The following is a 60,948-nucleotide window of genomic DNA, read 5'->3' on the forward strand; positions in this document are numbered from 1 at the left end:
TGTGGTGGTTTCTGGGCAAGTAACTCACCCAGAATGTTCTGGGTCTGCGTGCATGCGGGATTGTGGAACAGTGAAGGGAAAAATAGGAGAAAATGGGGGGAGGGTACCTGAGGGTGTGTGGGGTCAGGGGCTGTGCCCTGACAGACAGGTGTCGGCTATGCATAGTGGCGGTCCCGTCGCAGGGTGAGCGTCCCCAACCACTTAGGCTGAAGTGGGAAGTTGAGAAGAAGGCTGCTTCTTCTGTTCCCACCCCAGGCGCTATTATATACATGTGGTCAGGGTCATGTGGAGGAGGCCATGTCATCTCCGCGCACAGCCGCACCTTCCCGGGTGTCTCCACAGGAGATCCCGGAGGTAGCCACTGAAGGAGAGAACAAAGGAAGGTCAGTTGGGAGGTTCAAATGAGACCACCACCAAGCTGTTCCCTGGTTCTTTAGTTAGGATGGGGAAGTGTACTAGTGTTATTTATTGTAAATATAGTACCAATCCGAGTGTTTTGGCTAATTCTATTTTTATGGGTTAGTTTTAAAGTTCCTGGGAATTGACTTACAGATAAACCAAGCCCTGCGGAGCTGTTTCTTTATTGAAATTTCTTAATTTGTCTAGGTGTAATTCTGTGTAGCGTTGTTTTAATTTGGATTTAAACTTGAATTTAATCTTCTACTTGGTGAAGTTTCAAAGATTCTATTCAGTTAATGACTTTGGATTGTGTCTGGAGTGTCCCTTGGGTTTGTTTTATTTTTGTCTTATTTTATTGCTTGTTTTAACAGTAGCAAGATAACTGTTTTGTGTTTACACTTTGAAATCTGGAGTGTTAACCAGCTCTCCTGTTGAAATATCCACTTAATATTTCTCTCCTTAATTGCTGCCTTTTACTACAGTGGCAATCTTAACTGTATATCACTTTTTCGCACTGGAGTGACAACCAGAAATGCTTGAGAAAAATAATACTCTATTTTCTTACTTCTCTAAGGGGGCGAAAAGTCACAGAAAGGGTCTCCCTTTTATACTCCTTGGGTCGCCTTCCTTTTTCACACTCTACCTTCTATTTACAGGATTTATTTACAGTGTATTTTTCTCAAACTGAATAAAAAATGAAATTTTCACGCTATAGTTCTACTGCACTTTTGCTGTGCTGAACTGCGGTTCTACTACGGCCAGACTGCGCCTAGAATCCTTATTGTCCTCCCTCGCCTAAGCTATTTTAATGGTTAATTGGAACTTGGCTGCGCTGTATTTGTCACAGTTACCTATTTCAAATTCCCTATATATACCATTAAATTTGCTATGACTCGATGATTCTGAATTCAAACTTCGCATTACTATGCATACGGCTGTGCTGAGACCTTCAGCTGATTTATTCCAATTTTATTTAGTGACATTTAGTTAAAATGAGACTGAAATGGTAAATGAGTGAATTATTCAGGTTTAAAACTGAAAGAAAAGTTGCTAGTAGTCAAAAATTACTCAAACGAATGTGTTATAGCTCTCCACTTCATTAGAACATTATCACATCCTAATCCTCCATATGTATGGAATAATCCACCGATGAAAAATCCTGACCCATGAAATGAGGTCCTGTGCACTTAAACATCGGCACTTTCCACTTAGCGCTTCTCGCACTTAACATACTTAACATACTTAACATATTTGGACATGGATCACATGAGCTTTCTATACATCGTCGAATAATATTCTTATTGTGGAAGGATGATGTTTTGATTGTACTGAGACAGCTGTAACCATACTAGGATATAACTTTGGTGCAATTGCATGTGCAAGGCCATAGCTCAATGGCTGGCATTGGTGGTCCTGGATTGCAGATGGCAGGGAGTGTTGGTTCGAATCCAGCTGTGGTGAAAGGTTTTTGTACTTGTTTTCAGGTGGTCGTTCGGCTGTTGTCTCACCAAAGACTGCGGGGCATGTTCTACCTGTATATACTAGTATCTAACTGAGCCTGTGCTGCTATGGAGTCCTGCTTATAGGTAGAATTAGGACCATGGGTCGAATTTGGGGTGGAGTGTCCGAGACTGATTGTTTCCAGCAAAGTCCGAGCTGCCTGTCGTCGCTCTGTGCTTATTCCTCTTTTATCAAACTCTACAAATCTCCACATCTGTGCACTCAACAACAGCCTTTAGAATGTCGAACACAAATTCTAATCTGTCACCGAACTCAGCAAGGGTTTTACAGCAGGCAACAGAAATCCTTCGTTGTTTCGGGGCTGATGTTCCTCCCCTTGCTGCCCCTAATTTTGGTGCTAATTTTCCATCGGGAGGGGCTCAAGAATCGGTCTCAGGATGAGCTGTTTCAACTTCGAACACAGCCATGAGTGGGCCAGTGTCATCAGTTCTGCCCCAGCAATCGCTTCAATCGCTTCCACCTTCACGGGCATTGCATCCTCAGGCACCTCCCATTAACTTTCCTTCTCTTGCTGCCCCTCCTCCTCTCCCAGTTTTTTCAGGAGTCCATGCTCAAACTTCTGGCTCAGCAGCATGTGTGTCTGGTTCGGATCTACACACGAACTTCGTTGGCACCCAATCATCTATTCCACCCCTGCCAGTTGCTTCTGTCGCACCAGTTCCTGCTGCATTCCGTGGCATCCCTTCAGGAGGATTTTCCACCACAAATGTGAATTCTCATCGAAACAATTCTGCTGTTCGCAATGCTTCCAACTCACGATGAGTGCGAGCCCAACCATATGAATCTCTAAGTATTGCACCAGCGACATCTCGTTTAGGGATTTCTGGGAATTTGATTGATTCTCTTGAGGTGTTATTACTCCCCAGCGAGGTATTTGTCTCCATACCATATATGCTCGGTCATGATCGAATTCAATTTTTTTAGGCTGAAATTTATATTAGCATGGAGAGGCTGCTGATTTCCAGGGACCAACATCGGTAAGATCAGTGAGATCAGAGTTTTGACAAACTCGTATTTGGCACCAAATACTCACCACCACCCTGGAGGATCACCTTCAGAACTTTCAGCGAGTCGTTCGCTTCTCGAATTTGCCGCTAAGGATGCTAGTTCATGATCTCCTATCTCAAGTTCAGGATGAGCTCACTCAAAGGGGATTTTGCTTCTATCGCCCCTATGTGTCAGGGCATGCCCCGACACGCCCCGCCCAATCCCCGCTCCGCCTCCCCGCTCCACACCACCTCTCCCTCCTCTCCCTCTTCCTTCCTCCTGTTCTCCTTTCCTCTTTTCTTTCTTTCTCTCTTTCTCTTACACGGACCACCTTTCTCTCTGCTCAATGTATCATCGGCGCACGCGCCCATCTCCCCTCCTGTATCTTACATCCCTACACCGCCGCCACCGCTGCCACGCTCGCCTTGCACCCTCAGCGGGCCCTCTCGGGATCTTCTGCGGAAGCACCCGGAGAGCCGTGGCTGTGTGCAAGGGTGACGTGGCGCACCCCACGTGATCATTCCCGCATGTATATAATAACAGCTGGAGTGGGAACCGAAGAAGTAGCCTTCTTCTCACATTTCCACTTCAGGCAAGTAGTGTAGCCTTCCCCTTTAATGATGACTCACATTTCCACTTCAGACTAAGTGGTCGGGGACGCTCACCCCGCGACGGGATCGCCGCTATGCATAGCCGTTATCTGTCCCACCGAGTCCCGCATGCCGGGACCTCGCCGCTTTCGGAGCTGTCCCTGACACTATGATCCTAGTGCTCCCTCATTTTCACTCCTCCAGCTTCGTCAGGCAGGGAGGGTCATGAACACATTCAATATTCCTTCGCATCGATTATCTGAATACCATCTCACTGCAACTGACACTCTGGAGCATATATTTTATGAGGTAGAAGGGTTCAAGGCAGTGAGTGCCTTTTCGAAGAAACAGGATGGAATTCATGTGCTGCGACTTGGTTGGTGGCAGTTTCATTTTCATCTAAATTATCATTAACTTAATACCTTTTAATTAGCCCCATATCTCGACCATCTTGGAGGACCTCTTCCAGATGAGATCCAGACTATCTTGAATGATGGTTTATCCACACCGATCCAGATTCATTTTTGCAGTGGGGTTCGCCTCTACCGAGGGCTTGGAACCGATCGGCCCAATTTGTTACACAGGCTCGGAGGCAATGATACAGCCATGTCTGATGTGACACTCTGCAACATATGTCGTATTCAGGCTGCTTCTCAGGCCCACCTTATCCATATCCACACCAACGAGCAGAATGACAAGGCAAGTTTGATGCCAACAGCAGTTATGATGTCTATGGCTTATCAATATTCAATAGGATGAGACAAGTTCAGTCAGTACAGTGGATAATGAGATCAATGAGGGCCTTGAGAGTGAGGTTATTGCTGTTGGGGATGCTTCGGAGGTGCAAACACATAGGGTACGATCAATTGTCGGCTAATGTTAGATGAAACTTATTTAATTCATTTTCATTTAACTAGGATTTGTCTGATCTTTCGGATGGTATGGCCTCTACTTTTAATGGATTATTAATTAATCATTCTTCGAATCCAGATTCTTCACTATTCTACCCTAGTGTCTCAGCAATATCGGAATTTGCTGACTGCATTAGGGGACCTGCACCTGATGACTCATCAGACTCACACCCATTCTTAATCTCTGTTGCAACACAGGAAGATCTTGTGGAAAAACTCAAGGCAGAGATCATCTCCTGCTACAATGATGATACCTCTCGCATTGCACTTGACAAATTTGCCAGAGGATTGTCATTTTGGATGTGGGTTACAAGGGAGTTTTTATTTGGCATGCTAGGCTCATATATATTTTAAAAATAGTCAAAACTCAAGGAATTGGTGTTGTTCATGAGGTCATTTTTCAGCTTAGTCAATTGCTCTTCTCACAAGCTCCTGAGGGCGAGCAACTTTGTATCTCATATGATGATCGTCTGATCTTCTTTCCTCGAGTCTACTTTGATGGTATTCCTTCCACTCAGCAACATAAGGAACTTGCATTTGTTCAGGGTGTCATCATAGCCCTGTCAATTGTACACCTTTCTCGCCTTCCTCACCAACTCTGCTGTTTATCTGTCCTATATCATCTTGGTTATGGGAAGTCTGGGCTCCTTACCGAGAGCATTCTGGCCAAGCATCACCCCAAACTTGCAGCTGCACTTAATGAGTTCAAAGCCAGTGGCTCATTCACTGCTATTGAGCAAATTGCAGTTCCCTATTTGGATATTGATGTAAGTATCAATCACATTTCTTGTTTGATGATACTGATTTTGTTGCTGTAAATGAAGGCAGCAGGAGCAGCACCTATGATTGCAAGTGATGAGGCTCGGGCTGTCTTCTCACACAAATTGCTCCTTGCCTGTGTTCGGGGTCCAATTGCTATGGAGGCTAATGATGAAGAGGTAGCTTTCAGTGCTGGGCTGAATCTCCACTGTTCAAATGGCTTTAGTTTTGGAAAAGTATGCTGTACTGTCTCTCAATAATTATATACATGCTAACTAATATTTTAAAGCTTTGCAAGGCTTATGCTGATGGGTGGGAGGGCCTCCTTGAAAGCCTAGATGCATTGGGCATTCAGTCATTTGATGATCTGGCCCCCACCCTTAGTTTTGTGGAACCTCAAACAGCTGTCAGGCTTCTTCGCCAACATTCTGAATTCCAAAGCTTCAGCTCTTTGATTGAAGGCTTTCTACGAAGAACTGGTTGGCCACTTGGTGATTCTGGAAATGACCCCCTTGGACTTGCCAATCGTTTGTTCAGACTTGGCTATGATGATCTACAATCCCATCTTAATAGCCCTGGGTTCAGGTCACAGCTTCTCTATCGCTGTGCTACTTCTTCTGATTCCCTTCTTGGTGGCCAGCAAATAAGAGTAGGCTAATTCTTCCACCCTATTATAGACCTAACACCCCTCCTGATTTTATAGATTGTGTTTTCTGACACTGGTAATTATTCTATTGAAGGTTTAACCCATAATATGGCAGACTCGGCAATTCGTGTCCAGACATGCTTTGGCAGCCTTGCAATTAACTCCTCAGCAATACTTTATATTATTCACAATAATCCACCAGGCAATCAATTAGCTGAGGTTGATAATTGGCTGTTATCAATGATGGTTATCTCCCTGGATTCTATGGGTGGTACTATGTAGTGGAATCTGATAGTTGCCCAAATTCTTCTCCTTTTTAGCTTATATATATTCTCCAACTGTTTCCCCTCATTTCTTTCCAAATATTCCTTTAATTATCTTTCAAATAGGTGCTGATCATACATTGTCACTCCTTTATCTATCTCTCTCCTCAATTGACACTCCTTTATGATGGAAAACATTTATATTCATTTTCTGGTTGCAGCCGATGATGACTCCCTTCTAAGATAGATGACTTTCATACCTCAGTACTATCTGGATGCAAATTGCCACGGAATTTGCGTTGCAGCTCATTTCTGCGACAACACTTCTGGGGCTAATGTGGCACCAGGAAGCTGTACAACTAGTGTAGTTTTGTAGCTCCCTGGTTTTGGAATTTTAAAATTCTTTGTTATTGCCAAATAAATCTCAGAATACTTTATGATGTTGGAATCAACGTCTCTTTTAACACTGACCACAATCCAATTAAAATAAAAAAAACAGGTTTCAAGTTTGACTCGCATGGATAGAGTAAATTTGAATTACAGCTCTTGCCAGGTATGTCATATCCATCCACCACCACCACCTTCTGCCACCTCTAGCCATCCTGGATTGCCTCTGCTCCTTTGTCTCCAACCTTGGAGCCCCCAGATCCCGCAATCTCCCCAACAGTCACCACCCTCCCATTTCAATATATTACCTACACCTCCCTTAACCTACCCTCGCTGGCATAACCTTGTTTTTCAACATCCCCAACAGGCATGAAGTTCTAGCAGACGTTTCCAGTGCCCAGAGTGGCAAATATGAAGCCAAAGAGGCTCAAGATATAGTACAGGGGCAGAGTTCCCCTTCAGTTTGATTATTAGTGAGATTTACAAGTTTATCTTTTTTTATCACATCACACCCAGACCATTTCTCCCCCCCCTCCCTTCCTCTTCATCTGAACCTCCCCTGAGCATTTCCAACTCTGTGGCCCCCTCTCTTTCTCATTAGGGTGGTAGATCCCTTGCCCCCTTACACCATCTTGATGAGAAACTTTGCATGTTCTGTGGACAGTCTGGCCACATGGTGTCAGGGCATGCCATGCCACACATCCCTACTTGTGTCTCTCCTCTCTCACACCTGGGATCAACCACAGAGTTGCCTGCAACAACCCGGCTCCATCCAAGGTTGACATGGCACCTCCATGTGACCCATTTTCACATGTATATAAACTTAGCTGAAGCAGGACTGAAGAAGCAGCCTTCTTCTCATTCCTACTTCAGGCAAGTGTTTCAACCTAGTTTAGCTTTCCATCTTAATAACAATACATTCCTGCTTCAGCCTAAGAAGCCACACAGGGACACCAGCCCAAGTGAGGGCTACCCACTATATGGTCTCACTGCCCTGCTGCCATCCGGGCTGCTAGGGATGAGCATTACCCTGTTACCCCCGCCTCTTCAGAGCCATCCCTGACACATGGTCAAGGACTGCCCCAAGTCTTCTTCTCACATGTCTAAAGCCTGTTTGGCCAGGACCTGATCCTGATCCGACTCCTGGACCCTCATCTTCATCACCTCCAGAGTCCTACCCTGTCTCTGTCTGCTCCGATACCCACCTTTGGACGTGACTCCTCTCCTCCCACTCCTCGCTACACCTCCCATTATCCCTCTCCTACCCTACCTACGTCCGCTCCAATACTCACCTTTGGACCTGACACCATTCCTCCTCCACTCCACTCCCCACTCCTCTCATCACTCTCCTCCCTCCTCCCCTCTTCTGCCAAACCTCCGCCAATGTATGACCTTCTGCTGCCATCCTGTACCTTGTACTCGGACACTGCCTGTACCTTTGCTCCGAGATCCCATCTTAGTCCCGACCTCGGACTTTGACTCCACCTTGGCCTAAGTCCATTGCATTGGTGACCTCATACTACGTAAACACCATTGCCAACATCCCTCAGACTTTCAACCCCACCTCCGCAACCTCCATAAGCTCCGCAACCTTCGAGCTCCACAGATCATACTTGGCACTTTCACTGCTTGTAATGTATCTTTTGCGTTTCCCCCTCATCCTTATTTGGACTGCTGCTTCTCTCCATTCTAGCCAGTTAGTCATCACCCCCACTTCACCTCATCCTCCTGCCCCTCTGGGCTTCGCCCTCCCTATCTCCTTTTGGATGTACCACAGGTTCTAACCTATGACCTTCAGTGCCAATCCACTTCCATCATCCCTTTGTCTGTCAGGGCACACCCACCGGACCCTGCTCCACCTGGCCTGGACCCACCCGATCCCATTGTCCTCCACCCAGTACCTCTACCCTCCCCCTGCCCTGCTTCCTCCCTTCTCCCCTCTTCCTTTCTTCTTCCCTTCTTTCCTTTTCCTTCTCTTCTTTCATTACATGGACAACTTTCCTTATATCAATGTACCATTGACCCGACTGTGATGTAACATGCCCAGACCCGGGTGCACCAGGTGACTTCCCATGCACTGGACGCTCCTAGGATCTCTCGCAGAGATACCCTTGGTTGTTTGTTTACTTCGATACAGCTGTGATTTCCATTTTGGGCCGAAAACCAGTTTTGCAATCTCCTGAAGTACAGATCTTGGCTCCACCACATGGGACTTTTGACACTGCCACCCTCATGTGCCTTTCAACATTGTGTGGAACCTTGCGGTAAGATGAGAAATCGTCACCACCATTGCTCCACAATGGCTGGGTCAATCTGGATTCAATTTGGGGAATTCATGTTTATCATTTTTCTCTATTTTTTGAGCCCCTGATCGTCTCTTGGCAGCCAGTAGCGCCAAGCGTAGTTTTTGGGATGAACCAATTCAGTACCAGCATGTTATGTGCAATTGTACTCTGTTATAAAATGAAATAAATTGTTTTAATGCTCTGTGGGCATTGGTAGGTGATCTTCACATGTGAGGAACCCTTAAGGAATGTAAACCATGAAAATACTAGCAGTGTAGAGCATAGTAGGTTATCCTGCCTGCATCGCTCCACCTCCCTTCTCTTCTCTTCACAGCTCACTGCATCCCTACAAGCCACTTTCCTAGCCTCCATGGTCCTCCATCAGTACTCATCGACACAGAAGCTCTCCACAAGACAATAACTTAGGGTAATGTATCACATGACATGTATGTTGTGGCTGTGCTCTTCACTGTTCAGTCTTTTGCTGTTCTATCGACAGATGGATCCTCTTCTGCCTTTGGCCATGGAGAACCTTCATGCTTCCTACTTTGAGTTAGAAGAAATGGTTCGCAATGCAACAGTCTTGCCTCATGACAACCCTGCTGTGATCGATCAAATCAGCAGTACCCTTGATTCGTTTCAACATGCATTTTTGCAGGTATGGTCATCTTTTTGTGATCACTCTGGCATAATCATACATGTCTTTTGTTTTGGTAGAATCGGCATCTCTTTACACAGAATGAGACAAATACCATCCAGTCAAACCTCATTTACTTGGATGCTGATCTCACCCAAAGTCGAAATGATGCTGAGAATTCTGCAAACTATGGCACTCCACACCCTGTTACACAGCTACACACTGGTCGCCGAGGACGCCCAAAACTCGTTATAAATGCTGAGTGGCTGACTTGGGCAGTACATCATCGATCAACAGCACATATTGCTCAATTTCTTGGAGTAGCAGTTTCGACAGTGTCAAAGGCAATTGTGGCCTATGGAATTCGACCTCCTATGGAACCACCCATCTTGCGCACTATTGTTCCTGGGAGCCCAGGGGTGGTAACTTATACACAAATCCACTCATACACAGTACATGTTTCTCAATGGACTGATGAAGAACTGGATCATGAGATTCAGCTTATCCATGAGCATTTCCCAAATGCTGGAATCACAATGCTCCATGGGCATTTCCGTCATAGGGGAGAGAATGTTCCTCATGAACATATCAATCAAGCACTTCATAGAATCTCCCCTGCCAACCGCTCATTCCGACGCACTCACCTTAGACGTCGACGTTATAAGGTGCCTGGGCCAAACTACCTGTGGCATCATGATGGCCAGCATGGCAAGTTTCACTTTCATCAAGGGGTATGGTATATTCAAACTAGGTTACAGGCCTCATTAGATGGAAAATTGTAGTCCATGGATTTGTTGATGGCTACTCACGAATGATCACTGCAATGCATGCAAGCAACAACAACAGGGCTAACACTGTGCTTGATGTATTCCTGGGTGGAGTTCATCTCTATGGACTACCATCCCATGTACATGGTGATCATGGTGTGGAGAATGTCCAAGTGGCTGCCTTTATGGAGCATCATCGTGGGGGAGGCCGTCAGTCTTACATCTTTGGGTGGTATGACAATAGAGTTATATCCCCTAGAGTCAGTCAAGTAATTTGTCATCCCTACAGGAGTGTTCACAATACTAGGATTGAGAGGATATGGCATGACTGGACAACACAGGCTGGGTCTTGGTGGGCTGAATTATTTTCAATTTTAGAAGAGCGTGGAGGATTAGATGTCGACCAACCAAACCACCTTTGGCTTCTCCACAAGCTCTTTCTCAATGCCCTAAATGCACACATTGGACAGTTTGTCCAGTCATGGAACCATCATATCATTTCTATTCGTGGAGAGCGGGGTCGAAGTCCCATTGATATGTTTGGGTTTGACATGCTAGTGCATGGTATCCGAGGTAACATGGTATGGGAAGAGGATATGGTAAGGGTTGAATCAAATACAAGCGACACTGAGAGGCTTCAGGATGAAGCCTTACAGGTATTTTCTTCTAGGCTTATCTCAACAATCCAGCTTACCACATCTCACAGGCACCAGGATCTTGGAGGAGGCATTGACTTCATGAAGTTATTGTGTCAGTTGACCATGACAACCTAAGCAGCCAGATAGAGGCAGGACTTATATCATTCATCTCACCACATCTGGAGGTGGCTTCAACTAGAGAAGAAATGCTGGGTGTTTGGCAGATAGCTCTAGCTGCAATGAGGAACAATTTTGTACCAGGTTTCTAGGTTTCATCATTGTTGGCCGAGCTTGCGAGGCGTTGTTTACAGAGGGGTCAGTTTTTTTTTTGTGGGAATATACCGTGTGGAAGTGCAATCCCACCCCCCCCATGGCCACCCCGTGAGAATGGCCACCCCATGAGAAATGGCCGCCCCATGGGATCCACGCAACATCGGATCCAAATGTATATCTCATCCGTGCAATGTGTGTGCCACAAAATATTGCGGCAACACTTGTAGTGTTGTATGTTAATAAATACATAATAATCATAATAATCATTTAAACTATATATTTATTAACTTTGAGGGAAACTTAGGCTCTATGTAGCATTTTAACCTTATCAACATAAGAGTGATATTGTGGCTGTGCTACATACATGCGCTGTAGGCAGGATAACCTACTATACTCTACACTGCTGGTATTTTTGCAGTTTACATTCCTTATGGGTTCCTTGCATGCAAAGATCACCTCCCAATGCCCATGGAGCATAAAAACAATTTATTCCATTTTATAACAGAGTACAATTATGCATAACGTGCTGGTACTGAATTGGTTCAGCCCAAAAACTACACTCGGCACTGCTGACCACCGAGAGACGATCAAGGGCTCAAAAAATAGAGAAAAATGATAAACATGGATTCCCCAAATTTCATCCAGATTGACCCAGCTGTTGTGGAGCAATGGTGGTGACAATTTCTCATCTTACTGTAAGGTTCCACACAATGTCAAAAGGCACATGAGGGTGGCAGTGTTGAAAGTCCCATGTGGTGGAGCTGAGATCCATACTTTGGGAGATCACGAAACTGGTTTTTGGCCCAAAATGGAAATCACAAGCTGTACAGAAGTAAACAAACAACCAAAATGCACTCTGGAGTGCTCAGAAAAATTCAGAAAAATCACAAAGGATGTGTATGAAGATTCAATTGACATGGGGACTCTCATGGACACTTTCCAGGATGCCTAACCCTGTGCATGGGCCAATTTCATGATTCTCATGCCCACCACTCAGTCAAATCTCAACCATTTGGGACAAATTTGGTATTGGGAGAAAGCTACAAACCTGGGGAATCAAATGGAGAGGTCGGGAAGAGATGCTACAGGTAGGAGGAGATGGATGAGTGTGGTGTGATGATGGAAATTGGTGGAGGATGGCAATTATTAGCAGATATGGCCCACTTATCACTCCTGTTTTCTTTTATTGAACTTCCACATCGACCGTTGGACTTATCAACCATACATAACTGTCTACATGGTGCTCGTAACAACAATCTTTTGTTTTATATTTCATTTGTTTTTCCACATTATTGCCATTCCATGTGTTTAAAAGCCCTGTACACATAGGAATGGAAAGAGGACTGTAGTGCTGAGAGATCCAAGTAGAAAAGAAACCCTAAGCTTGACTCCTTGAGTATTGTCAGGGCACATCACTCCGCTCCACGCTGCACCCTCCCGCTCCTCCTCTTTCCTTTCCCTTTCTTCTCTCTTTCTTTCTTTCTTTCTTTCTTCCTTTCTTTCTTTCTGTATATGGACGACCTCTCCTCTTACCTGTGTAGCACGGATGCATCTGATGCTGAGTACTCCATGTGGGTACTGTGCCACCAGATACGCTGTGCACCCTCACTTGTACCTCTCTCCTCTAACACTCAGGATTACCCATGGAGCCACCCATGATCACCCGGCTCTGCCCAGGCTGACGTGGCACCCCCACATGACCCGTTCCCACCTGTATATAAACTGAGCTGAAGCAGAACTGAAGAAGTAGCCTTCTTCTCATTACTGCTTCAGGCAAGTACCTTAGTCTAGCTTAGTTTAGTTTAGCCTTTCATTCTAATAACAACCATTACTGCTTCAGCCTAAGAAGCCAGACAGGGATGCAAGCCCGAGTGAGGGCCACTCACCATACATTCCCGTTACTCTGCCACCGCCCAGGCTGCTACCCCTGCCTCTTGTACCGTCCCTGACAAGTATTATAAGGAATCCCTGATGATTGTCCAAGACGGACTGTCAGAGTACTGCAGTTCTCTGCCATTTATTCCATTCATTCTCATTTATCACTTCCTTTTTATCTCTCTCACAAGCCGAGTCATTTCTTATTTGTCAGAGGTCCTTGCCTCATGTCATTGTTTGTATGTCAGCATATCTACACAGCCCCCATAGATCGGGCAGATTCGGACAACTCCGGAGTGGAATTGGAGACTTAGTGTGGAAGGACCTTGGCCTCAGCGACTCAGGTGGAGTGCTGTGCCATTGCTGGTTGTCCTGGGGGTCCCTAATTTCAGATCTAGCAAAGGAAAGTCTCTTGGGGGGAAATTGAAAGGTTGCTTACTATTTTGGGCATGGTAACGTTCCGTTCCCCCGTTCACCTCAGGCCTCAGTAGGTCCGTCTAAACATAAGCTTTAATGAGCTGTATATTCAACAGGGTAGAGGTAAAAGGCTACCAGGCCTTTACAACTACTCCAAGGTATATATATGTAATTTACATATCTCGGCACAAATAAATAAAGAAATAACCACATCACTATAATCGGAATTATAGTGAAGTAAGGTAATCCCTTACAGAAATCAAGTTGATTTTGGACTGAGGTTACAAGTTACTAAGTACATTGTATATAAGGAGGGGTCCGGAATCAAAAGGAGCAAGGGTACTCCGAAAGGAGACAAAGGGAGCTGGAAGGAGGAACAACACCGAGGGTCAAGGGTTTGACTCAATGGTGTTTCCCAAAGGAGGAGTGAAGGGCCAAGGCCCAAGGAGGGAGGAAGGAGGATGGGAGTGGGGAATGGCTAGCAGACTGAATAGAAAGGAAGCAGCAGCCCAAATAGGAATGAGGGAGAATAGCAGAATTGAATGGAGCAATGCAATAGTTGCAAGGTCTGAAGTAAGTCTGGAAAGTCTGAACTCGGAAGTTAAACTCCGGAATATTGGCAAACATAATTAAATGGAATGAGCTAACCAATACAATGGGTATAAGTGGAGGTGGGGTCAAAGTCCGAGGTCGGAGCTAAGACCGGAGGTTCCAGAGATGGAGACACAAATGGGATTCCAGAGTGGAGGTCCAGAGTCGGGAGCATAGGTGTTGCATGCTCATCTGGGAGGTGTCGAGGTTGAGGTCAGACCTGGAATGTTCCAGAGTTGGACCGAAGGTGGTGTCAGAGCCGGAGGTGGGATAACCTCTTGGGAGTCGGCAAGGAGAAGGTGATGGAAGGGAAGTAGGACTCTGGAAGTCAGTTTTGGAGTTCTGGGAGCCCGGAGTGGAGGTCAGGATTGTACGGATATGACACAGACAGTGGTTTGTTGGCTGAGCTTGCAAGGCATGCATTTGTTTGGGTAAGGGCTGTGTGTGTGCAAGTGCTGAGTGTGCTGAGTGTGTGTGTGGTGTGTGAGTGCTGTGTGGGGTGTGAGTGCAGTGTGTGAGTGCAGTGTGTGAGTGTGGTGTGTGAGTGTGGTGTGGTATGTGGTGTGTGAGTGCAGTGTGTGAGTGTGGTGTGCTGTGTGTGTGAGTGAGTGTATGCATGCCTGGAAAGTAATTGCCCATGGGTTGGGAAGTTGGGTATGGGGCTGTGGTGTGGTGGGAACGTATCTCTTTAATAATGCCATATGGAGCAGAGCAGGACAGCCCCTGCAGTGACCAATGTGGAGTAAGGACAGTGAGCAAGTGCAGAACACATGGCTAGCTGTCTCTGATTAATATCAGGTACACTATGATGGCAACTTAATAACATTGATTTCCCTGGGTAACATCTATATATGCAATCCTGCTTCCATTTTTATCAGTCACCTGCCAAGACTTTAATGTGGAGGAGTGTCCATGCACCCTCCCTCTACCTGACATCTAGGGCTCCTAGCAGATCAGACCCATATTGGCATATCTTTGTGGGCCAATCTGAATGTCAGGGACATAGCATATGACTACATATATCACTGCATGTAGCTGCATCAGCCCATAACTCTCTCACCCCTTTCCCTGATCTGAATCCACCCCTTGATCTGAGTATCTCTGTTATGGGAATGGGTTCTGGGGAACCCAACCTGAGCCGTTCGGCTCACTAATGGAGGTGGCTGCGTAGCCATCGGAGGGAGAGTGGAATGGGATGAGTGTCTGGCAGTGTAACCTGTGGGTTGGCCAACGGTAACTTGGCGCTCCTGGGAGCGTACCGGTAGCGAGTATGACATGGGCTCCTTGAGGGAGCCACCTGGCTGTCTGCTAACGGGGACTTGGCGCTCCTGGGAGCGTGCCAGTAGCGGGTGTGCTGGGAGCAGTTGGCTAGCGGTGACTTGGCGCTCAATGGAGCGTACCGGTAGCGTGGGATACTGGGACTCCCTAAGGGAGTCACCCAGTTGGTGGCTATCAGTGACTTGGCACTCATGGGAGCATACTGGTAGCAGGAGTTGTTGGGGAAAGCGGGCTGGTGGACCAGTGCACGGTAGTGAGTGACCGTGGGAAGTGGGACCTGCGGGTGCGTGGCCAGACATTCTGGAGCTGCCTGGACTATATCCCTCTCCTAAGGAGGTGGGATAGGCTACAGTTCCTGATAGGGAACTTCTGGTTGGATGGGAGTGACCCTTCAACCACCCGGTGGACTGGTGGGAGCGGGCATGTTACAAAAATGGGGCCGGAAGCGCCCATTTTCGTCCGTTCTGGCGCAGGAATAGGGAAGGGGGTTGGACATAGGGGTTTACAGGTGGTTTCACAGATGGTTTAACATGTTGTTGAACAGGTAGTGTGGCAGCGGGTTTTTGTTGATTAATGATTGGTTAAACTTAATTACTATACAAATCATGTGACACAGAACCCATAAGAGTCTAAAATGGGAAATTCCCATTTCCATAACAGGGCAGCAGGAGGTTGGGCATGGGAATGCCCTCCTCGCTGCGGTTTTGTCATGGAGAGGATGAATAGGGAGGTGGACATGGTTCCAAGGTTACAGGTTGAGTTTACAGTGGTGGCACAATGGTGAGGATGTTACAATTGTGGTACAAGGTTTTTGGGTTATGTATTCGATAATGAGAAAACATCCTCAGCATTTGCCTTTACATGTCATATGACTGGTTTCTATCTAATATCAAAGTCTCAATGGTCAAGGGAAGTCCCTTGAAACTTAACAATTCCCCCAGCCAGCACCAAAACCCAGTGGGAAAGCTTGGCATGGAGTTTGACAGAGAAATATAATGGAGGGCAGAGACAACCTACCTACTTGCAGTCATGGACCATAAGAATCTAGTCCATCTCTATAACAATCTCCCTGTTTTTATTACTTTGTTGCCTACCTCATCATTTAGTTCTGTTGATCCTTTTTCTTCCAATTCATTCATATCTCTCATGTACATAGCCCTATGTGTTGCTGAGGGTTGGAACCTCAGCTTTGTCTATGACTAGGTTTTTGGGTGATACTTGACTTGGACTGACAAGCGATCCCTGACACTGAATGCATGGATATGCTCAGATTCTTGGATTGGGTATGTGAAGAAATTCATGTTGCTAGCGCTATAGACTTGTGTCATGAATTCAACTAATGTAAATCGGGTGACTGGACAAATGACATAAAATGGACAAGCCTGGTATCGAACCCAGGACCTCTAGCATGCATCCATACACTACTCACCCATTATGCCAGGGAGGTTACTCCATCCCTGATGGTTATTCCAACAGTATGGAGTTTATTTACTGCAATCAAATAGACCATTGCCTGAACTAAACACTTTGCATACAAATGAAGATAGCATATTTAATTTGAAATTGCAGTACAGTTTGTTAGAGGGTTCCTCCCAGGGAACCCTCATAACAATTGTAGCCTGGTAATGGGTGTTGTAATATCAACAATTGGGTCCAATGACAGAGTGGCGAGGGATATGATATAGCTGCAAGGTCTGAAGTAAGTCCAGAAAGTCTGAACTCAGAAGTTAAACTCCAGAATATTGGCAAAGGTAAATAAATGGAATTAGATAACCAATTCAATGGACATAAGCGGAGGTGGGGTCAAAGTCCGAGGTCAAAGCTAAGACTGGAGATTCCAGAGATGGAGACATGTGAATGGGATTCTGGAGTGGAGGTCCAGAGTTGGGAGTGTAGATGTCATGGTGATCTTGAAAGGGCTGAGATTTTTCTCAGAGAGCTTTTTGGAAGGTCAGGTGGAGCAGTCTGGGCTCTTGCAGCCCATGTGGGACATCCTAGGTGGGCAGGGGTGAAGGTTGAAACCTTCTTCTGCTGTCAGGGGATGAACCCCAGGTCCCCATGACCCCTCTCTCTACAACCCACAACCTAACTGTAAACAGCCCTGTCCAGGGCACAATCTGCTGTGGGTAAGAAAGTGGTATAAAGGAAAAGCAGGTAAGTACAACTTGCCTGCTGTGGGTAAGAAAGTGAGAAGAAGGTTACTTCTTGTCATATCCGTGCATACCCGACCCTGACCCGACTTCTGGACCTCCACCCTCTTCACCTCCAGAGTCATACCCTACTGCTGCCTGTTCCAATACTCACCTTCGGTCCTGGCAACACACCTCCTTCTACCCCCCACGCCACCTCTACTCCTCCTTCCCTCTCCTCCCCTATCTCTGTCCACTCCGATACTCACCTCGGACCGAACACTGCCCCCCTCGCCACCCTCCTACTACTCCTCCTCCTCCTACTCTGCTCCTCCTTCACAACACCTCCACCCTCCCGTCATCCTCCTACGCTTCCCCCGTCCGCTCCGATACTCACCTTTGGACCTGACAACTCTCCTTTCCGCCACTCCTTCTCCTTTACCTCTCTCCTCCCTCTGGTACTCTTCTGCCAACCTCCTGCCAAGTTACGACCTTCCACCGCTGTCCTGTACTTCATACTCAGGCACTGCTCGTACCTTTGCTCCGAGCATCCGTCATAGTCCCTACCTCGGACTTTGACTCCACCTCGGTCTTAGTCCATTGCATTGGTGACCTCATACTACGTAAACACCATTGCGAATATTCCTCGGACTTTCAACCCCGCCTCCGTAACCTCCGTAAGCTCCGCAACCTCCAAGCTTCACGGATCACCTTTGGCACTTTCGCCGCTTGTAATGTATCTCTCGCGTTTTTCCCTCATCCCTATTTGGACTGCTGCTTCTTCCCATTCTAGCCAGTTAGTCATCATCCCCACTTCTCCTCATCCTCCTGCCCCTCTGGGCCTCGCCCTCCCTACCTCCTTTCGGACGTATCACAGGTCCTGCCTTGTGACCTTCAGTACCGCTCCACTTCCGTCTACCCTTTGTTCCCGTTCGGACGTCTTCGTTCCGATTCGGTTTCCCTTTGTTTCCTTGTGCTTTTGCCCCTCCATTATATATATCGGCGCTTGTATGTACTTGTTTTGGCTCAGTCCAAAATCGACCTGAAATGCCCCCTAGAGACTTCCTGCTCACCTACTGTGAAATTAAGGACCAAATGGACAAACAGCAATGGCACAGCGCTCCGCTTGAGTCGCTGAGGCCAAGGTCCCTCCACGCTAAGTCTCCGATTCCACTCCGGAGTCGTCCGTTTCTGCCCCATTCTAACATGCTTGCCATTCATGATGTGTTCCGATCATGGCGTCATTACCTCGAAGGTTCAGGAACACCAATCGACATCGTCACCGACCACAAGAACCTCGAGTATTTCTCCACCACCAAACTCTTGACCTGGCGGCAAGCCTGCTGGTCAGAGTTCCTCTCCCAATTCCACATGACTGTCCGATTCCGTCCCGGAAGACTCGGAGTTAAACCAGATGCATTGACTAGACGCTGGGATGTCTATGCCAAAGAAGGGGATATGGACTACGCTCACGTCAATCTGCAGAACTTCCGACCAGTCTTCACTTCGGAGCAGCTCACTGCATCCTTACGAGCTACGTTCCTAGCTGCCACAGTAATCTGAGCAGCCGTACTCATCGACACAGAGGCTCTTCATCGAGACATCCTAACCTCCCTCTCCTCCGACACCACAATCTCTTCTCATCTCGCTTCCCCCAACCTCCCCAACTCCTGCTGGTCTGTTGATGCCGAAGGCCTCTTAAGGCTGGACAATCGCATTTACATGCTGGATTCTAACGATCTCCATCTCTGCATTTTGCGAGACAAACACGACCACCAACTTTCCGGACACTTTGGGCAAAACCGGACTCTGGATCTAGTACGTTGTGAGTATACCTGGCCGGGCATCTGTAACTTCGTCAAGAGTTATGTATCCTCCTGCACTTCGTGTGCCCGTGCCAAGGTCCCTGTCATAAGCCTTATGGCTTACTCAAATAACTCCCCATCCCCGAACATCCTTGGAACTCCATCTCCATGGATTTCATCGAAGAGCTACCCTCCTCTTCCGGATTCACTTCCATCTTGGTCATCGTGGACCGCCTGTCCAAACAGTGCATTTTCATCCCTATCCACGATACCATCACCTCTCCAGAACTGGCCAAGCTCTTCCTCCTCCATGTGTTCTCCAAGCATGGAGTTCCATCCCACATCACCTCCGACAGGGGTCCGGAGTTTGTTTCCCATTTTTTCCGTTCACTTGATAAGGCCCTCAACATCCGCCTCCACTTCACCTCCAGTTATCATCCGGAAGGAGATGGTGTAGGAGAAATAATATTCAAAGAATAAAACAATGATCTATCAGAATAGTCAATGAACAGGTGACAAGTTCAGATGTTTAACAGATCTCATGATCTTTATGAGACTGGACAGACATTAGATCATTATAAATTATCTACACCCATGTAGTATGAGATTTAATCTACTACAATCATGCCTAGAACTTGGCATAGGTGTAATATTCAAAGAATATAACCCTACAACAAGAAAATAGCACATAGACGGCAGAATAAGAAGGAACATTGGGAAAGAAATGTGAATATCTCGGGAACCAGTAAACTTTTGACTGTAACCTTTTTACCATCTGAAAGGACTGTTTCTTAACTTTATCCACGGTTTTGTTTCATTCTAAAAGCTTCAAAACTGACGGAGATATCGCTCAAACGGCGAAACACCTTATAATTCATATATATTTATTTGCTAATTCTTACAAAAAGTAATGTGACTCAAGGGAAATATAATGGCACCCGGAAGTCTGGCGGACCGAATACCATATGATAGAGTATTCCCCGGCGCGGGCGGACAGTTTTTGATCGCATCAGAAGAGGAGAAAATGCTAAAAAATCGGATCTTGTATATTTTCCCATGATTCATCAAAACTTTTTGATTTTAAGCTCAAATAAATCGGAAGAAAGGAATGATTGATGATCTGGATCTCGGATCATAAGCATGAAGTAATTCAGAAGTCCGCAGATCAGTTAATTAATTGGGAAGGCTCTAGAACATTAGTAATGATGTGGCTTCACAAAAAGGGGTCAATTAGAGAACAGTCTAGAAAGTTCCTTTATAGCCGAGTCATTTCTAAAGATAACCGTTCGTAATTAAGGCAGTGTAGAGCATAGCTTCAGCGCTACAAGATCCCGCTAAGATCGGCCCAAAAGACAAAGAAATGAATTACTTATTGCTGAGTCATGACCTAAGTCCATTATTAAGCTTACACAGCCCAAGCCCCTATATCATTCTAGAACTATCTATAATACAAATGTAGCACATGTAACTAGTGCGAGGCGTGGGAGTAGAGAGGCCTCTGAAAAGCATAAAAGGCCGCCGCTTCTGCCCCCTCTCAAACCTCAGGTAGAAATAAAAGTTTAATTCTCCTCACCAGTGGTTGGTTCGTTTGCTCCAAAAGATAAAAGCAAATATTAGTTGTTAGCTAATATAAAACTAACACGTCACTCTAAGCGTGAGTTAGGGTCAGTTAGACACAGCTGAACAAAAGTGTCATAGTGAGAATTAGTGAGAATTTGGTGGAGGGACTTCTTAATTGAATAATCTCTCAGCAATTTTTGGTTATCACACCACAGGAGAAAAGTGAGTGATCCTGAACCTGCTAGATAACTAGCACGCACTCTAAGCGATAGAAAGAGCAGTTTGGTCACTCCTGTATTGAGTAACATTTATTGCGGAATTATTTTATTAGCAGTTTTCCTTCAGTAAATTATCAGGAAAATCACATCCTACTGAAAAGTGGTAAATATAGGTGTAATATTGACTAGAAATCATAGTAAAGTCAATATAGAATTTTATCCATAGACGATCTATACGTCAGGTGAGATCGTTGGGGGGTGTTTATTGTTGTTTAGACAGTGAACAATCATATACAGTGCCCCAAAAAACCGTTGCAATGTTTTGCACTTTTCACTTTACGAGCTTATTGCACCCTGGGAAGGGATCCTAAAATTGCATAAAAATATGAAAATAATGCACTAGTAGCTCATCAATAGCTCCATCAATTCTCTAATAAATGTGTCCATTTTTGGTAAAGTTATTCACTTTCCAAAGGACCCATGTCATTGCAACGGTTTTTTGGTGTGCATTTTGGAGAAAGGAAAATCACATTAACTAGTATTTAGAATAGTCACCTTCTGCCCTAAGTAGTGCCTCAATCCTCCTAGGCATACTCTTGATTAAATTCTGGCAGACACTTGGTCCTATCCTCTCCCACTCCTCCTGAAACTGATCCCACAGCTCATGAACACCACTTGGAGGTTCTTCATACTCCCCAAGCTTCCTCTTTACATGGTTCCATAATTGTTTGATTGGATTAAGGTCTGGGGACTGGGAGGGCCATTCCATGACCCTGATACCATGGTTATTGAACCAGTTCTGGGCCCTTTTGCTGGTGTGTTTTGGGTCATTGTCCTGTTGGAAGAGGATGTGGGCTGGGTATTTGTCATAATATGAGAGGGTTTGCTGGAAGTCCTCTTCCAGGATTTGGCAGTAGAGCTCTGCATCCATCTTCCCATCAATCTTGCATGCCATTCCAACTCCATCTGATGTCATACATCCCCAAACCATGACAAAACCACCACCAAACCTTTTTGTTCCTTGCACCAGCCTGTCTGTAAGAGGTTCATCCCCCCATTTCCACACCCATTTCCTCCCATCTGACCCCAGGTGATTCACCTTAGTCTCACCAGACCACACCACTCTCTTCCAATCCTCCCGAGTCCACTCTTTGTGGCTGATTGTGAAGTCCATTCCCTCCATCTTATGATGTCTGCTGAGCATGGGCTGCTTCTTCTTCACCACTGCTTTCCAACCAGCCTCCTTTAGTTGCAGATGAACAGCCTCAGTTGAGAGGCTGGTGCTGGTGACTTTTTGAAGAATTTGGGTGACTTGTGCAGCATTGTTGGCTTTACCAGAGTTGATAAGATGCATTGCATGATGGATATTGGTGTCTGAGAGCTTAGATGGGCAACCACCACTGGGCTTAGGAGTATCAGGATGATGTTTAGACCAAAGATGGGTAACAGTGGAATGGTGGACAGTAGTAATTGATGAGCACTGTGGCCAGAATCAATGAGAGAAAGCACTTGTTCAATTTTCAAAGCAGCCAATTGACACATTTTAGAATTGGGGATTACAGCTTAAAATCCATGTGTATTTATGCTTCAGCAATGTTTATTTGTTTACTAGTGTGTATACTAAACAATATCACATGACCTATCAGATGATATTTCCAGTTTTAGTCCATTCTGGCAGCACACCAAAAAACCATTGCAATGACATGGGTCCCTTGTGAATTGAATAACTTTACCAAAAATGAACATATTGCTTACATAATTGGTAGAGTTATGGACAAGATACTAACACATGTTTCACATATTTATTTGAAATTTTAGAACCCTTTCCCATTGTTTAATAAGCTCTTAAAGTCAAAGGTACAAAACATTGCAACAGTTTTTTGGGGCACTGTATTTGGCAACCAAAACACGGTCAGTATGCAAATCAGCACAAACTCTAATATCATTATTGGACGTAGGAAACTGGTTACATAAGGTGATCCAGCTCCGCTCCTTCAACGGTCAGACTGAACAGATGAACCAGACGCTCAAGCAGTACCTGCGCATCTACAGTAACTACCAGCAGGACAATTGGTCTGAACTCCTGCCTCTTGCAGAGTTCGCATACAACAACGCTCCAAATGCCACCACGGGCGTCTCCCCGTTCTTCGCCAACAAAGGCTACCACCCGAACATCACCATTCACCCAGAGCGAGACCTGACATCAGTACATGCCCAAGAGTACTCCGTCGATCTTGACTCCCTCCACCACTTCCTTCGCGAGGAAATGCATCTCGCTCAGATCCGTTATCAGGGCCTGGCAGACTCCCGTCGGAGCCCTGCCCCAGCTTTCGAAGTAGGAACCTCAGTCTACGTAAAGGCCAAGTACTTCCGCTCCACCTGACTGTCAGGGTTCAGCACCCTGCCTTAGGGTGCCCCGGACTCCCCACCTACTTTACCCCCTTTTATTCTTTGACTGTTGCCTCGTTGTTGCCTTTGTGTGTTGTGTACACACGCGCGCACAGGATAGCATGGGAACTTTCTGAGCGAGCAGCTCGCCCAGAATGTTCCCATGGGTCACAGCCACAGTTCTGGGCGAGCAACTCGCCCAGAACGTTCCCACACTTACTGGGCACTGCCACCTGGATGTTCCCTCCAGGTCACACTACACAACTCTAGGAGCTGTATAGTTGTGGGCATGTGACCCATTCCTTTATATAGCAACCATGCGGGGAGATGAGACCTTTACCCTTCTTCTCATCTCATGCCCCGCATAGGCAAGTGTATATATCTTTCCTTTTACTATACATCTCATGCCCCACATAGTGTGAGGACAGGTTAGATGGGGGCTGAGGTCAGGGAGCCTCCGAGTCCAAGGCTGGGCCCTGACACTGACCTTCCAAAAAGCTCTCCAAAAAAAAACCTCGGCCCATTTGAGATCATCGCCCGCGTTGGTACTCACTCCCTCACTCTCCACCTGCCAGAAAACATGCGACCCATTCACCCGGTATTCCATGTCTTGCAGATCGAACCCTCCGTCCCGAACATCATTCCGAACCACCACCAGCCACCTCTGCCTCCTGTAGAAATCGAAGGCAAGATGGAGTTTGAGATCGAGGAGATACTCAACTCCAAGATCGACCAACATAGACGCAACAAGTTGCTCTACCTGGTCAAGTGGCTGGGCTATGAAGGGACCGACGAGGAGACACAATGGCTCCTTGCCGGGGAACTCGATCACGCCTCCGACCTTGTCGAAGCGTTCCACTCTCGGTACCCAGCGAAGCCTGGACCCGAAGCTCCTTAGGAACCCCGACTCCTCTCCCATTTCCCCTTTCCCTCCACTCCTCACTTCTGTTTTTATTTTCCCATTTTCTTTTCTTTCTTTTCTGTAAGTACAGCTCCCCTCACCTTACTAATTCTGGGCCTTCAAGGGTTCAGGCCTAAGAAGGGGATACTGTCATATCCATCCCCAGCCATCGACTTCCGGTCCCTCCGATCCCTCCGGTCTAACTCCGCTCCTTCCTCACTAACCTCGGAGCTCCCGTATTCTGCAATCCTCTCGGTACCCCTCAATGGTCACCACCCCCTCATTTCAATTTATTACCAACGCCTCCCTAAGTACGGAGCCCTGAAGACTTCCGGACAGCTCCGACGTCCGCTAGCGCACTCCCGCCTCCACTGGGCAATACACTCACCTGCCCTGCAGAGCCCACCTTCGGGCTTATCCCTCCTTTCCGTTTCTGGGTTATCGCCTGCCTTTCCGCTAACCCCACGACCCGACTCGTCAGTAACATTCAGTCAGCTAATGTTTAAACCCGTTAGCTCCGCTCCGTTCGGCTCAACCATCTGCGGACCTGTCTTCGCTGTAACCATATATATATCCAACTTGTACATAGGTTACACTCCAGTAATAAAATCGACTAGAGTTACCCCCCTTCAGTTCTGATTGCCAGTCAGTAAGTTAGGGCACGGACGTGTCACTAGGCACAGCGCTCTTGGCATAAGTCGCTGAGGCCAAAGCCCTCCGCCACAGAGACTCTCCCTCGTTGTCAGGGCCCAGCCTCGGACTCGGAGGCTCCCTGACCTCAGCCCCCATCTAACCTGTCCTCACACTATGCAGGGCATGAGATGTATAGTAAAAAGGAAGAGAGTATATACACTTGCCTATGTGGGGCATGAGATGAGAAGAAGGGTAAAGGTCTCATCTCCCCGCATGGTTGCTATATAGAGGAATGGGTCAACTATACAGCTCCTAGAGTTGTGTAGTGTGACCCGGAGTGAACATCCAGGTGGCAGTGCCCAGTAAGCATGGGAAAGTTCTGGGCGAGTTGCTCGCCCAGAACTGTGGCTGTGACCTGTGGGAACATTCTGGGCAAGCTGCTCGCTCAGAAAGTTCCCACGCTATCCTGTGTGTGTGCGTGTACACAACACACAAAGGCAACAACGAGGCAACAGTCAAAGAATAAAAGGGGGTAAAGTAGGTGGGGAGTCTGGGGCACCCTAAGGCAGGGTGCTGAACCCTGACACTCGTCTCGAATCTGGTCTCTGACAGTGTCCTTCTTAGAGCCTCTTGTAACACCTTGCAGACCCAGGCTTCCTGGTGAAGCTTTGGTTCACTACTGGAGCTCTCAGAACCCCTCTAGCTGAGCCCCATCTGCATTAGGATCTCGTCTAGCAGGTTTTGACAGAAGCCCTCTGACATCGAGTCTTCCTTTTGTTTGGAATCTGTGTTTCTAACATCCTAGATGCAATTTTCCCTGACAATGTGTTGATAATAACAGATGTAAATAACCTAATTTTACAAAGCCCCACATAGAGAATTCCAGGGATTTTCTACAGAATGAGAAAATGAACAGCCATACTCATCATCTGGTAAGTCGCTCCCAACATGAGGATCAATGTCAACAGATTCCCATGTAAAAACTGGTTTTGCTTCATATCCATTTTTCAGTGCAGCTTCATATGCTGCTAGGATGTGGCTCGAAAAGGTGAAAGCAATGCCAGTGTGTTTAACATGGTCACACACAGTTGTCCCATGACGATGGGAAGGGGGAAATGCAAAGAGTGTGTCTGGGGCATGACGCAAGATGATCCCCAAATTCACATCAACAAAGTCTGCACCATGGTGGGTGCATCGAGGACTGACTGAGCATGATGTACATAATCCAAATACCCAATTAATGTGAGCAGTGTCACGATGGCAAGGACTATGAACAGCAGTTAGTGGGAAAAGCTACTGTACAAAAAGAAGGCAAAATAACATATGCTGTATAATTCTGTGCATAATAAATCTCAGGTGGGGGGTGGGGTTCATCATGAAACTGATAAAGCTTTCCATGAAAAGGGAAGTAATATCCTTTAGCTTTGTTGCACAAGTGAGCATAGAGACTACAGGATAAATGGAGGATACTCACAACCACTCTCAATAGATGGTGAGAAAAGAGCTGGAACTCCACTATCCTCCAGTCCATTAGCAAACTCCTTGATAATCTCCACAGGCAACCGTGACATGATTATAGCCCATGCAAGGGAAGCAAGGCCTAGTAGGTCATGGTCACTCTCACGCAATTCAGAGTCAGTGTACTTGGACTGCTTTGCAAATTTGGTATGCCCAAACTTGCGAGAGTGACGTGCCCCTGCACTGATACCAAAGGCATATAGAGAGCCAGGATGATTGGGCTGTTTTTCACTTCTGCAATGAGCTCTGGCTGTCCCTCTGGACATAGGGAATTAGGCAGTACACAGACAATAAATAATCATTACTTACTCTGATTGAGAACAATATGAGAGGTATCAGCTTCAAGGACCATCCACCCATCACCTCCCACTTCAATTTTTTTGCACTCTCGGTGAACCTGATGGGGCCTACCCTTCCCTGAGCTATCAACAAGCCATGTGCGCTGTGTACACATCCTGAAACGTGTGTCGCTATTGTCATCAAACTCAATTGTGTGTTTCCCCCATCAATAAGATCTTGCAGGTGGGAGCGCTGATCAAACTGGAGTACCTTTGCCTGTAATGGATAGGTTAGCACTCAAAAGACCTATGGGGGGAAACAGGCATACAAATTGATGCTTAGTATTATGTGAGGCCCGGTGTGACTTAAAGCTATCAATTTTTTTGAGAGCTTTGCAAAGGGTAGCATGAAGTGGGTGTGCACTGAGAGATTGTGCACGGGAGGCCTCAACAACGTGTTGAGCTGAGCCATTGGCCCTGCTGAGTAGGAGGCCTTCAACCTGGATCTGCAGAAATAGTGAGTGAGAATTGTAGAACTCAAACCACATTGCTACACAATTACCTTTTCTATGCATGCCTTTCGTGCCACAAGGGTAAGAAACTCATCCCATGCTGCATCAACATCAAGGAGTGTTGCTGCATTGATCACTCTCAGGATCTCAGGCTCGCATTCAGGAAGAATGGCAGAAACTATGGGCAAGACACATATCAGCACATATACATAGGGAAAATATATAGATTCTACCTTTTCCAGCTGTTCCCCTTGATTTCTTGACCTTACCCATTGTTGCTTGTGGTGATGTGCAGCAAATGTGTGTAGAGTGAAAAAAAAAAAAGATGTTGAAACTGTATAGTTACATCAGGTGACCTTTCCCACACCTTGCAAAACACAAGCAATGGCTAGCTGCCCATGTGCCGAGCTAAGGGACTAGATGTACTATCTCAGTCTCATGCCAGATAACTATAATAGCAGTACTAGCCACAGGGAAGTCAGGAAATTTTACTAAAGTTTATTTTATTCCAGTGTGTTGGATAATGATAGAAGTCAAATTGTGTGCATAGCTCACTTCACCCCACTCATTGTGATACTGGGTTTCCCAAAGCTCTAATCTTCAACAAGGGCAAGCAGCACTTTTGGTGTGAAACTTATGAATGACCAACATGTGCATAGACAGTGAATTTTGTTGAGGTACCTATAGGCAGGATCCCATGCAGGGGTAGCAGCACAGGCTCAATTATATACTAGTATAGCAGGTAGAACATGCCCCACGGTCCTTGGTGAGACAACAGCCGAACGACCACCTGAAAACAAGTATAAAAATGTTTCCCCTAGCTGGGTTTGAACTGACACCCCCCACAATGTATAGTCCAGTACAATACACATGCCATTGAGCCATAGCATCTAGCAGGCAATTGCACCAAAGTTACATCCTAGTAGGGTTACAGCTGCCTCAGTCAATCTCAAAATAATCAAAACATTGTTCTTTCACAATAACAATAGGATATTATTTGTTTATTATTCATCAATTCATAAATAGCTCATAATCTTTTTTTAAAGAGAGTAACTAGTAGTGGAAAGGGAACATGATGAGTATACAAGGTAGGGTATATAAAATGTGCTAAGTGTGTTAAGTGTGTTAAGTGTGCTAAGTGCACAATGTGCAAAGTGCAATGCAGGAAACTGCTGATGTATAGAAAGCTCATGTGATCCATGTCCAAATATGTTAAGTATGTTAAGTATGTTAAGTGCGAGAAGCGCTAAGTGGAAAGTGCCAATGTTTAAAGTGCACAGGACCTCATTTCATGGGTCAGGATTTTTCATCGGTGGATGATTCCATACATATGTATTGTTTGTTGTTATAGTAGGTTGTCCTTGAAGATATCATATTTTTATGTATTTTATTTAGGACTCTGGACCTCTTGAAGCTGTCTTCCCATGCGTTTTCAGGTTTCTAACTTCATGTCCTTGTATCTCATTCATTTGTGGATGTTTTCTCACGTTCTTGGTATCATAAATTTTTATTTATTCCCACCTTTCCAATGGTGCTAAGGTTGTGTCCTATTTCCTGGTATTCGTTGAGTTAGCAAAGGTTCGTGTGCACATTTGGTAATCACGTGCATCGTTCCCATAGTCGTTCGTATGCAGGTGCCGTTTTCGTTTAATTGTTCGGGAATTATGATATGTGTTGAAGGAGCGGAGCTGGATCACCTTATGTAACCAGTTTCCTACGTCCAATAACGATATTAGAGTTTGTGCTGATTTGCATACTGACCGTGTTTTGGTTGCCAAATATATGATTGTTCACTGTCTAAACAACAATAAACACCCCCAACGATCTCACCTGACGTATAGATCGTCTATGGATAAAATTCTATATTGACTTTACTATGATTTCTAGTCAATATTACACCTATATTTACCACTTTTCAGTAGGATGTGATTTTCCTGATAATTTACTGAAGGAAAACTGCTAATAAAATAATTCCGCAATAAATGTTACTCAATACAGGAGTGACCAAACTGCTCTTTCTATCGCTTAGAGTGCGTGCTAGTTATCTAGCAGGTTCAGGATCACTCACTTTTCTCCTGTGGTGTGATAACCAAAAATTGCTGAGAGATTATTCAATTAAGAAGTCCCTCCACCAAATTCTCACTAATTCTCACTATGACACTTTTGTTCAGCTGTGTCTAACTGACCCTAACTCACGCTTAGAGTGACGTGTTAGTTTTATATTAGCTAACAACTAATATTTGCTTTTATCTTTTGGAGCAAACGAACCAACCACTGGTGAGGAGAATTAAACTTTTATTTCTACCTGAGGTTTGAGAGGGGGCAGAAGCGGCGGCCTTTTATGCTTTTCAGAGGCCTCTCTACTCCCACGCCTCGCACTAGTTACATGTGCTACATTTGTATTATAGATAGTTCTAGAATGATATAGGGGCTTGGGCTGTGTAAGCTTAATAATGGACTTAGGTCATGACTCAGCAATAAGTAATTCATTTCTTTGTCTTTTGGGCCGATCTTAGCGGGATCTTGTAGCGCTGAAGCTATGCTCTACACTGCCTTAATTACGAATGGTTATCTTTAGAAATGACTCGGCTATAAAGGAACTTTCTAGACTGTTCTCTAATTGACCCCTTTTTGTGAAGCCACATCATTACTAATGTTCTAGAGCCTTCCCAATTAATTAACTGATCTGCGGACTTCTGAATTACTTCATGCTTATGATCCGAGATCCAGATCATCAATCATTCCTTTCTTCCGATTTATTTGAGCTTAAAATCAAAAAGTTTTGATGAATCATGGGAAAATATACAAGATCCGATTTTTTAGCATTTTCTCCTCTTCTGATGCGATCAAAAACTGTCCGCCCGCGCCGGGGAATACTCTATCATATGGTATTCGGTCCGCCAGACTTCCGGGTGCCATTATATTTCCCTTGAGTCACATTACTTTTTGTAAGAATTAGCAAATAAATATATATGAATTATAAGGTGTTTCGCCGTTTGAGCGATATCTCCGTCAGTTTTGAAGCTTTTAGAATGAAACAAAACCGTGGATAAAGTTAAGAAACAGTCCTTTCAGATGGTAAAAAGGTTACAGTCAAAAGTTTACTGGTTCCCGAGATATTCACATTTCTTTCCCAATGTTCCTTCTTATTCTGCCGTCTATGTGCTATTTTCTTGTTGTAGGGTTATATTCTTTGAATATTACACCTATGCCAAGTTCTAGGCATGATTGTAGTAGATTAAATCTCATACTACATGGGTGTAGATAATTTATAATGATCTAATGTCTGTCCAGTCTCATAAAGATCATGAGATCTGTTAAACGTCTGAACTTGTCACCTGTTCGTTGACTATTCTGATAGATCATTGTTTTATTCTTTGAATATTATTTCTCCTACAGCGTGGGTGTTTATTTCTTTCATATGGGCTTCTGTGATTTATTTCAGATTTTTCCCTCATGATCTAAGGTTGTTTTGCACTTTCCGTGCTTTGTTTTGACCGGGCTTTTCCTTATTTGGACGGAAATTGGTCTTCGTGATCTGCCGAAGTGTGGATCTCGGTTCCGACGGCCAGTTCCCTGCACATTGCCACCCTCATGTGTCATTATACATGATGCGGATTTCTATATTCCCATCATGGGTATAACTTCACAACGGCTGGACCGTTTGGGCTGAAAATTTGCATAACTATAGTTCCCCATTTTTCATAATTTCCGTGTAAATTTCGTTGTATGTTTTAATTATGGATCCTATGCAAACATCGTCTTTTCCCTGGCTCAGACTTTTGATGTCACTATTCCCGTTATTGGATATCTCATTAGTGCATGATCCTTTTATTATGAAAATTTGGGAGGATTGAGATTAGATCTCTTCCTTTCTAATGGGCTATCAATCTTGTCTCGGTCGTTACTGGTTAATCTTTGCGCTTGCCTTTTAGACATTGTCCTCATTTTGCAGGAGTTTTAGTCATATCTCCGTCGTTTATGGCTAGTTTCCCCTGTAATTACTCTCATTGGGTCCGTTTGGGGGACATCTACATTTCCTATTATAAACACGACTTTGACTTTTGCATTAGTTCCTGAGGAATCCTTGTTCCATGGTACTTCCATCCTTGGCTCCGTGTGCAGACGTTGTAATGGGTCTATCAATCTAGACTCGTGGCTCAGGTCTGGGGGGGGTAGGTCTCTCTCTGGTGTCAGACAGATGTAGTGGGGTCCTTGGGTACGGTGCTGATAACCCTCTCTAACTACTATACAGCGGGTCCCGGAAGAGTCTGATACAAATAGAAAAGGAAAGTCACATGTGTGAATGAATGAAAATAGTAAAGATAATAAAGAAAATGTCATATCTCCTCAACAACCCAACCAAATCCAACGATTTTAGACTCGTCAGAACCACCTCTACAACCTCTACAACTCCTACTATTACCCCAACTCACCAATCCTAATCCCTGATGCAGTAAAGGGTGAAGTGTGCAATGAGGCTTGTTTTAACCTGCACGGACTTGTCCCCACAACAACGTGGGAAAGTAGTTTCCGTGGAGGTTCTCTGATTGTTTTTATAGTCAAATCTTGGTCGATTGTCATAATTCTTGGTTTAATATTTGCTATAAATTCCCCCGAGAATTCTGTCTCGTTGATGGTAAGCTTGAAGTATTTTTGCTATTTTTCTTTCTTTCGATTTATCGCATATAGTCATAATAATTCGTAAAAATTCGTTAAAATTCGTTAAAATTTGTGTCCTTCTGTTTTCTCATATCTACTTGTCATATGAGGTTTTGTGATTTATCTGGCATATTTCCATAATGGGTTTCCATAGTGTGACCATTATTTCTCCTACACCACTTGATAGGCAGGAGTGTGTGTGGTGTGTGCAGTGATCAGGGGAACGGGGTTAGGTATGTAGTGGTACATGGAGAAAAGGGAAATCGACCATGGAATAGAAATAGAGAGAAAGGGAAAAAGTGAGGAAGGAGGGACGGGGGGTGATAGTGGGGGAAGCGGAGTAGGGCAGTGCAGCGCGGGGTGTGGGGTCAGGTGGGTGTGCCCTGACACCGACTGAATATTACCAACGAGTCGGGTTATGGGGTTAACGGAAAGGCAGGCGATAACCCAGAAATGGAAAGGAGGGATAGGCCCTAAGGTGGACTCTGCAGGGCAGGTGAGTGTATTGCCTAGCGAAAGGAGGGGGTGGTGACCATCGAGGGGTACCGAGGGGATTGTGGAATACGGGAGCTCCAAGGTTAGTGAAGAAGGAGCAGAGGTAGACTGGAGGGATCAGAGGTACCAGAAGTTGTTGGCTGGGGATGGATATGACAATCCTCACCATTGTGCCACCACTGTAAACTCAACCTGTAACCCTGGAACCATGTCCACCTCCCTATTCATCCTCTCCATGACAAAACCGCAACGAGGAGGGCATTCCCACACCCAACCTCCTGCTGCCCACTCCCATCCAACCAGAAGTTCCCTATCAGGAACTGTAACCTATCCCACCTCCTTAGGAGAGGGATATGGTCCAGGCAGCTCCAGAATGCCTGGCCACACACCTGCAGGTCCCACTTCCCACAGTCACCCACTACCATGCACTGGTCCACCTGCCTGCTTTCCCCAACAACTCCTGCTACCGGTATGCTCCTGTGAGTGCCAAGTCACCGATAGCCACCAACTGGGTGACTCCCTTTGGGAATCCCAGTATCCCGCACTACCGGTACGCTCCATTGAGTGCCAAGTCACTGCTAGCTGACCACTCCCAGCACACCTGCTACTGGCACGCTCCCAGGAGTGCCAAGTCCCCATTAGCAGACAGCCAGGTGGCTCCCTCAAGGAGCCCACATCATACTCGCTACTGGTACGCTGTAACGGGTCTATCCAACTAGACTCGAGACAGGAAGGAGGGGGGATAGAAATCTCACTGAGGGTCAGGTCAATGGTGGGGTATATTGGTCCAGTCGAGTCTGGTGCTGATAACTCTCTACCAAACTATACAGCGGGTCACGGAAGAGTCCGATAGACAAAATAGGAAAGAATATCACATGGCAATAAGAAAATGGAAACATCTGGCTCTAGACACCGGAAATGAAATCAGAAAAATTAGGAAAAATAGGAAATATGTGTAAGGAGTGTGAGTGGACATGGGTTACATGTGATGGATGTGAGGTGCTTGCTGAGGGTAGTAGAATCGCGGGATTTGGCTCGTTTAGGGTGCACCGGCAAATCCCCGTTACATACAGGCCTAGCTCTCAATCGTGGTCCCTCACGATATCCCAAATGAAACCAGCGGCATCATCCCCAATCCACAACTCCTGAGGGTTTGGGAAGAATAGATCATGAATGTTGCATAAATAAATAACTCGATGTGATGCGTGATTGGGAAGGCTGCCAAATTTGCGTCAACCCGGCAACATCAGGGAGGCTTCTTCCTCCGCACTCTAGCCTCGTATTCGCTAATGCAAGGCATGTATCCATCCTCAAGGCAATGCTCAGCCTCGTCTCCATTTCGCAACACAACGCAAATTGTCCTCGGAAGTGATGTCTTTGACTTCTTAACGGATTCCTGATAGCCATACACCTGAGCGGTCTGACTATGGTGCTGACTAGCAGAACCTTCTGGACACTTGGCTCGCACAAAATCGACTGAGGAACATGTCGCACGTTCAGTAAACCAACCCCATGAGACTGCGCTGGGGTAAGGGTCGCGGGATTTCGACTCAATGAGCGCATTCTTCTGGCATCTCCGGCTGTCTAGACTATCATCCTGTGCACACGGAGCTCTTCTCTGACATCTGGGATTACTCTCTCTGCCGAGAACATCTGACTGAGCAATGCGTTCTCGAACATCAAACTTGTTACAAGTCTTCGACCCTGAACATGGCTTTGACATCGCACAGCTCACATGCGGACTTTGGCATTGGACAGGAGGCCTAAGCTCTTTATGCGTGGCCTCTCGGCTCGATGATGATGTCTCCAGGTGACTGGGTACTCGGCTTCCACACTCACTCATGGTGCCGGCAGTTGGCTCCATTTCGCCTTTGAATCCCGACATGAGACTCGGATCAGGGACACCTCGGCACTCTAGACTCTCTATGATCCCTTCTGTCGTCGTTGCGGCCTCGAGCCAGCAATCGGCATCAATCTTTATCATTCTGCCATGAACTTGCGCGCATCTCTGTACCGTTGTGGCCATTACATCTGGGAGAACTACAGGTCGAACGAGAGGTTTAGGCACAATGGTAAGCCTCATTTTCACTCCCATCGCCGACTTGTATGGGCCATTGCTGATTTCGCTTGCTTCGGCCCAAGACTCCGTATTCGACATGCAATTGACCCCGCGCTTGGGCCCAGACTCGCAGTCCAAGACCAGTACTCGCCTGGCCCCATCAGCTCCCTCAAGCACAAAGGTGTCACCATGGGACTCAACACCTCGCGAACGTTCGGCCTCTGGAGTCTCCTCAGACTCTTGTTCTCGGGCTAGGCCATCGCCCGGACACTCATTCACATTTGATACCTTGTTGGGGTCTTTCTCGGGTCGGCATTCATAGCCATCGCCAGGGAAATATGGGGCTTTCGCGTGCTTGGGTGCTCCGATACCAGGACTAACATTAACGGCAATCTCGAAGGTAGGCCTTTTCACTGCATCGATTCCGCCATGTATGATAGCGTGTTTGCCAATCAAATCACAATCCCGTTCTTCATGATTCGACTCGCGCATAAGAATGACTTCAGGGGGATCAATCAACCCAATGCCCTTGGGTACTGCATCAAAGCCGATGTCGGATTCGCATCCAGAATCCCGTGTGTAGTCATCCACTGAGTCGGAATTTCCGAACACACCGCTGAAGCTGAGAGGCCGTAGCTCTTTATCCTTGAGCTCAGCCCCATCTTGTGCTAGGCTAGGCTCGCCTCTGAACTGGACCTCACACTCTGCGTCTTGCGCAGCTTCAAAGAGAACCACAAGGTCACCCTGGACGACGTAGAAGCCCTCTACCGTCTTGAGCATGGAAACCTCGCGGCGGAACTCGGTACACGACGTAGAACAACAACGATTGAGCTCGTCATTGAGGCCGGGAGGCCTTAGCTCTTTATGTTTATGCTCACTGTGCTCTTGCGCTGAGTCCAGGGCCCGTGCTATTTCCGACTTCCTGCTGCATTCAGACTCGCGTTTGGCTTCGAACAGGGCGATCTCATCACCGCAAATGATGTAGGTGCCTTCCGGCATTTCAAGCGTGAGGATGCCACTGTGAAGCTCGACATCTCGTATACTTTCGGCCTCTGGAGTCACCTTAGACTCATATCCGCGGGCTAGGCCATCGCCCGAATACTTGATCACGTTGATACCCTTATCAGGGTCTTTTGTGGGCGGTTCTCCATAACCGTCTTCGAACTCGGGGGTGATAGGAAGCGGCTTCACGTACTCAGGCGCTTCACCACGATTGGGATTGGATTCGTGTCCTACAACCTTATCTGGATCCTTCTTGGGCAGATCCTCGTACCCTTCACCGGACTCATGCATCGAAAACTTAACTCGCTTAGCCACTTTGCTGTTGTCGAACTCATACTTGGGGAACCAACAGGGAATGCCACTTGATTTCTGAATTCTCGCCTGAGTCGCCTCCGGACTAGTGTCTTCACATCTGCCTTCGCTGGGCTCAACAGGGGACTTGGCGCTGCTGCTGCGCTCTTCAGTCTCGGTCACACCATCTAATTTGGAGATTTGTACAGGCTGTGAGTCGATCAGGTCAAACTTGCAGTAGTATCCGATTGCCTCCGTTGACTGAGGCGCCTCGACTTCATCTCGGCAAACAAGGTCGATTGCTGCATGTTCTGAGGTCTGGTATACTGCGAAAATGTCGGATTTCGAGACACGTTCAAGGTCGCCAGGCCTTAGCTCTCGATCATTGTGCTCTGGCGCGGTGTGTAAGAAATCCAGCGGTCGAGGTGCCTTGGGTGTCGTTGGATCGCCTGTCTGGGGTGGGTCCATGGTCTCAATATCGTCGAAGCTCGAGTCCACATCTGAAGTGTCAGGGGAAGTTTCACGGGAGATCTCTTCGTCGAACCATGCGAATGAGTCGAAGACATTGAAAGCCGTTTTGCAAGGGGCCTCATCGTCAAGATACGACTTCAGGCTGAAGACGTCGTAAATCGATCCACACGGGTCTTCATCCTGGATACTCAAGTCCGAGTCCGCGACATTGGCAAACATCATCTTGTGAGCCTTCCCATCGTTGCCTGCTGGCATTAGACTGTCTACTCTGATCTTGATATTCTGTGGCAGATCCGTGCCTTTAGACTTCGCAATGTATGACTCCCAGTCTGAATCGTAGTCACAATCCGGTCCGCAAGGAGTATCATCGCCGAAATATGAGTCCAGATCGAAGGTCTCATAGACTGTCTCATGGGAATTCTCGTCGTTGCAGTGTGAATCCAAATCGGGGCTGGGGGCATCATGGATTATTTCATGGACAGCCAGATTGGGTTTGTAGTACACAATTGCCTCGACTGACTGAGTCTTTCCGGCTTCGTCTGAACACACTGAGTAGATCACAGCCAGTTCTGAGGTCTGGCAGACTTGGTCTTCAAGCACGTCGGGTTCTGAGACAGGTTCGAGTCTCCTGGGCCTTAGCTCTAGGCTTGCGTCATCAAACTCCGGCTCGAGCACGTAATCTTCGGACACAGCAATTGACTTGGTTTCGTAGGCGCTCCGCGCTTCGCAGGCTTCAGACTCATGCTGGTCCATCTGATCTAGCGTCGAGCTGGCGGCACTTGTTTCTGCATCAAACTCGGGCACAAAATCGCTCTGAACCGTGGGCTGCATTGAAAGCACTGGTGAATCAACATTTGCACTGGTCTGCGCATCGGACATTGATGAATAGGAACTGGCTCTTTCGCGATCATGGGCATCTTGTAGCAGGGCCCTTGCCGCTGCGACAACCTCGTGCATATTGAGCTTGTGCCTAAACTTCGACGGAAATCCACGGAAAAACAAATCATCGCGCTCAACAACGGCAAGGGTACCCTGTCCATCTAGGGACTTGGAAATAGCTTCAAACTTGCACAAATATCGGTCAAGGTGATCAAAGGTCTTCATCTTGCGACCTTTTTCTACGAACTTGCGGAGATCCTTGAAGCAAAATAAGGGTTCTTCGTCAACGCCATAAAAGTCCAGCAGGTCTTTCTTGAGCGACACCCAATCTGGGTTCTCGAATCCGTCCAGCGTGGAAATGAACCTCGCTTCCTTGTCAGTGCAGTAAGCGGTCAGAAATTCGCATTTCTGAGCTTCCGTGAAAAGTGCCGCATCAGCCAGTGACTCATATTTGCTAAGGAACTCGACGATCCGCCTGCCTCTGAATCGGGGCGCATCTGGGCTACGGGGCATCGGCATGGATGTGTAAAATATCGGCACTGCAACAGCGGAACTTGCAGCCATCTTGAAAGGTTAAAAGAAAGGTAAAACTTGAAAATGATCGTGTGGGTCGCTCGGGACCTGTTCTGGTGATACTTGGATGATTCTCTATGCCGCTTGTCGTCCAGCAAGGAGAGGAATCGTAAAATGAGGGTCAAATGGAGGTAAACGGGGTAACACGTTGCCAAAACACGTTGCAAAACTTGGTAATCAGAGGAACTAATGCCGGCTCCTGTGCCCTCTTCGTGAGATCCACCAGGAGTTAACCACTTGAGCAATAAACCCGACCCCCTGTGCCTCGTCGTGAGATCCGCCAGGAGGGACAATCGCGATAAACTTGCTTAAGGGCAGCACGTCGCTAAAACTTGATAACAAACACGGACTCCTGTGTCTCTTCGTGAGATCCGCCAGGAGTGAACAACTTTAACAATAACACGATCCCCTGTGCCTCGTCTTGAGGTCCGCCAGGAGAAACAAATGTGAAACTTGCAAAGTCTTGCAGGTGTGGGTGGAATGTGTGGATCCGTAGACTTGTAGATCCTTTCTTGTACTTCTTCCTCTTCTTAGGGTAACAAACGGTGTAGATAGTCGATATCCAAATAAAACGAGGGTGTTTCCAAACAAATGAAGGACGTGAACTTGCGTGATTGAAAACCTGACAAAGTGGATTATCCCCCCTGTAAGGACCACCAGATTTGTAACGGGTCTATCCAACTAGACTTGAGACAGGAAGGAGGGGGGATAGAAATCTCACTGAGGGTCAGGTCAATGGTGGGGTATATTGGTCCAGTCGAGTCTGGTGCTGATAACTCTCTACCAAACTATACAGCGGGTCACGGAAGAGTCCGATAGACAAAATAGGAAAGAATATCACATGGCAATAAGAAAACGGAAACATCTGGCTCTAGACACCGGAAATGAAATCAGAAAAATTAGGAAAAATAGGAAATATGTGTAAGGAGTGTGAGTGGACATGGGTTACATGTGATGGATGTGAGGTGCTTGCTGAGGGTAGTAGAATCGCGGGATTTGGCTCGTTTAGGGTGCACCGGCAAATCCCCGTTACAACGCTCCCAGGAGTGCCAAGTTACCATTGGCCAACCCACAGGTTGTACTTCCAGACACTCATCCCATTCTGCTCTCCCTCCGATGGCTACGCAGCCACCTCCATTAGTGAGCCAAACAGTTCAGGTTGGGTTCCCCAGAACCCATTCCTGTAACAGGAATAGGCCTGAAGGTAGACTTGCAGGGCAAGCAAGTGTATTGCCCAGCGGGGGTGGGAGTGTGCTAGCAGACATTGGAGCTGTCCGGAGGCCTTCAGGGTTTTGTACTTAGGGAGGCGTAGGTTAGTGAAGAAGGAGCGGAGGTAGTCCAGAAGGATCGGAGGTAGTGGAGGGCAATGGCCATAGATGGATATGACAGATAGGTGTCATATCCATACAATCCTGACCTCCACTCTGGGCTCCTGGAACTCTGAAACTGACTCCAGAGCCCTACTTCCCTTCCATCACCTTCTCCTTGCCGACTCCCAAGAGGTTATCCCACCTCCGGCTCCAACACCACCTTCAGTCTGACTCCAGAACATTCCAGGTCTGGCCCCAACCTCAACACCTTCCAGATGAGCACACAACATCTCAGACTCCTTCCCAGTCGCTCACATGATTTCTCCAAGGTTTAGCCGCAACTTACGTTGCCTCCAAAATCTGTCGAGCGACTGGTACAACTTGCAACACATGATGTTCCCATGCTAAGTTGTAATGAGTTGTACATAGGTTATGGGATATAATTTTTAGTATTTACGCATGCGGTCATTGTACCCAACCCAACCCATGGAGACTAAGGGAGCACATCCAAGGTTGTGAAGTTAATATCCGGGTGTGCGTGAAGTTTAAGAGTTTATATATTACTTAGTTGCCAGTCACTTGTTTGTGCCTGGTGGCATAAGTGGTATACCGCTAGTTGAGGCTATGCAGTTTTTTTAAGTGGCACATGTTCGATTCTCACTTAGGAAAACTTTTTTCAGGCCCTCCCATGGAATAATTGTGTGAAATGGTTGTTTTCTGTGCACTAAGGAGTGGAGGGTATGAAAAAAAAAAGTTTCCTAAGTAAGAATCAAACATGTGCCACTTAAAAAAACTGCATAGCCTCAACTAGCGGTATACCACTTATGCCACCGGGCACAAACAAGTGACTGGCAACTAAGTAATATATAAACTCTTAAACTTCACGCACACCTGGATATTAACTTCACAACCTTGGATGTGCTCCCTTAGTCTCCACAGGTTGGGTTGGGTACAATGACCACATGCGTAAATACTAAAAATTATATCCCGTAACCTATGTACAACTCATTACAACTTAGCATGGGAACATCATGTGTTGCAAGTTGTACCAGTCGCTCGACAGATTTTGGAGGCAACATAAGTTGTGGCTAAACCTCGGAGAAATCATGTGAGCAACTGGGAAGGAGTCTGACAACATCTATGCTCCCAACTCCAGACCTCCACTCTGGAATCCTGTTTGCATCTCTGCCTCTGGAACCTCCGGTCTTAGCTCTGACCTTGGACTTTGACCCCACCTCCACTTATACCCATTGTATTGGCTAGCTTATTCCATTTATTTACCTTTGCCAATATTCCGGAGTTTAACTTCCAAGTTCAGACTTTCTGGACTTGCTTCGGACCTTGCAACTATTGCATTGTCCCATTCAATTCCACTATTCTCCCTCATTCCTATTTGGGCTGCTGCTTCCTTTCTATTCAGTCAGCTAGCCATTCCTGCTCCTTCCTTCCTCCTTGGGCCTTGGCCCTTCACTCCTCCATTGGGAAACACCATTGAGTCAAACCCTTGACCCTCGGTGTTGTTCCTCCTTCCCTCCTTTTGTCTCCTTTCATCCTACCCTTGTTCCTTTTGATTCCAGACCCTCCTTATATACAATGTACCTAGTAACTTGTAACCTCAGTCCAAAATCGACTTGATTCCCCCCTAAGAGACTTCCCCCTTGCTAGATCCAAAATTAGGGACCCCCAGGACAACCAGCAATGGCACAGTGCTCTGCATGAGTTGCTGAGGCTGAGGTCCTTCCACGCTAAGTCTCCAATTCCACTCCAGAGTCATCCAAATCCACCATATCTAACAATAGGCTACACCCTAGTGATAAAATCAACTAGAGTTTCCCTCTTCTAAGTTCTCATTGCCAGTTAGTAAATTAGGGCACGGACATGTAACTAGGCACAGTGCTCCTGGTCTAAGTTGCTGAGGCCAAAGCCCTCCACCACGGGGACGTTTCTGTCAGGGCACACCTGGGCCCACCTCACCCGCTCCCCGCTACCCATCCTCCCTCCATCCTCCATCCTCCCTCTTCCCCTTCTTCCCTTTCCTCCGTTTTCCCTCTTTCCTCTTCCTCCTTTATTTCATTCTCCCTTTCTGTTTATTCTTTCTATTTACACGGACCACCTTTCCTTGTATCATTGTACTATTGACCCATCCGGCTCGGACACCCTGGACAACTTCCTGCTACGCATAGCACATGTGCCTGCAGCGGATGCCCTTGGGATCCCCCGTGGGGATGCCCGGATGGCTACAGCTCTCCCCGCAGATGACGTGGCACTCATCATGTGACCCAAGCCGCATGTACATAAATGTACCTGAAGTGGGAACTGAAGAAGTAACCTTCTTCTCACGTTTTCCACTTCAGGTAAGTAGTGTAGTTCTTCCTTTTAATGACAATTCATGTTTTCCACTTCAGTCTAAGTGGCCAGGGGCCACAGTCCCAGATCGGGCCCATCAGTACACACGCCCACTTTGCCCCCTGAGAGGGTCCCTCTGCCGGGCGCTACATCTGGGCCCCCTCCACCCCGGACGTGTCCCTGGCAGTTTCCTTCATCCCACATCCAGTCTCTGACAGCACCCAGGAAGCTTTTCAGGCTAGGGATCTTACTGTTGTCATCTAATTGTTTAGTTTCCTTATGTCCACCACTTATGTGTTTTTGCATTGTTCCTCCTTCCTCTCATTGAGATCCAAAAATTGTATATACCTTGCACCCCACATACCATGATCTGATTGAGATGTAATTACAGTGGTGGAACCAGGAATGAGATACAGAAAATCATGCAAACATGTAATAACAGCAAGCCTGGCTTCATTGTCATTGTGGATGCACATATCCTCATGAAGAACTTCATCATGTTGTGTCAAGGCTTTCAACCAGGCAAATGATGGTTCAATTGGGCTAAAATCAGGGCTATAGGGTGAGAGAGCCACTGGGCATCCATTAGACATCAGAGTTAGTTGCTGAAACAATAGCAGCACAATACCTTGCCTTGATTTTCAACCTGATATGATCACCTTTGTGGATACAGCAATTGTCCATCACAATAACTGAGTTGCATTCCAGGAAACTATTCATTTACATGAGAAGTCCCTTGATGAAGTCAGTAAACAGTTCAGCAGTGAATGAATTTTTGACAATCTTGAGCCAAATGACACCATGTTTAAAAATGGGGCCTAATTGGTCATTTCTATAGCGTTTGGGTTCAGGGAGGGGCCATGACATTGAAATAGTGTTACAGTTAATATGGCAGAGATTATATCAATGAGGTTTACAGGGACATCAACATTGGGTGTTTTTGGTGGTTGTAGATGGTGTCATGACCATGCATCCTGACATGGATGCTGGCCCTTGCCCTGTTCTCTTATCACTTGACCCATTCAGTTTCCCTTACTATATATACATGTATAATACATTATCATATCTTTAGTCTGAATATCGACATGGTTTTGTCCCCCTAACAAGGCAGCCCCAAGCCACTTCAAAATGTGGGCACTGAGACAGTAGGTGGGCACAGTGCTCTCTTGGAATCACTGAGGCCGAAGCCCAACCCTGGAGCTGTCAGGGTTCAGCACCCTGCCCCAGAGCGCCCCAGACTCCCTGTTACAGTTAGCATAACACTGATGGACTTAACAGACTCACATGTCAGACTTGTTCAAAGCCGATACACTTTGCATTTGGCCTAGTCCAAACTGTAACTCTTGATGTATATATAGACCGTTGATCAGCTAAGGTTACCCTCAGTTGATCAACACAGGTTACTCACCTCAATTGATCTCAGCGTCTAGCCCTTGTCTCTCTTGTCTTGTTCCCTCATGATCTGAGCCCTTGCTTCCGACCTTGTCCACATCTCTTGCACCTTAGCCCTGTGAGGCCCATAACACTCCCCAACCACTCCCTTCCTCCTATTCCTTCATTGTTGCCCTGTTGTTGCTTCTGTGTGTTGTGTATCCACACACACAGGATAGTGTGGGAACTTTCTGAGCAAGCAGCTCGCCCAGAAACCTGCATAGCCACAACTGTGGGAACATTCTGGGCAAGCAACTTGCCCAGAATCTTCCCACACTCTGGGCACTGCCACCTGGATGTTCCCTCATCAGCAAACCTGGTATGGACCTCTCAGAGCTCTCAGAGCTCTGTGAGCAAATTGAGTCTTTTGCTGTGCACCCTCTACACATAGAGTCAAGAAAATGAAATATATATATGATTTTGTTCTCATAAGGATGCAGAAGTGCAAAGATAATATGGATATCCATTTTTGGAAATGCATGTAAAATAGCCATCATCACTCGAAAAGCTTTATGAGCTCTATGAGCTCAGTGGGCTCATAGAGCTCATAGAGCTTTGTGTTTTTTTTTATTAATGAATGGTCTTCATGTCTCCATGGAATCTGCTGAGTTATCTTGGCACCAGTAGTGCAATGGTAATATGGATATATGTTTCTGTAAATGTGTGGAAAATAGCCATCCTCATCACTCCAAAGGCTCCAAAGGCTCTATGAGCTCTATGATCTCAGCAGGCTCATAGACCTCATAGACCTTTTGTGTTTACTGATGTATCCATGGAATATGCTGAGATACAGCACTTTGTTTATTGCTATTTGTAAAATTTGAGAAAAACTCCATTGCTCAAAACTCATCCAATTTTGATGATTCTATCTATGTGCATTGGAAAGCACTTAAGTGTGGCAATGTAACCATGCATGTTATGTAGGGTATGAATCAGTTTTGAAAAGTGTCCCAAAAAGAGTAAATTTAAAATACAGCCCAATAAAGCAAACAGAAAGCTGATGTATCCTTCAGATATCATCCATACATCCATACCAAGCCTTTTGAATTGTCAAAATTGGGTGAGTTTTGGGTGAGAAAGGAGATGAAATATATAGTGTAAATTTTTGGATTTTGGAGTTTGCCTTGAAATTTTCAGATAGCAAAAATTTTGATAGAAAGGTGATTTCAATTTTTTTAAATTATTTCTAAATGTCCTGAAATTTCCCTCCCTAACATTTCCCAAGATTTCTGAATTTTCCCTAATTTTCCCTGATTTTTTAGAAATTTCCCTTTTCTCAATTTTTTTTGAAAGTCCCCCATTTCTCCCTGAATTTTCTGAATTTTCCTTAATTTTCCCTGACTTTTTTTCAAGTTTTTAGAAACCCCCCAGTTCCCCTCATTTTCCTCCCATTTCCCCCTTCATCCCCCCCATCAATTCCCCCCCCCCCAATTCCCTCTGCAATTCTCCCCCCATCCCCCCCTTCAATTTTCCCCTCATTCCCCCCCTTAATTTTCTCCTCATTTCCCCCTCATTCTCCCCTCCAAATTTCACCCATTCCCCCCTCATTCCCCCCTCAATTACCCCCCATTTCCTCCCCCATTTCCTCCCTCATTTTCCCCCTCATTTTCCCCCTCATTCCCCCCCTCAATTCCCTCCTCAATTCCCATCCCCCTCTTCAACTGTCCCCTCATTCCCCCCAATTCCCCTCCCCCCTTCAATTTTCCCCTCATTTCCCCCTCATTTCCCCCTCCAAATGTCACCCCATTCCCCCCTCCATTTTCCCCTCATTCCCCCCTCATTCCCCCCTCCAAATTTCCCCCCATTTCCCCCCTTTAATTTCCCTCATTTCCCCTCCCAATTCCCCCCTCATTTTCTCCCTCATCCCCCCTAATTCCCTCCATTCTCCCCCTCAATTTTCCCCTCATTTCCCCCCCTTTCCCCCTATTTTCCCCCTCATTTTCCCCTAATTTTGGATTAACCCTATTTATAACCCTAAATTCAGTGTATATATCAATTGGGTTGTATGCCCTTGGTGTGCAGTGCCACATGAGGGGTTGCAAGTTAAGTAGACTGTTGTCCAGTTGACCCTAGGGCAGGAACTTGACTGTGGCCAGATATATCTCTATGAGCTCTCATACCTCCTGGTTGGGTTTGCTGATGCTCTGGGTCACACTACACAGCTCTAGGAGCTGTATAGTTGTGGGCATGTGACCCATTCCTTTATATAGCAACCATGTGGGGAGATGAGACCTTTACCCTTCTCATCTCATGCCCCGCATAGTGTGAGGACAGGCCAATGGGGGTTGAGGTCAGGGAGCCTCTGAGTCCAAGGCTGGGCCCTGACAGGAGCCTTGTCCCTGCCAGTCGTCCCTGTTTGTCTGACCCATACCTAACAGATGGTTAAGTTGTTATTATATACATGTCACGTGATATTGTGCTGCATAGAGCCCATAAGAGGCTAAAAATGGGAAAATGCCATTTCCATAACACACCATCTAGACATAGGGCAGGCAATACAGAGTATCTGAATACCCACATGAGATCATTTGCCACCAGACACAAAAGGATGCATACCTTTGGTGATGAATGAAGTGGCAGCGCTTTGAAAGACCAGCTGCTCTGGTTTATATTGCCCAATCTCAAATAGATAGTTGGCACACTTGACCTCACTGCACTCAATTGCAACCTCGTCAACTAAAAATATTGTCAACAAATACAGGAAAAAAACAACACAAGTGGGTTGCCAACATTCTGTAAGGCATGCCAAATGGTGGAAATTGAGACATCAACATCTCATAATTCATGTAGGTGGACCTGAAGTTCCTCCAGGAAGAAATCCTGGCAAAACTGCAAAAGACCCAACATGTAAGCTGTGGCTGACCAGCTTTAGACAACCCATGTGAAATCTTGAACACACCCCCATTTTCCTGGCAGTTCTCATGCACACAGTACACTGAGTGCAAGCTTTTTTCAGGATGGATCTGGAGGGCCAGCATCCTGGCAATAACATTTCCACACTCCTCAGTGAGTTTGCAGATGCCTGAAGAAACCATGCCAAATTTACAATCCACTTCATAACCCAAGGGACATGTTGGCTAGCCATGGAACTTGGCATTTATGTTAGCAGTGGGTAAGCTTTTGGCTTGGGTCATCTATAACAGTACCTGCCCAAGCTTCCAGTACAACTTCTGGATTTCCTGCAGCCTGTGCTGGATGAATGATGCATCCACATCTGGAGGTGGCAGAACCAGTCCTTCTGCTACCTGGCTACTGGGCTGCATCTATTAAAAACAGCCACTCAACCAGATATTCAAATTCTAACTCACTTCCACTCCCAAATCAAAATATTCAAGTCTGTAGTTCTGCATCAACAGGTGACAGTTGTTGCAAGTGGGGATTCCTGCTTTCTTGATTATCCACTCTGAAAAACTCCAGCCTTGGTTCTGGTTGAAGGCAGGTAATGCAGCCCAACACTTTTAAGGCTAGTCTTATACTGGGCTTTCCCTGAGATATGTATGGCACTAAAGGAGCTCAGTTATTCTGTGCACCTTGATAAAGAGAAGCACAAACATCATGAGTGGAACAAACTCCATGCAGTGAGCCCAGGGATGAAATATGCATGCCTATCCCATACCACCCTGCTGTGATCATCAAGAGCAACCCTGCCTTTCCACAGGATCTCCTGATACTGAGGACCCAATGCCTGTATAACATCATTGGCATTACTGGGAGGTGTATCAGAAGTGGTGTAGAAGTTTGTCTGTAAGTCAGGAAACTACAAGGCATGTACAACAGTTGGTGACTTGTTTATCATACTGGGAGAGGATTGAAATGCTTGGCCCATAACACTTTCTTTGAGGTGAAGTGTCCTTAAGTTTCTGGAAGCACTGTCCAAGGATGCTGACCTATAAGCTCATAGATATTGTTCAGTGGGACAATTGTGTTTACAGGAAACCAGCATGAGCACAAACAATATCCTCCCTTTCCTCAGTCTCCCTGATCTTGCTGGTTTCCACTGGTTTCAAATTCAAACATTCCAAAAAGCACTCATGACAACTTACCAAAATAATCAGCACATAAGAGCCCAGACCAACTGCAATATTTCCTGAGGGCAAAAAGGCAAATTTAGTCTATTACATCATTCCCTAACCCAAAATAGAATCTATAATAAGTGAGAAGAGAGCACTTGAGTCTGGTAGTTACTTGTGTCCTAGTTGGTGGATTCTGGTGTTAAGACAAAAGACAAAGGCTGGGCTTCATCCATTATTTTAGTGCAGATCAGCAAATAGTCATAATCAAACACCAAATGGTTTCAAAACAATGCAATCCAACTCAGATTCAATACATTCTGGGCAGCATCCACCAGTTATACAATAATTGAGTTTGAATATTGAAGACTGAGTTTGAAATTGTGCTATAACTCCTCCATTACCATGGTTTTCAGAGAATCTATCCAATGAAAAGTGAATGGCCAAATTTCTGGAATTTCCACTTTTCAACAAGGTCAGAACCTCAACTGACCTTTCAAAATGGGTTCCTGTGAGGAAGGACTGGCCCATATGCCAACATAGAATGTATGCACCTTTTGTATGTGAGACCTCATTGCTTCAGGCCTCACTAGATAGTCAATTGGTCAACAAATACATCATGGTAGATAAGGTTGAGCATGAGTTAGTATACCTGGGTGTCATCTGTGCAGGTACTTGGGCAAAAACTTGCAGGTTTGGGGCCATACATGAATGTGACACTCACTATTGAATAAGAAAGATTGTGAGGAGTCTCACCAAATAGAATAATATACTGGTCAGCACCAAAACCCCAATAGGGGAAAGCTTGGCATGGGTTGGGTGTGTGAAAGGGGGGGAATGGGGAGAAATATAAAGGAAGAAAAGGAGATGGATAAGAAGGGCCCACTACAGTTGACATTCAGTCAACATGATTGCAGGAGACTCCATTCTTATAAAAGCAGTTGGTCACCCAGAAAGGGATAAAGGTGAGAGAGCTGAGAGCAGACTTGAAGGGCAGGCAACTGAATGGCCTAGTGGGCATGGAAGTGCACTTGTGGACTGTCAGGGGACAATATGTAAGTGGTCTTCTGATACCCCTATTGTATGTAGCTGCACCTGCATGTAGCCACATATCCCCTATCATGTTGTACATCATCACATTCCCCCATGTCACTGCTGCCCCTATATCTGGACACCCCTTTATCTCCTATCATGCCCTGCTGCCTACTGTTAGCTGACTTAGCTTCTGGTTATCTCACACATGTCTGCTTATGTCATCTCATGTGTATATAAACTCTATGTTTGCTGAAGGGTACTCAGCTGTATCAATGACTAGGTTTTTGGGACTTCTTTATTGTGAACTAATGTGTGAACCCTGACATGGACATTGGAACTGCCCAGAGGACTTTGGGGGTCTGAAACTAGGGTGGCATAGGTAATATATTATTTTAAAGGGGTGATGACCATAGGGGATGTTGGAGGTGATTACAGAAAATGGAGGTAGGGAAGGTGGAATAGAGAGATGGGTTGATGGAAGTGAATTCATGGATATGACAGGATTGTGCTGATCCACATCTTTGTATAGCATCTTGGATGCTTACCCATGCATGAGCCTTGGCCAAAAACTTTTGCTCCCTTTTGATAGCCCAATAAATTTCTATAAAGGGATATTTCTATTTCTATATATGGTAATTTCCATGTATAGAAATTTCCCCTTATAGAAATTACCATGTATGGTAATTTTCCTTGTTTTATGGTACCTTCTGGAAATGGAAATTTCTTTGTATGGTAATTTTTTCCCAGGAGGGAGGGCTTTGTTTATTTGTATTTCTGCATCACCTGTCATGGCTGTGCATTCCAGCCCATTAGCTGCCTGTCCCAATGCCACCTGAGCCCATGCCCACTGTGCAAGCATGAGCATGAGCCCTGACCTCATCCCTATCCTCCCTGAGGACTCCCTGCTCACCCTCCCTGTTTGGCCTAGGCTCCCCTGCACTTGGCCAACTCCCCCACAGCCACACTAGCCTTCCCACCCTGAGTGTCAGAGATCTCGGAAGCTGTCAGAGACTGGGAATATTGTTGGAGTCTGGCAGACTGTCAGAAGACAGATAGACGATGGACTGAAGATGGAATGGGTTTCTGTCTGAGTCGAGGTTGGAGGTGATGCAGAGGTCTGTTGGAGCGCATGTGCGGATATGTGGGCGGAAATGTGCAGCGCGTCCGGAAGTGCTGTTCAAGGTTAGTAGAGTGGGATTGCGGCCTCAGCGACTCAGGTGGAGCGCTGTGCCCTGAGCTTGACGTTTGGGGGAGATCCCATATTTACGGATTGACACTCACAGCGGACTTCAAACAAGACTTGCGGGTGGAGCGGACCTGTAGGAGGAGCGCGGACTCCACAAGCACGGACTCAGAGGGGGGGAAGCCCCCTTTGCAGAAGGAGAGACTCAGACCAGACAGGGGGGGTACTCTAGTTGATTTCAGACTGAGGTCCCCAAAAGTATTTACAAGGTATATAAATAGGCAAGAGGGAATATAGAAAGGCCGGTCAGTCCGGTGCGGTCCGGCGCGGAGATAAGCGGGGATTGTCAAACCAAATAAGGACAAGAGCCCGGGAACTGGAAACGAGGAACAGATCACTAAACAATAAGTGGCAAGGGTTATTGATGAATAACTGAATGAGATCAATAACCTAGTGCCAATAAAGAGGGGATCAAATGCCGATATTGGCAGGGAAGCAAACAATAAATGGCACTCAGCAAGGAATGAATGATAAGCTGCCAAGTGACAAATGGCCAGAGGGAAAGCAGAGGTCAGCGCACGGCGCCGATACAAGTCCGCAAATAAGCGGGGTCGGTGCGGTGCCGACACAAGTCCGTGAATGCACGGAAGCGGGGCATGGCTGTGACCACATAGCGGGAAGCGATGAGTGTGGTTCAGATGGAGACAAGGCAGGTGTGACTGAATGCCGGGAGCGCCAAGGGCTCAGGAACTGGAGGTAAGGTCGGAATACCGGCAGGGTCTAGGTTCTGATTCTTGGCCAAGTCTCACACAATAAGGCAGGGGGCCAGACATGGGGTTGGGGGCTGGTTAGGATGGGTTTCGGGTCGGCGGATTTGCCTATCGGCATTGGTTCACCGCTGACAGAGCCCCGGGATTTGTCGGTCGTGACACTGAGTCCATGTTAAAGAAATGGGTTATGGGTAATCCATTTCTTTCTGTCCTTATAGACAACTTGGAATTGTCGACCTCGTGTACTGTATGTAGGGTGGCCTAGTTGTGTAATGAGTATTGTCCGATAGCCTTAGAGCTTTTGACAGAAAGCTGGGACCTCGCAGTGAATGGGAGTCTGCTGCAACAGATACTTGGCGCTTGTTACGTGAGTGTACCATGTGCGGATGTATAGGATCACAAGTAAAGGGGATATCCAAAACTGGACCAGTTGAGGACAAGAGGCTAAGGTAGACAACTTACACAAGTTATCACTATGTCGGAAATTGCCGGATGTGGCAGTGCAGGTCACGAGCAGCAAACATTTCTCGTGGTTGGTGCATCATGTACAAACTTGTAGGTAGTTCTATGTAGCTTCTTTCCTAGTCATTAATTCCCAGACAATATTGTGTGTCACATCTGCTGGTAGCTGGCGATGACCTCTATACTTTTTGACTGCCCATGCTGCCATGCTGCCATCAAAGCCACATCAGTAACCCTCCATGTACCGAAGTGATTTGTTTGCAAACCTAAAAAATATTGTTAGTGGTTGGAAGGAAGCTGAAATGAAAAAAGAACCTTCGTATTGAAACTATTGGCACTGACTCTAAAGCTGTCCTGGAATTGATTTCGACATCTTCAATTTTTGAGGAGGGTGGGAATTCATGATAAACCCGTTTTGAATACCCCCAAGCTTGCTCAAGGAAATTAAGCTCAGGGTGGAATTTGGGGAGAAATAAAACATCAATCCCAGCTGCTTCACAGTGTGTCTGAAGAAGACATTTGACATTGATGAAATCGCTGGAATGGAAAAGAATATTGCGACAACAGCATTGAGCTGCTGTGCTGTGACATTTGAATCCGCTGCACTGAGCAGGAAGCCCATTGGAATGGGTATAGCCCTGTTCCTCCAAGATTTTAGCCATTCCCTTGAAGTATCCAGGGTACTGGGGATGGTTGTCAGGATAATAAAGGTGCTGTGGTTGACCATTCCAAGTTGTGTTGGCCATCCTTTTGGTTGTGGTGCGAGGTTTCCCACTTGGTCCATATATAGTTGCCCCATTCTCATCGCATACATTCACAGATACCCCCCATTGCTTAGGGTATTTTGGCATCTTTGCTGCCGATAGTGCATCATCAGCCCGCTTGGAGTGGGTCCATGCATTGTCAAAAACCAGGACATGCTTGTCATTTGGATAACACTCCTTCAGGATCTGTATAGCCTTTGATGCTTGCTTGATGACATCCTCATTGGAGAAATATCCATCTCTGTTCTTCCCTGGTTTGAGTGTGACACATGAATCGGAATTATTGCCTTTCAGCCAACCATAGTCAGCAGATATGAAGTCAGTGATCATAAGTGATGCTCCTTTGCCTTTGGCATATGGCTTTGCTGACTCGGAATCATGAACCCAGCAAACCTTTCTCCGATCATGTGCATAGAAAATTGATTCATTGTGGAACCAGACAACGACATGTTGGTCAGCAGGCAGATTGGCCCCTTCTTGTTTGCCTTCATTATCCCATTTCCTCATCGATTTCTCATACTCAGCCATCACAGGCAGAAACACTTGTTGTCGATATTGGACAACATCCTTGCATTCACGACCATCTGTGTATTGCCCCTTCTTCTCCCTCTGCCAGCGGTAACCCATCCTTTGCAGCCAGCATTGTGCTGTTCGAACTGATATCAGCTTCTCCCGGTTCAATCGCTCACTAGAAATGGCTGCTGTGCGGCCCTGACCTTGCTTATGATAAGGCTTTTGCATGTGAAGTTAGCGGAATGGGAATGTTTTCTGCCAACATCATCGATCTTTCCATCAAACTGGTAATATCTTTCTGCACACGGGTGTTCTTTTCCCTTTTCTCTTTGTCTGCCATGAGCACGCTACATTCACCATTACCTGCCACCAGTTAGCTTTGCCAATGCTCTTCATTCCCCTAGCTTTATCCGATTAAACGAATGTACTTTGCACTTCTTATACCCCATCAAACCAACTGGTGTCATGTTGTCTTGTGCCCACTTTACACTGGCATATGATTGGTGGATGCCACCTGTGGTGGCAAGAGCCCACTAAGTACTTTGTTTTTCTTATCCGATTCTGGCTCGTCGTCGGCCACAAGATCAAGGGGAAGAGGGGAAAGGGATGGGCGAAATGTGGCAAAGGCTAGAGGGACAATGAGATCCGTTGGAAGGGACTTCAGATAGCGCTTGCGTGCGAGCTCATACAAGCGGACCATAGGAATAGAAGTCCACTCAGCGTAAATGGCATCCAGCCACTCAAACACATCCTTACATGTGTTATACCCGACACCCTCGTTCCTATAACTCCACAAAACCTCGCGACACACGATCCCAATGACAGCATCGATATATTCACATGCAGAAATCCACCATCGCGTGCGATCACCCAAAACAACAGCAGCCTTGAGATTGTCAGCAAGGACTCCTATTGCATTGCGAGCCTTCTCTATCACCTCATCGCGTTCAGGTGTCTCCCAGTATTCCTCACCACCCCGAGGCAGAATCATCCGGGGGGAGATCCCTACCATCAAGCCAGTACATGGCGAGTTTCCACAGCCGTGCGCGAGAGAGTGTGTCAGAGGGCAAATACACAGGTAGAGTGCCATCAGCGCGTGAATATCGCGTGGGGCTGGACTAGGATGTGCTGGCACGAGTTTCTCAGCGTGCGCAGGCGCAAATATCGTGTGTGTTGCCAAAAAAGCAGGTGGGGGATGTGGAAGATGTGTGTGGAAGGCCCAAAAGTCGTGGGTCTGAGCCTGGGGAGCCGTGAACACAGAGAAGAAAGCGGAGTAGGTGCAAGCGCGCGTTTCTAGGTGCGCACGGGCATGTGAATTTTGAGTGAGAACGGCTTAATCAGCACAGGCGCGCATCTGAGAGTCGCACACGTGTGGATTGCACATAAGAAAGGTTTCTAGAGCATACAATCGCGTCTGGAGAGATGCGCGTGAGTTTCGAACTGAGATTGGAATAATGAGTGAAGAGGAATGCGCAGTGAGTCAAACTCGTACTTACAGGAGCCGACTGGGTGTCTAAAGTCTGAGTTAACATAGTTGTAACAGTTTTAGCTACAAGCGCTCAAAGATAACAATCGATTGTTTGCAGAGGGGCCAGGTGGCCTGCCTTACCGGTATGATAGTGAAAGTGGTCCGAATTATATGTCATATTGTCATGGTGACCCTAGGTTACAGAGGATCTTGTGCACAGCACCTTTGGGGCCTAAATTTGCGCTACAGAGTTTGCGGGACAAATGAGCCAGAAAGATCCATCGGAGGAAAGGACACGTGCAAAAAAGCGGTCAATACATTTGCAGAATTCCCACGAATTGTGGACATGCAAGAGACCTTGCAAGCAAGGTAATGCATCTCTGGTGTACTCAGGAAGCGAACAATGTCCATCGCAGAAATGTATGGACCTAGGCTGTGCCTCAATTTCATGTTTGATATCCTCATCCATGACAAGTATTGATTCCTTCCATTTCCCATATGGGTTTGCCGGAATGGTCTCAAAGTCATCCATGAACGCGTGACACCACTTCCGCAACTGTGACGCATGTGCTGGCCCTCGGTTCCATGACATTGCAACCCACTCTGAAGCAGTAATCCAGCCCACTTCCCTCCCATTCAGCCCTGCCTGCTTTGAACTATACACATGGAGCACCTGGAGCATCTGTTCCAGTCTCAGGTGTGTAAAATCATCAAATCCGGTGCACTTATAACCCTGACTGGTGTTTCTGGGAGGTCGGATTATTGCATCAAGCCTTTAAGCTGCCTCTTCCATAGCCTCCTTGGGTGGTGCAGGGATGAAAGGATGTGAGTGGTAGGCCTGAGTTTCCACTGGACCCGGGGTGCAACAGGCCCGTTCCAATGTTGTCTCTAACATTTCAGATGGCAGTCCAGCCCGGGGCATACCAGAATGGCATAGGAAATCGTCCATTGAATCTGGCCTTCCATCAGCAGTAGTCCAAGGATTTATGGAGTTTGAAGTTGGGGAGACAAAGTCCAGATCTATGGACTCGGATGTGCGACTTGAACACGGACTTACAGACACTGCGTGAGTGTGGGATCCACAAAGCTGAAAGAAGTCAGGTATAGTTCGCTTCTTGTTGTCAATAGCTGTCTCCCTGCGCATTCCCTGCAGTTTGTTTTTGATAGCTCTTTCCTGGGCTGCATGTAGGCGTCGGGTCCGTTCAGCTGGAGTACCATTGATTGTGGCTCCTGCATAACGGACCTTATTCCCATCTATTGCGCCATGCTGATTGATGAGCCATGACAGAGTTTCTTGCGCTTTGCACAAGCGCTCATAAATTGGGATGTTGGGAGGGGGAGGAATAGCGGTGTTGTCAAAGTTTTGATCATCAGGATTTTCACACTGACTTCTGTCACTGTTGCTTTCCAGCTCAAAGTTGAAATCTCCGGGATCCGAGGAAGTGTCAAATGCCATTGTGGCATGATCTTGTGTAAATCCCAATGCAGGTTCTGTGTGCTGGGGTCTAGGTGGGGAGCTGAGTCGAGTTTTCTGGGTGAATTTACGTTCATTAATTCTTAAATGTCAGGGCACATCTGCCTGACCCCGCACCGCACCCCGCACCGTACCACACTACCCCGTTATCACTCCCTGTCTCCCCTCCCCCATTTTCCCCCTTCTCTCTATCTCTATTTCTATTTCTATTCTACAGTCGATTTCCCTTTCTCCATGTACTACTACATACCTGACCCTGCCCCCCTGATCGCCGCACGTGCCACGCACACTCCCGCCTACTGAGCGGCCACCTCTGGGATCTCCTGCGGAGACACCCAGGGAGGTGCGGCTGTGTGCGGAGATGACGTGGCTTCCTCCACGTGACCCTGGCCACATGTATATAATAGTGCCTGGGGTGGGAACAGAAGAAGCAGCCTTCTTCTCAACTTCCCACTTCAGCTTAAGTGGTTGGGGACGCTCACCCCGTGACGGGATCGCTGCTACGGACAGCCACTACTCGTCCCACCGAGTCCCGCACGCAGGGACCTCGCCGCTTTTGGAGCCATCCCTGACATTAAATAATCATCTTTGGTTCAATTATTTCACCTTCTTCTTGGAATAGTCACCCAAATTATTTGCATGACGGCGCTTTTTGTGTGGAGGCATGCTGGGCGTGCTTTGGGGGGAAAAGGGCAGCGAGGCGCTGGTTTCCTTTTGTGGGATCGGCAAATCCCGCAATTCATTTCTATTTCTTCACGGCAGCAAACTTTTGTGTTCTCATATTTTCAAAACTGCAAAACTAAGGCCAAGGGCAGGAGGAGGGTCGATTTAAGCATCATGAGATATTTTCCATTTCATTTAATAATAACTATAGATATTAAGATTTGGTCACCTAGAACTAATTAAAAGCATTGTATTTCGCAACTTTCAGGCTCTACATTCACATCCAGAACATTGTGGAAGGAATGAGCCATGATGCAGATTTTGCAATGAATTGCTTCTGGATAGTGATAACTTGTGTAGGTTGTCTACCTTAGCAGGTACTTGGCACTCGAGGGAGCATACTGGTAGTGAGTGATATAACAGCTCCTTGAGGGAGCTTCCTGAGATTGGGTTGACAGGTACTTGGCACCCAGATGGGTGTACCAGCAATGAATGAGATTCCAGCTCCTTGAGGGAGCTACTTGAGGCTGGGTTGATGGATACTTGGTGCCCAGATGGGCGTACCAGCAACGGGGTATAAGACCGTTCGTTTGGCAAACGGTCTGTGTTCGTGTCAACAGGTACTTGGTGCTTGTATGAGCATACCGGTGACAGAGGGGTTAGTCATTGTGAGGTCTCTGGGGTAGCTCAGCACACAGAGCCGTAAGTGATACAAATGTGTGTATTTTACGGTAGTGTGTAAGCAGTTACCCAGAGGTTCCCGCTTACCCACGTGACTATATGTATCTAATTACATGTGGCTCGGGGTTCAGGGCTATTGCCCTAACATTCTCCCCCCTTGCATTGCATTTGCGATGCATACAAGGTTGATGGTGAATAAAACAAAGTTTTAATGATTGATTTACATTGAGTTTGAAATTATCAATGAGTGTTTTGTTGTCGCCACTTTAAAGTGGGCGATTTTTGTACATGTTGGTGAAGGAGAGAGAAAGGGTTTAAGGAATAAGTGATTGTGGGCCATCACTTTGAAGTGAACGGCGATACATGGGTATCGCAGGGAGAAAAGTAGTGGAGTTTGTCGAAAATGAATTTCGACCCAAAGGTTGTATGTCTTTGGTGTTCCTCACTTGTTCCATGAGGGTTCGTGTGTAAGTGGTGTTTACACATGAGTGGTGGTGGGTGTGGGTCTTTTGACGGAGTAGAGATTTCTGCAATTGTTACTTGCGGTTCCTCACATACAGTATTGTGTGTGGGGCCTCGAGTTGGGGGAAGGTGTTTTCAGGGGCGCCTCGATGGCGTATTACCATGTCACTTTCCCTTTTCTCAAGGGTGGAGTCATTGCCCCAGAGGAGGGTTTTCCTCTGGGTTGTTCATCTGGACACTGTCATATCCATACAATCCTGACCTCTGCTCCGGGCTCCCAGAACTCCGAAACTGATTCTGGAGCCCTACTTCCCTTCCGTCACCTTCTCCTTGCCAACTCCCAAGAGGTTATCCCACCTCCGGCTTCGACACCACCTTTGGTCCGACTCTGGGACATCCTAGTTCCGACCTCAACCTCAACACCTTCCAGATGAGCATGCAACACCTATGCTCCCAACTCCGGACCTCCACTCCGGAATCCCGTTGCGTCTCCATCTCCGGAACCTCCGGTCTTAGCTCCGACCTCGGACTTTGACCCCACCTCCGCTTATACCCATTGTATTGGTTAGCTCATTCCATTTAATTATGTTTGCCAATATTCTGGAGTTTAACTTCTGAATTCAGACTTTCTGGACTTATGTCGGACCTTGCAACTATTGCATTGCTCCATTCAATTCCGCTATTCTCCCTCATTCCTATTTGGGCTGCTGCTTCCTTTCTATTCAGTCAACTAGCCATTCCCCACTCCCAACCTCCTTCCTTCCTCCTTGGGCCTTGGCCCTTCACTCCTCCTTTGGGAAACACCATTGAGTCAAACCCTTGACCCTCGGTGTCGTTCCTCTTTCCAGCTCCCTTTGTCTCCTTTTGGAGTACCCTTGCTCCTTTTGATTCCGGACCCCTCCTTATATACAATGTACATAGTAACTTGTAACCTCAGTCTGAAATCGACCTGAATTCCCCCCAAGAGACTTTCCCTCTGTTAGATCCAAAATTAGGGACCCCCAGGACAACCAGCAATGGCACAGCGCTCCGCCTGAGTTGCTGAGGCTGTCAGGGACGCATCCGGGGTCGAGAGGGCCCAGGGTAATATCCGGCACTGAGGCCGTCGCAGGGTGTGGAGCGGGCGTGCGTACTGGTGGGCCCAATCCGGGACAGTGGTCCCTGGCCACTCAGGCTGAAGTGGAGAATGTGAGAAGAAGGTTACTTCTTCGGTTCCCACTTCAGGTACATTTATGTACATGCAGCTTGAGTCACATGACAGGTGCCACGTCATCCTCGGAGGCAGCTGCAGGCATCCGGGTGTCCCCATGGGGGATCCCAAGAGCGTCTGCTGCATGCGTGTGTGCTGGGCACAGCGGGAAGCCGTCTGGGGTGTGTGGGCCGGACGGGTCAATAGTACATTGATATGAAGGAAGGTGGTCCATGTAGATAGAAAGAAATAAACAGGAAGAGGAAGATGAGAAGAATGAAATAAAGAAAGGGGAAAGAAGAGGGAAAAGAAAGGGGAGGAGAGGGAGGAAGGAGGGGGGAGGGGGATAGACAGTGGGGAGCGGGTGTGGTGTGGCCGGGTGGGTCCGGGTGGGCCCGGGTCAGGCGGGTGTGCCCTGACAGAGGCCAAGGTCCTTCCATGCTAAGTCTCCAATTCCATTCCGGAGTCGTCCGAATCTGCCCATTCTAACAGACATCCGATTGCTGCATCGGATGCAATGATGTAGCCTGGGCTACATTGTCGGGCTGTGGGCTCGACGAAGTGGGCGCTCCCTGGGTGGGAGTGGGTTGTTGTGTTCCTGTTGGCTCAGGTGTGGAGTATGGTAGGTCTACTGTTCTTCCCGTGGGGAAGGGTGGTCATTAGGCTGGTTGTCCAGTGTGGAGACTTGCATCTCTTTCCCGGTATTTGGAAGCTTTCGCTTCCCATTCCACAGTTCTTGTGGCCTGTTCCTCAGGAGTCCTGAGTGGTTTGAACTGGGACTTTAGATAGGCGGCTTTGCCTAGACTTTCCCAGGAGATTTTTCCCTTGTTCTCTGGGTGTCAGGGCAATAGCCCCAAACCCCGAGTCACATGTAAATTAGATACATATAGTCACATGGGCAAGTGGGAACCTCCGGGGAACTGCTTACACACCACTGTAAAATACACTATCTTGTATCACTTACGGCCTTGTGTGCTGAGCCACCCTAGGACCTCACACTGGGGAATTATACTCCTCCACGAGTCTTGCAATACTCAGGAGTCCCAAGAAGTATTTCTCAGTTTCCTTCGCTTTTTTGCAAAGGGTTCTGTGTACCTTGCCACTTTTGAAGGTGGCTTCGGCTTGTTCGTACCAGTGTACAAATTCTTTCCCACTCACACTTGTCCACCAAGCGTATGCGGCATCGTGTGCCGCTTCTGACCCTGCTATTCTCCTCATGGGGAAGTTGGGGTTGATTGTTACGTCGACTGGAGCTTCGACTTTGCTGAACTTGTTGAGTTCGGCGGTCTCGTATAGCATGTGGACACTTCCCTGCAGGGTAGCTTGCCCATAGGGTGCTGAGGTGCTCAGCGGCCTGCCGCCGCTGGCAGTGGTCCCCATTTTAGGGTCTGCCATCAGTTGCCTACCACTCTCCCCCTTCCCCTCAACATGGGTTTGCCCTTCTGAGGGTGGGCCCTTATGCAACCCAGACAGGGTCGCCTGCCCATGGGGTGGCGGGATAGTCAGTGCCCCACCCCTTGATGCGCTAGTCCCCATCTGGGGTCGCACCTCATGAGGCCCAGAACTGTATCCCCTCCCCCTGACCTGGGAGGCCCCCATCATAATGGGTTTGGCAGTGAGGTCCGCCAGTGCACGTGCCTCTCTGAGCTCGCGTTTTAGTAATTTGATCTCCCTTTTTTGGAGATCGACCTCTCTCTCTGTGTCTTTCAGAGAGTCAAAGATGCCCTCGGCATCTCTTCATGCTCTGTTGTATTCGCGCCTCCAGTGGGCGCAATGGTCGCAGGCATCTTCTGACGCCCTCGAGTTATCAGACCATGCCCATTTGGACGGTCTGGACGAGGAGCCGCTGTCGCTCCCTCGTCTCCCTCCTACAAGGGACTTCATCTCTTTCAGCTCTTCATGGAGCTGACCTGTCTGAGCAGCTACTGCTGACGCGATGGCTGATTCCCAGCCTGCATTTGGCTGGGGTGTTGTTGGACCTGGGCCGAATTGGCCAATCCAGGGGTTGATCTGGCCAGGGAAGTTCCCTGGGGAGTATGCCTGGGGCTGCAGCAGCAAATGCTGCCCCTGGAATGGCGCTTGTTGCACCATCGGTGCAGTTTGCACCGCATATGGTTGGTAGCCCCTCTGAGGAGGCTGGGGGTATGTGGTGCCTGTTAGCAATGCGGATGGTTGTTGGTTCACGGCACTCATTTGTGCTGTGTGCATCATGTAGTCCATGGCGCTTATCTGTGCCTGGTGTTGTTGTTGTTCCAGGGAGCAAGGCTCCCCAGGTTGTCGTATTTCGATGTCTGGTGGCTTGTTTGGATCGAACTGAGGGTTGCCTCCCCCAGAGAACAACATTTCGTCATTATGTTTCTTGTAGTGGTGGGAGGGGTTTCTGTTCTTGCATGCGTGGGATTCGCTGCAGTTGTGTGTTCTTTTTGCACATGAGCCTGTGGTTCACATGGTCTAGGTGAGTTACTTGCCTGGCCCATGTGATCTCTAGTACATGGTGTGGCTGTCCGGGCGAGTTACTCGCCCAGAACTTTCCCACGCTCTTGCCTGTGGGCCATTGTCCCTCGGCTTTACTTCCTCCACCTCCATTTTTGGGGGCGTAGTGATGCCAAGAGTTCCCTGTCTTCTTTGATAGGGAGTTTTTCTGGTTCCCTTACATTTTGTAAAGTGAGGTACTTGTCCAGGTGGATGAGGTCGTTGCAATTTCCTAGGGGTTCCCATGTGGTGTCCCCTAGTTCCCATTTGACCTTATACCAGAGTTCGTTGTGAACCCATGTGTGGTTTAAGATTTCACGAACTACTGCTTCGCGATTGGGGTCTTCCCCAAAATTGTAGAATATGTTTACTTCCCTATTTGGGAAGATTTCTTGGTCATTTGGCTCGTGAGGTACGAGCTGGGATATGTGGAATCTTGGGTGGATTCTGCATTGTTCAAGTTGTGGTGGCAACTTGAGGATGTAGTTTGACATCTCTGGAAATGTTTCCAGAATTTTGTAAGGCCCTATGTATAAGGGCTTTAGTTTTCCTGCCCTTCCTTTGGGTAGGTTCAGCTTATCCGTGGATAAGTATGCAAGCTCGCCTTTTCTCAAAGGCGGGTCCGGGCATCTTTTCTTATTTGCCTGGATTGTTTGAGCAGCACGATTGTGTATTATCGTGTTGTGTGCTGCCATGAGGTTTTCCTTCGCTTTTTGGGTGAAGTCGTTTACTCCTGGGTAGTCCGAGAGTGGTGCTGTTAGGCACATCTTTGGCATATGGCCGTAGATTAATTTGAATGGGGCAAATCCTGTCGATGTGTTCAAGCTCGCATTGATCGCAAATTCCACCATCAACAGTTTCACTGCCCAGTCACATTGATCTGGTCTAACCATCGCGTGTAGTATTTGTACTACTTTTTGTATCATTCTTTCTGCTTGGCCATCGCCTTGCAGGTGGAATGCAGTTGTGAATTTCAACTGCACACCGAGTATTCAGTGTAGTTCATGCCAAAATTTTGATGTGAATTTCAAGTCTCGATCTGATATGATCAAGTGTGGTAGACCGTGAAGTCTTACAACTTCATGAAGGAATATGAACGCTAGTTCTAATGTGTTCG

The 60,948-nt window shown here is 46.9% G+C and overlaps 6 protein-coding genes across 6 annotated transcripts; 3 read left to right on the top strand and 3 right to left on the bottom strand.

Annotated features, from left to right (window-relative positions):
- Window positions 1-2,325: 2,325 nt before the first annotated feature.
- Window positions 2,326-7,942, top strand: EI90DRAFT_3132353 (uncharacterized protein; the record flags this gene model as incomplete). Its single annotated transcript, XM_039064467.1, has 9 exons — window positions 2,326-2,628; window positions 3,702-3,873; window positions 3,931-4,217; window positions 4,252-4,353; window positions 4,415-4,710; window positions 4,818-5,175; window positions 5,233-5,403; window positions 5,457-5,816; window positions 7,634-7,942. 9 exons carry the CDS (start codon window positions 2,326-2,328, stop codon window positions 7,940-7,942), a joined length of 2,358 nt encoding a protein of 785 aa, XP_038910162.1.
- Window positions 7,943-9,759: 1,817 nt separating this feature from the next.
- On the top strand, window positions 9,760-10,190 carry EI90DRAFT_2940016 (uncharacterized protein; the record flags this gene model as incomplete). The annotated part of the gene is made up of 2 exons (XM_039055232.1): window positions 9,760-10,097; window positions 10,154-10,190. Coding segments are annotated over 2 exons (375 nt in total), but the record flags the coding sequence as incomplete, so codon positions are not given.
- A 147-nt stretch (window positions 10,191-10,337) lies between these two features.
- EI90DRAFT_2834975 (uncharacterized protein) lies at window positions 10,338-10,748 on the top strand (the record flags this gene model as incomplete). Its single annotated transcript, XM_039053649.1, has 2 exons — window positions 10,338-10,384; window positions 10,442-10,748. Coding segments are annotated over 2 exons (354 nt in total), but the record flags the coding sequence as incomplete, so codon positions are not given.
- A 15,377-nt stretch (window positions 10,749-26,125) lies between these two features.
- Window positions 26,126-26,642, bottom strand: EI90DRAFT_2939989 (uncharacterized protein; the record flags this gene model as incomplete). The annotated part of the gene is made up of 2 exons (XM_039055231.1): window positions 26,126-26,280; window positions 26,333-26,642. 2 exons carry the CDS (start codon window positions 26,640-26,642, stop codon window positions 26,126-26,128), a joined length of 465 nt encoding a protein of 154 aa, XP_038910165.1.
- Window positions 26,643-33,569: 6,927 nt separating this feature from the next.
- Window positions 33,570-37,589, bottom strand: EI90DRAFT_3132359 (uncharacterized protein; the record flags this gene model as incomplete). The annotated part of the gene is made up of 1 exon (XM_039064468.1): window positions 33,570-37,589. The coding sequence occupies one exon, from the start codon at window positions 37,587-37,589 to the stop codon at window positions 33,570-33,572; it is 4,020 nt and encodes a 1,339-aa protein (XP_038910166.1).
- A 13,635-nt stretch (window positions 37,590-51,224) lies between these two features.
- On the bottom strand, window positions 51,225-53,340 carry EI90DRAFT_2940083 (uncharacterized protein; the record flags this gene model as incomplete). The annotated part of the gene is made up of 2 exons (XM_039055235.1): window positions 51,225-51,593; window positions 53,248-53,340. Coding segments are annotated over 2 exons (462 nt in total), but the record flags the coding sequence as incomplete, so codon positions are not given.
- Between the last annotated feature and the right edge of the window lie 7,608 nt (window positions 53,341-60,948).

Source organism: Cantharellus anzutake, assembly GCF_015039405.1.
Source record: "Cantharellus anzutake strain C23 chromosome Unknown EI90scaffold_87, whole genome shotgun sequence".
Taxonomy (NCBI): Eukaryota; Fungi; Basidiomycota; class Agaricomycetes; order Cantharellales; family Hydnaceae; genus Cantharellus; species Cantharellus anzutake.